The 72,089-nt window shown below is 40.6% G+C and overlaps 1 long non-coding RNA gene across 2 annotated transcripts; it reads right to left on the bottom strand.

Moving 5' to 3' along the window:
- Window positions 1-27,772: 27,772 nt before the first annotated feature.
- On the bottom strand, window positions 27,773-65,982 carry LOC137652131 (uncharacterized). 2 transcript variants are annotated; one of them, XR_011046200.1, is made up of 5 exons: window positions 65,896-65,982; window positions 57,750-57,931; window positions 48,186-48,350; window positions 36,082-36,392; window positions 27,773-34,829 (listed from the first exon to the last, which is right to left on the bottom strand). It is a non-coding gene; the product is annotated as an uncharacterized lncRNA (long non-coding RNA). The 2 variants fall into 2 exon arrangements; XR_011046199.1 differs by having other exon boundaries at window positions 36,279-36,392.
- Between the last annotated feature and the right edge of the window lie 6,107 nt (window positions 65,983-72,089).

Here is a 72,089-nt window from a genome sequence, read left to right as displayed (position 1 = left end):
CAGTGAATGTCTTGGAAAAGGGTGTCGGTGAATATCTAAATTAAGCAGAAATTTAGATAGGAATTGCATATGACAGGAGACTAAACTCATTCCAAAGTGATGACTGTCAATCAGTAGCAAAGTGTAGAACTGAATTTTTTTTAAAGAAGTTTAAGAACGTTTTAGTATCTTGTCCATTTTACAGAGGGCATTAGTGTTAGCCACTTAAAAGTACAGTTTTGGAAGATTATACGTTGCTGTAAGAAATAATATTGATTAGTTATACAGATTTGTGTAGCTAAAGTATTAAAGAAATATAAGAATTAGGACATTTTCCAATAAAAAGTGAAAGGAAACTATAGTTTCACACATTATTTTTAAGACACTGTGGCTTAACATAACGGTAAAGGATTCCAAAGTATACTTTTTGTTTTAGTTGAAGCCGGGCTAGAGAATTCACGATTGTTATGACCCAAAAAATTGATTGCGTAAATTTTATAATATTCTGTGAAAATGTCTTGGAAAGTCTTGTGTCGCAATACTAAACCTACTCATTTGAGAAGTTTTTTATGTTGAATTTTCTTGTGGTAGCTTTGGTCAGTATTAGAATTAGAACCAAGGTAAAAATTACTCTGATTTCTAATGGGAAATTTATCCTCTCATTCTTTTACATCCCACTGTTACTAGAAGCTCTTTGTCTAAAAGTTTCATTTTGTGATCCTATACCCAGTACAAAAGGGTTCTTATATATAAAATGGAATTTTTTTTTCATTCTTCCATAGAGGGTTTATTTATTGGTGGCTCCATGTGGTTCTGTCGTGTAAACAGTCTGCATTACCTTGCATGGAAAATCCAATTTATCTTTACCTCTTGCAGTTTTAAAGACTTCATGATAAAGTTGCCTTGGCAGAAGCTTAATGAGCTCTGTAGATATGTTTTATTTTTCTATACTAAATTCATCTTCATAATCGCTCAGATGTAGACCCTCCTACCGTAGGGCTTTTTCTCTTTTTTTTTTTGAACCCCTCCTTCATTTTCCATTACCTTTTGGAAGTGTCTGTTCAGAAGCTTCTTATTGAAAGCTCTTTTATTCCATCCTAATTCTGGTTTCATAATTTCAACCTTGGAACCAAAGCTTAATTATTATTTCTAGCTGTTCACTTGTATCTTGGTTGTGGTAGTCTATTGGAAACGTCCCTACCTGGCAATCTTTAGGATGAGGTTTGAAAGCTTGATAGTTTATAATAGTGTTTGCAACCTCATTATTCTTGTGAGCTAGAGATTGGGCCTTTGGAGGAGCTTATAGGTGTACATGCTTGGTCATCAGCATCCATTGTTTGTCCCTCCCTTGGTCCTAGCTTGATGGAGAGGGGTCTTGGGTGCTGATCATATGCATATAGGGTTTGTCAATAGGGCGTTGTTTTTGTCCCTTATCTGTCATTCATGAGAGATATAAACTTACATAATGTTCTTTGGATTTTTCTGTATTTAGAATAACCCTATTTAGGTTCTTAATTCTGTTCCCTCCCTACTATAAAGGAATTGTTCATTGTACATACTTTTGTTTTAAATTTCCCTCATATCCCTCCTTATAAAATAAGTTCAAGTGCTTATCCAGCAGTACTTTTTGCTGCCTTCGTAACATATGCCAAGGTGTTTTCCTGTTGTGTTGAATCTCAGCTCTAAGTTTTTCTTGTTATACGTTATAGTATTTGATAATTAAGTAACCATGTTTGGAAAACAGGTTACCTCTCAATATGAGAAAGGTATATATTGGCATTAGATGCTGTACTTACTCTATGGTTATCCTTCTGTTTTTAATGTCACTGAAGATTTTAATAGTGTGACCTTTTACTTTTTATAGAGAATTTGCTTTATGAAAAACTGCACCTTAGTATTTGAAGCTGATTGGTTGTTATTAGATCAAGCTTTCCATTTGCCAGCATTGACTCTTGAGCAGCTCATATTCAGTGACTGTACCATTTCTTTTTGGTGTCCTGCTTTCTCATTGATTAGATAAGAGGTTTGGTTCGTCAAGTTTCTAACTCCATTGTACATTCTGATGCACAATTTGAAGTTTATTGCTGAGGCTTAGTTGAAGTTGGATCCCTTAGGAGGAGAGATGAAAATGAATTTTGATAATTATACAAGAAATCCTGGTTGATTTTGTATGAGCTAGAAATGTGAGAAGAATTTTGGTTGGAGAAAAACTAGCATTATACCTCAATAAGAGTTTTGTTACCGTCATGTGTGGTTCATTTCTAGTCATTGATCTTCATTGCTGTGACTAAATCATTGGAGTGCATTAATCTTGATGTAGTTTTAGGATGATATGAGGATTCCTTCTTAGATGCTGTTAATGTTGAGAAAGTGTTGATGGACTTATTATATCAAGGTGAAGCTTTCACCTCCATACTACAGGTTAAACTTTTGTCTTTCTTTGTAAAATTAAGGTTGACGGTGTTAACTTCTGCATAATTGACGACAGGTTCTTTATTTCTTGTCATTTCTGTATCCTTTAACTATTTTTGTCATTTAACTATTTCTGTAATTTTTGGTTATAGTTTTGTGTCTTGCATAAGCTGATTGGTGTTTGTGCAGTGGACATGGCATTTGTTGTCTACTCCCTAAATATGTATTTATTTTGTTTCCTCTGAATAGGCTATTTATTTTCAGTGCCCTGAATGATATTAATTTTCTATCCCCTGAACATGCAATTTAATATGCTATTTGTTCAGTTGCACATTATTCTGGTGATTACTTATAAGTCTGGTTATAAGTTAGAGAAATTGTCTGCAGCCATCAAGTTTCTTGTAAAATAAAAAGAAATGGGACTGGTGCAACAGGCCTTTGATCACCATTATAGGTTTGGGTGATAATGTGCCATTTATAACTTTTGTTGATACTCTTCACATTTGCCCAAAGAAACCTATTACTCTCTCTTGTTTGTAAGAGTACAGTGTTGCCATTTCCATGGTTAGAATTATAGGTGTATTATTTTCCATCCACTTCATTCTCTATTTCTGGTTTCCTGCCAGAAATAGAGAGGAACGATGAGCCATTATTGCTGACGTCCTTGAGATATGGCACCTGGATGATAATGATGATGATGATCATCATCATTATCATTCTCTACCGTTGCATAGTAGTTTGCTTGCTTTAAATCTTTTGGTAGTGTTTGTCAAATTTGTTTTTGTAGGGAGGCCTCAAAGTTTTGTATCAGGTGACAAATGCTTGTCTTTTTTTCCTTTATTTTTCATATGGTTCTCTTCACATCCTTGCTTTGTTATTTATGAGACTGCTTCCATGCTTGTTGTGCATGATACATCTGTAGTACATAATTGTTGCGTTGTTTGTTGAATGAATTGATATACTGTGGAGCAGTATATCCTCTATATCTTCATTAGGTGTTAGATTGAAGCTTATCTTTAATGTAAGGGATCTTTGAAGGTGAGCGTTATATCGTCAGTGCTTGCATTTTGATGGCTTCAAATTAACTTTGATTGTATTTTTGCAATTATAATTCTCTCATTTGGAGTACATAGTAGATGGGGGTCTGTTATTGGATCTTTGTTATTCTTGTTACAGTTTGATGAATTTTCATACTTGTTTCTTTGTATGTTCAGCATCATTATATCTTATCACACTATTGTTCTACCCACTGGAGCGTAGTATCTTTGCTGTTTTTAGATCCATGTTCGAACAGGTGGGCCTTAGTGGGCAGCTAGACAAGACGTGATTCATTGTTAGATTGGCGCTCTTGCTCACCAAATCAGTACAGTATGTGTAACCCCATCTCTGTAGGTTATCGCATGTCCTACCAGTTTTTGTTCTTCCTCTATTCAGGGTGACCCATTTCCTCCTGGTAAGAGAGAATCCACAGGGCAGGTCTTCACTCTCTCAGCAGTTAGGGAGGCCATTGTTAGTGATCTGACTGCCACTCACTCCATTTATGCAGTCTGTATTTTGAGAGGTCTGAGGTCTAGCTTTTTTTTTTTACGGTCATGAAACTCTTCCATGATTTTTTACATCTTGTTTTGCGATGGTTGTGTAGTGGGTGCCTTGGATCATTTGCTTGTTTGGTCTTTTATTTCTAGCTATGGCATCTTGAAGGATGTCAGGGTGATGCATTGCTGGCTAGTCTGTTCAGAGCTGGTAGGGGTGTTACTCTCTGTGTACTAGTGAATATTTGGCAAGCTTTACTTAGCTCAGTATCCACTCTTTTGGTGTGGCACAATATTCTGCATTGGAGTAACTTAGTGCTAAGGCTGTTTGTTTTAAAGAATTTGTGTCAGCTCCCCACTTGGAGGATGCTACTTTGCTGAGGTTAATTCTGGTGGCCACTTTTTTTTCTTGAGCTTGTTGACATGATCCTTGAAAGTTAGTGTTATATCAAGAGGGACACCAAGATAGACTGGATGAGGGTGGTTTTGCAGTTCTTTGTTTTCCCATTTTAATTTCAGTTTTCTCTCTGCCTGGTGGTTGTTAAGAGGGAATGATTGTACCTGTGTTTTCATGGGGTTTGCCTTAAGATGCCCTTTATTGTAATAGTTTGAGGGAGATGATAATGTCCTCATCACTCAGACAATTTTAAAGAACAGTCGACTGTTGCAATGCAGAGATCATCAGCATATATAACCCTTCAAATGTCCTGGAGTTGAGGTGTGTCATTTGTGTAGATGTTGAATAACAATGGGGCTAGTACAAAGTCCTGCAGGAGACCATTTGTCTGAATCCTCCACTTACTCTTTTTGTCATCTATTTCAACATAAGATGTATTTTTTAAGAGTGATCCGATGATGCTTACAATGGCGGGCTTTCGGGTTATTTGGGCTACTGTTGTTGACTGTTGTCATAGGCAGCTGTGAGGTCAACAATCACAGCACCTGGAATTTACTTGATCTTGAATCTATCCTCTATAAATTGGGTTGGGTGCAAGACTTGATTGCAGCATGATCGTCCAGGTCAAAAGCTTTCTCTGTTTGGTGTAAAGTTGCTCTTTGATGGTGGAGTTAGGCACGACATTATCATGCGTTCATAGAGTTTGTAAGTGATGCAGAATAAGGATATTGGTCGGTAGCACTTACGTTACCTTGTATCTTTACCAGGCTTGATGAGAGGCACAACTCTTGCTCTCTTCCATGTTAAGCCAAATCAGTTCATGAGGTTTTAAGCTGATCAACTGCTGTTCTTTTTGTTTCATTAGTATTTTTCCATTTGTTTGATGGAGTTTAATGAGTCTTATGGAAAAATTTAAGATTTTTCCATTCCTAGTAGAGTACTTGTATTGATAAATGATTTTGTATTAAATGGTATAGGCAACATCTGTTTGGAATTTGTTGTTGTGTCGTAATCAGTTGAAGAAAAATTTGATTAAGTATAGTTGTATAACCTTTATAGTTGATACAATATTAAGGTCTAGCAAAGAATAAACATGGCCATTTGCTCTAAGACAGACAAATAGAAGGGAACTTTTAAAAAATCATTTTGCCTTTTGATTTACAGAACATGCAGGAAACTATTATGTACAGATGTTTTGTTATAATGTAAAGGTCAGGTAGTTGCCCTCCAAGGAAGGTATTTGACTGCTGCCTTATGGTATCCAAGATTATATTAGTGCCATAAGGCAAGTCTCTCAGAGTTTTGCCTAGGTGGGTGCACTGTCTGTGCTAACTCGTCAGTGTAGAGGAATGTGACACCAGTCCGATCTGGCTCCTCGTTGGGGATGAAGTTAGGGGAGTCAGGGTAGTACCCTGCATTGATGTCATCTCCCTTTTCCCAAGTCTTTTGCCCATTTAAGAAGCATTGCGTAAATGGTGTTTCTTGGACGTGTATTTGGTTTTACTGCTTTCTAAGAAGTTTTTAAAATCCTGCTATAATATACTGTGCTCGGAATACTGACTCCTGCCTACAGTGGTGACTTAGTACATATAAGTAAACTATAAATGTCTGAATGTTAATGATATTTCAATAAGCTATTTTTCACCTTAAATATTCAGTTTAGTTTCTTGAATTTGCATTAGTAAATGACAACGCTCAGAAGTTTCTATTTTAATTTTTTGTAACCTAGATGCTAAAGTAAAGTAAGATGTGCTCATTGCAATAAGTTGCCTTCAGTAAATTTCACTAAAATTACATTCCGTAGATTTAGTATTGTACTTATTTTGTTAGTGTCAAGTAGCTTAGCAATGTTCTTATAGGTGCAATGTGAATAGGCTTTGGGTTAATTACTGTGGGATTCACATAAATGAATACTGCGTTACAGAATTCCTATGTTTAATTAAGCACATGTTTACTGCTTTCCATATTTGGGACAAATTAAGGAGATACGTCTGCATAAAAGTTAGTAAAATAATTTCTTTGTAATTTAATAATTTGATTGTAGATGCAGGAAAACATTTGCTCGACACTTAAGGCTGCATTTAAAATGCATCCATCTATCTATATACCAAGGCATTTCCCCCAATTTTGGGGGGTAGCCGACACCAACAATGAAACAAAACAAAAAGGGGACCTCTACTCTCTATGTTCCTTCAGCCTAATCAGGGACTCAACCGAGTTCAGCTGGTACTGCTAGGGTGCCACAGCCCAACCTCCCACATTTCCACCACAGATGAAGCTTCATAGTGCTGACTCCCCTACTGCTGCTACCTCCGCGGTCATCTAAGGCACCGGAGGAAGCAGCAGGGCCTACTGGAACTGCGTCACAATCGCTCGCCATTCATTCCTATTTCTAGCACGCTCTCTTGCCTCTCTCACATCTATCCTCCTATCACCCAAAGCTTTCTTCACACCATCCATCCACTCAAACCTTGGCCTTCCTCTTGTACTTCTCCCATCAACTCTTGCATTCATCACCTTCTTTAGCAGACAACCATTTTCCATTCTCTCAACATGGCCAAACCACCTCAACACATTCATATCCACTCTAGCCGCTAACTCATTTCTTACACCCGTTCTCTCCCTCACCACTTCGTTCCTAACCCTATCTACTCGAGATACACCAGCCATACTCCTTAGACACTTCATCTCAAACACATTCAATTTCTGTCTCTCCATCACTTTCATTCCCCACGACTCCGATCCATACATCACAGTTGGTACAATCACTTTCTCATATAGAACTCTCTTTACATTCATGCCCAACCCTCTATTTTTTACTACTCCCTTAACTGCCCCCAACACTTTGCAACCTTCATTCACTCTCTGACGTACATCTGCTTCCACTCCACCATTTGCTGCAACAATAGACCCCAAGTACTTAAACTGATCCACCTCCTCAAGTAACTCTCCATTCAACATGACATTCAACCTTGCACCACCTTCCCTTCTCGTACATCTCATAACCTTACTCTTACCCACATTAACTCTCAACTTCCTTCTCTCACACACCCTTCCAAATTCTGTCACTAGTCGGTCAAGCTTCTCTTCTGTGTCTGCTACCAGTACAGTATCATCCGCAAACAACAACTGATTTACCTCCCATTCATGGTCATTCTCGCCTACCAGTTTTAATCCTCGTCCAAGCACTCGAGCATTCACCTCTCTCACCACTCCATCAACATACAAGTTAAACAACCACGGCGACATCACACATCCCTGTCTCAGCCCCACTCTCACCGGAAACCAATCACTCACTTCATTTCCTATTCTAACACATGCTTTACTACCTTTGTATAAACTTTTCACTGCTTGCAACAACCTTCCACCAACTCCATATAACCTCATCACATTCCACATTGCTTCCCTATCAACTCTATCATATGCTTTCTCCAGATCCATAAACGCAACATACACCTCCTTACCTTTTGCTAAATATTTCTCGCATATCTGCCTAACTGTAAAAATCTGATTCATACAACCCCTACCTCTTCTAAAACCACCCTGTACTTCCAAGATTGCATTCTCTGTTTTATCCTTAATCCTATTAATCAATACTCTACCATACACTTTTCCAACTACACTCAACAAACTAATACCTCTTGAATTACAACACTCATGCACATCTCCCTTACCCTTATATAGTGGTACAATACATGCACAAACCCAATCTACTGGTACCATTGACAACACAAAACACATATTAAACAATCTCACCAACCATTCAAGTACAGTCACACCCCCTTCCTTCAACATCTCAGCTTTCACACCATCCATACCAGATGCTTTTCCTACTCTCGTTTCATCTAGTGCTCTCCTCACTTCATCTATTGTAATCTCTCTCTCATTCTCATCTCCCATCACTGGCACCTCAACACCTGGAACAGTAATTATATCTGCCTCCCTATTATCCTCAACATTCAGCAAACTTTCAAAATATTCCGCCCACCTTTTCCTTGCCTCCTCTCCTCTTAACAACCTTCCATTTCCATCTTTCACTGTCTCTTCAATTCTTGCGCCAGCCTTCCTTACCCTCTTCACTTCTTTCCAAAACTTCTTCTTATTCTCTTCATATGACTGACCCAATCCCTGACCCCACCTCAGGTCAGCTGCCCTCTTTGCCTCACGTACCTTGCGCTTTACTTCCACCTTTTTCTCTCTATATTTTTCATACTTCTCTATACTATTACTCTGCAGCCATTCTTCAAAAGCCCTCTTTTTCTCTTCCACTTTCACCTTCACTCCTTCATTCCACCATTCACTGCCCTTCCTCATGCTGCCTCCAACAACCTTCTTGCCACATACATCACTTGCAATCCCAACAAAATTTTCTTTTACTAACTTCCACTCCTCCTCTAAATTACCAGTTTCTCTTACTCTCACCTCATCATATGCCATTTTCAACCTTTCCTGATATTTACTTTTTACCCCCGGTTTTATTAGCTCTTCAATCCTCACTACCTCCCTTTTACATCCACCTACTCTATTCCCCCACTCTTTTGCTACAACTAATTTTCCTTCCACCAAAAAATGATCAGACATACCGTTAGCCATACCCCTAAACACGTGCACGTCTTTCAATCTTCCAAACATTCTTTTAGTTACCAACGCATCCATAATTTGGCAAAATTTACATTTATTTAGTTGTTATTAATAGTCTTATCAAAGTGTTGTCGATCTGAGTGTGAAAGCTAAGGCCGAGGCAAACTCTTTCTGAATATGCTGTCTTCTTAAAACTGGACTTATATTCTAAACTATATTGCACTATGGAAATTGTGATGTAACAAAACTGGAAAGCCAGCTGCTAAGTCTCTTATAAATATGACCTTTCAAAGTCATGGTATTGTCACCCAGTAACTCATCTTGTGCAAAATACTTCCCATGTATAGTACTCTTATCAGTCATAATGAAATAGGAATTAGTTTGTCTTCTTAAAAAGGTTTAAAAACTGTATTGCCAAAGATGGTCCAAAGGCATTGAATTTCAGATAAAAATCATAATTCCGTTTTCTACTGGTCATGACTTCTAAAAGTCAATTTGCTATAGTGTGAAGTGGTAATTCTAAAACTCTGACAGTTAGTAAAGTTAACATTTGACTTGGAATTTTTACAAAGTTAAGGTGTCTAAGATTGCTTGTCACTTAACATTTTGAACACCTTTATGAATTTTAGCATTTAAGTAATAGCTTTATCATAAATTAGCAGCCTGGTCTTGAAGTTGTTGTTAAGAATACATTCTTATCTAGTTGATCAAGATTCATTTCAAAGTATATTAATCAAAATTGGAAGATGACCTTGTGATAGAATGCTTCTCCTAACCAACAAGCAGTTGTCTGATACTCAGGAATTTTTTTTTCCATTTAGAGAAGAATACTCCACAATTGTCACGGGAGTCACACTGGTATTGTATGACTACTGTATTAGTAGTCTGGGAAGCAGGGCATCAAGGGAATGGGGTCTTGGTACCACTCTGTAAGGTCAGCCCCTTATTTGGGGGGGGACACAACATTGGAAGATGAAAATAAATTTTAAAAAAAATTGCAACTTTCACCTTTACCTTTGAATTTATAATTTTGTACAATGAGAGAAATAAAAGTTAAATTTCATGTTTCATAGTTTTTTATTAGTCTTCCTTTTCTGTTCTTTTACATTTGTATACTTTAAGAGATATGGCAAATTAATACAATGAACTACAGTATAAAAAGTTATATTTTTGGAGGGTGTGGGCAATGTGATCAAGAATTTTCCTGTTTAAGGTTAGATCAAAAATATCAAATTGGCCACAAACTAAGCTGAAATAAACCCACAAAAAGTACACTCATAACACCAAGTACAGTAAAGTATGCTTTTTATGAAAACTTTTTCAAGAATAATAAAACATAACAAAGTTTTGTTGAGTTATTAATGTAAATTCTTAAGACAGTTTTAAAAGTATCCATTAAACTTTATATCTCAATGAAATTAACTTTGTAATTAACATTTTAGCAGTACAGTTCTTTACTTTCATTAACCTGTATAGATAATTCCTTTAATTAAATTTCAATTTTAATATCTTGACATGAACCTGTGCTAAAATGAAAAAAAAATAAAATGCCTTGAAATTCACTTCGATTCTGAGCAACATTTGTGCTATGGATTAATGATTACATTGGGACTGAATATAAGCATATATAATAGCTTTAATAGCTTTTACTAGCCAAAGAAAAAAAGAAAATGGGGAAAAAGAAATTACCATTGAAGAGAAAAGAAATTACTGGTTACATTAGGTTGGGGATGAACAAACTTGAGAGAAAATCAGATCAATAAATTCAAGAAATCTTGCAGGACTAAAATACTAATATTGGTATTGCTAATTGACTAAATTCAATGGTACGAAAATATAAAGAACCAAAGAAAGAACTTTGGAGCACTACTAAGCAATGCAAACTTTGGGAAGAAAGGTACCCAAAGAGCCATAGGTCTACTAGAATTGGAAACTACAGCACTGGGGTAAAGCCATTCAACAGCCATGTGCAATTGGAATAAAACCCAGCAGTTGGAGTAAGAAGGAAAATTCAAGGTCTTTCCAACAGTTTAGTAAGCAACACCAAATGGCGATCCAATCCAATACATGCATATTTCTTGAATGACGGAAGACATCAAAGAAAATTCAAAATCCATCTCATAGGAGGTGAAGGAAGATTTTAAGTCCAAGAAATCTATAACAGGATGAGAAAATGCACCAAAATTTCATTACATGCCAAGAGAAGTGATTGCTGTAACAACTTTGCTTTTTAAAATATGGAACACCGATCAGTAAGCATGGAAGGGTGGATATATCTTAAGGCTCAGCACGGGACAGTGAAGCCCATAATAGTCCTAAAAGTCATAAGAAGTCAGACAGCAAGTTAGAGGAAAGGAACTGCAAATTGATAAAGTAGCAAGTTAAATTCCGGGTGAAACTAGGAGGATTAGAGAAGTTCCTAAGACAAGAGCTATTGCTTGATGACTCTGTGCCTCCTACACAGGGATTGTAAACTTCACAGGTCATAGAGAAGAAGAAGGAGAAGAAGAAGAAGAAGAAGAAGAAGAAGAAGAAGAAGAAAAAAAAGGAGCTAATATGGCTTGTGAAACTCCTTACTGATTTTGAACATTATACCACAAGGTCTCTAGAAAATTTTTTGTCATGATCAGTCAGATAATGACTGCTGCTGTTACAACCCCCCCCCAAAAAAAAAAAATTGAAAATAAATGAGAAAAGCTAGAAAAATAAAACAAATTAAATGTTTATTGCTTACCTAAAAAGCCACAGAGAAATAAATTGTGAAAAGTAACTGAACAATAAGGAGTACAAATCAAATACAGAAACCAGATACTGTATATGAAAACAAAGCGAATATACTTGGTCTAGATACTAAACATTCAACAATGCAGCAGAAGATGCAACCCTCGTCTCTTATTCATGATCCAAAGTTTGCAATCATGAGATGAGATGGAGAGGGGCATCCAACCAAAGAGCTTGATGTCCTACTTAAGACATGAAACCATAAAAATACATATCTATAACTCAAAGACACAACTCCAATGTTGAAGTATGTCCTTTTTTCCTCTTAAGTAATACCAAACAATCAAAAGAATTATCAAGTTCTCCCATCTTGACAAATAAATGAAATCTTCAGTCAAGAGGACAAAGGGAAAATGGTAATATGATAGGAGAGCAATCTCTTATTCTTAATAGGTAAACATTATCAGCAACAAGAAAAACAGTATAAATAGGTCTGCTTACTTTTCGGAACTGGAATCCAATTAACCTAACTTCCATATACGGGAAATGGGCACCTTCCACGAATTCTGTCAATTGTTTCGGTGATCAAAGACACCCTAGACATGCACAAGGAGATCAAACAGCTATGATAAACTGGTCTAGACTCATAACCTGAATGTGGCTTTCAACAAGTAAACTGGAAGATTCAGTGGCTAGGTTTAACTTGAAAGAATTTCTTCAACGTAAGTACAACATGAGGCTTGGTTACCAATGATATGTCAAGAGACAGTAGAGAAGAAACACCACAAGACTAGAGTCCAACAGAATTCAGAGAGCACTACAGAACATTTCAATTTATTAGATAGCCAAATAAATTAAAAATTTTGATTTAAAAAATCCAACTGCATTCCATTAATGTTACAATCATCAATAACAAAAATATATACACCATAAAAGGCTGACTCTGCAAGAAAAATCAGTAAAACCCTTTCTGGACAAAACCAGAGGCCTTCAATTATGAACTATGATAACTAGGTCAGTCTTCCCTTTAGGAAACCAATTCCAAAAATCAGCCATCCACCTATACCTCAAGAACATATTTTGTTTCAAGCGAAACTTGCTAAACCATTATTGTTAGCGAGAGCTCAAATAGCTATGGTCTCTATTAGTGTGATCCTAACTTTGAGCAGAGAGGAAGGTTGACAATTTTGTGCTGATATTCAAGAAATATTATCAGTACTATGACAGTTTAATCCAAAGATATTATATATATATATATATATATATATATATATATATATATAAAATAGAAAAAATCACATAATTCATTCCAAGTAATAACATGTTGAAAAAAAATTATAACATGCTGATAAAAGTGAACCCTCAACAAAAATTTTAACACTGATTACTCCAAAAATTACACACATTTCTAAAGAAATTTTTAACAACCAAATGAACAGACACTTATTTTTCTTTTTTTTACAAAATCCTGTCTAATGACAGTAGTTTGAAGACTTGGTAACGTGATTTTACAATAACTATGTATCAACATGAACCTTGTTTACTGTGCTAAGAGAAAAAATTATAATTCCTTAAACTTTTGGAACAACCTTATACATATTTACATTATCCACAGATGTGTGGCTTTCATATACAATTATGTACAACTATATTATCAAATAAAAAAATTCTATTTTGCAAAACACAGAATAAATATAAAAAGGTCCCAGAGTGTGCGTTTTGGCTTTACATAATTCTAAACCAAGGAGACTAGGTTAAACAAACTTCATTTTATTGTGAATCCATAACATGGGTATTAAAAGGTTCAGTTGGGGTTTGTGCGAATAAATAATTTTGCAACTTAAGAGCTCAGTGTCAAGTTGTACAGATTTATGGATGTATTAAATGTTCAAATGTGTAAAAGAATCAACTATTCAAAAACAAGAAAAGGAGTTAGTACTTGAGGAGCAAAACATTATTGGTTACATTAGGTTGGGGATGAATTGGAGTTGAAGCAAATAAAAATACATTACCTATTAGTTTAAAAGTTAATCAAATTCGAGAAAATCAGATAAATTCAAGAAGTCTTGCAGGACTTAAATAACAATATTGCCAATTCACCAAGTCCCATCGTCCAAAGTGAGGCAGGATTTGACTAATTCAAAGTTCATGAAATCTGAGAAAAATAGAAGAACCAAAGAAAGAACTTTGGGGCACTACTTTGCAATGTTCACCTTAGGAAAAAATATACCAAAGGAGACAAAAGTCAAACAAAATTGGAATTTACAGCTCTGGGGATGCGAGGCGATTCAGAAACCATGCGCAACTGGAGCAGTATAAAGGAAAAGTTAGAAGCTGGACAGCAAGATGGAGGAGTATAAAGGAAGTGGTAATTGAGGTATCAAAGTTTTACTAAAAGGAGCCTTTGATTAAGTCTTTCAAAAGTTCCTTTAATACGATCATTTAAAGAGTCGAGTAAGCAACTCTAAGCAGTCCAATCCAAGGCGGCTATATTTCTTGAACGATGGAAGACATCAAACAAAAAAATTAGGACAATATCCATCTCACAGCAAGTAGAGGAAGATTTTTTAGGTTCAGGAAATCTATAACAGGATTAGAAAATGCACCAAGATTTCACTACTAGCCAGTAGTAGTGATTGCTGTAATAACTTTGCTTTTTAAAATATGGAAGATTAATTGCTATTCATGTGAAGAGAATTCAAGTCTTCAGGCTCAGTACTGTGACAGGAAACCCCACATTCAACATTGGTACAACTTGGAGGAAAAAACTCCAGTTTTAAGTTGGACAACATGATGGAAGAAAGGAATTGAAAAAAAAAGTAGAAAGTAAACTCTTTGGTGCAGCTTATAAAGCATTTGAGGAGTAACCTTGGATTTTTACAGGGTATGTAATAAAATATAAAACCAGAGCCACTGTGAGAAAGTAAAGAGCATAACTATGGTCAACATAGATGATAACTCCTCGCTGATATTGGACATTGTACTACAATTGAAATGTCTCAAGAAACAATTTTGTAATGATCAGTCAGAGAAAGACTGCTGCTATTATAATTATCATTACTTGCTAAGCTACAACCCTAGTTGGAGAAACAGGATGCTATAAGCCAAAGCAACAGGGAAAATAGCCCTGTGAGGAAAGGAAAGAAGAAAAAATAAAATATTTTAAGAATATCAAAATAGATATCTCCTATATAAACTATAAAAACTTTGACAAAACAAGAGGAAGAGAAATAAGATAAAATAGTATGCCCGAGTGTACCCTCAAGCAAGAGAACTCTAACCCAAGACAGTGGAAGACCATGGTACAGAGGCTATGGCACTACCCAAGACTAGAGAAGAATGGTTTAATTTTGGTGTGCCCTCCTAGAAGAGCTGCTTACCATAGCTAAAGTCTCTTCTCTACCTTTACCTAGAGGAAAGTGGCTACTGAACAATGACAGTGCAGTAACCCTTCGGGTGAAGAAGAATTATTGGGTAGTCTCAGTGTTGTCACGTGTATGATGACAGAGGAGCATATGTAAAAAAATAGGCCAGAATATTCGGTGTATGTGTAGACAAAAGGAAAATTAACTGTAACCAGAGAGAAGGCTCCAATGTAGAACTGTCTGGCCAATCAAAGAACTCCAGAACACTCTAGCGGTAGTATCTCAACAAACCCAACAAAACTTGAAAATTTGAAAAAATGGAAAAATAAAAAATACAGAAAATAAGATATTGCTGGCCCAAAAAAATCACATAAGAAAAACTAGAGCAAAAGTAGTAACTGAAACAAACAAGGACCAAACTAAAAACCAACAGAAACCAGACAGCACATAACTCAATGAAATGAATATATTTTTATCTAAAACACCAGATATTCAACAATAAAGAAGATGTAACCCTTATCAAAGACAGTCCCTTACTCATGATCTCAAGTTTGCTTAATTGGGACAAAGATGAGGGAAGGCACTAAATCAAAGAGATTGACATCCTATGTAAGACTGAAATCACAAAATACTATATAATATCTATGACACAAAAGACAATGTTCAGAGTTTGTCCTCTGGAGTTGTTCATAAGGCTTTACTGAGTGATGCCCTCTTTTTCCTCTTTAAAAGTATGGCAAACAATCAAGAGCTAATCATAGGCTCTCAATTACAGTATCAAGTTCTCAAATTTCTTCCATTTTGACAATTAATGAAATCCAGCAGCACATTCAGTCAAGAGGACAGAGGGAAATTGGGGCCATACTGCAAAATGACCCAATGCTAATGTAGAAACCGTTGTTTGGTAACAGGAAAGCAAATTAGTCTACAATTTTTAAAAGGTAGAACTTGCCAGTGAAAAGATAAACCGTCAATTGTTTCAGTGATCAGACACACCCTAGGCATGCACAAAGAGAGATCAAACAGCTACGACAACTAACTCCATAACCTGAATGTGGGTTTCAACAAGCAAACTGGAAGATTCAGTGGCTAGGTGTAACATAAGTCTTTCTTCAGCCTAAAAACAACAACGAGCCTTCGTTACCAGACACAGTACAGAACATTTATCAAGTAGCCAAAGGAATGAAGAAATTTTATTCCAGAAAACCAAATGGTATTCTATTCAAGTTATGATCAGAAACAACATATCTAGTTTCATCAATAGACTGGAAAAGGCTAGCGAGTATGAATAGCAACCTTTTATCATTATTAAGATCAGTGGAAGGTTGAACATTTTTTTTCCATATAATCTAGAAAAATTGTCAGTAGTATACTAGTTTATTCCAAAGAAGATATGAGAATCTAAAGGAATTTGTTTTTTTTTTATAAGGCAACCTGCATAATATGAATTAAATATATCCAACACCAAGGCAAATTTAAGAGCACAAAAAATTAGATATGACATGACAAAATTAACTTCAACAGTTGATTCATTTCTTAGCTAGAACAGCTCCCTATTGAAAAGTATGACAGCTGGTTTGTACTTCAAAGGAGGCTATACAAGAGTTAAGACTCATACAAAATGGGTATATAGTAAATCAGATAATTCACTTAAGAAATTACATACTGAACAATAGCAATTGAGAACAAGTACATAAAAGTGACCTCCAACATACATTTTACAAGATAATTCATTTCAAGTAATTACTGTACATACTTGAAAAAAAAAAAGTTGATAAAAGTGACCTCCAACCAAAGTTTTAATACTGACTACTCCAATATTTTAGGAATTTTTTCTTTCTTCCTGAACACTCAATAAAAAGAAACATTTTACAAATTCCTTTATACCTTTCAAATTAAAACATTTAATATAAAGGGACCATCAAATTTCTAGACACACACTACCCTTTTACCATCTGTGAAAATGAATAAACCAAAAGTAAACTCTAACATTAGTTAACATATTCTAATTTTCCATTGATATTTAGTAACTCCCACCAACCAAACCCCCCAAAATTGCTTACATGAACATCCTCCTAAAAACTGCATAACTCTGTGAAGCAGTGGAGAGGATGTGAGGCTGAAGTAAAGGATAAGATAAAAGCAGCATATGGAAAGTGGGAGGGAGGTAGCAGAAGGAGTATGTGATAGGGAAATACCAATCAAGGTAGAAGTCAGGTTCTATAGCTAACTAATAAGACCAGTGTTAAAGAATGGATCAGAAACTTGGACATTAAGATGAAAACAGGAAGCCAAGCTTGATATTATTAATTGCTAGGCTACAACCCTAGTTGGAAATGCAGCCCAGGGGCTCCAACAGGGAAAATATCCCAGTGAGGAAAGGAAACAAGGAAAAAAATATTTTAATATCAGTAGCATTAAAATATCTAAATAAATTATAAAAACTTTAACAAAACAAGAAAAGACATAAGATAGAACAGTGTTCCTGAGTGTACCCTCAAGCAAGAGAACTCCAACCCAAGACAGTGGAAAACCATGGTACAGAGGCCATGGCACTACCCAAGACTAGAGAACAATGGTTTGATTTTGCAGTGTCCTTCTCCTAGAAGAGCTGCTTACCATAGCTAAGAATACCTTCCACTCTTACCATGAGGGAAGTACCCACTGAAAAATTATATTGAAGTAACCCTTTGTGTGAAGAAGAATTGTTTACTAATCTCAGTTGTCAGGTGTACGAGGACAGAAGAGAATACATAAATAGGCCAGACTATTTGGTGCGTGTGTAGGCAAAGGGAAAAAGAACTGTAACCACAGAGAAGGATCCAATTTAATACTGTCTGGCCAGTCAAAGGACCCCATAACTCTAGCAGTAGTATCTCAAGGGGTGGCTGGTGCCTTGGCTAACCTTAAGGTTAGATGACAATTCTAAGGTGGATTATGGGAATAGCACTGTTGAGAAATTGGAAAATGACGAAGTAAGAAGAATGGATGATGTGGTGAAAATTACAGAAATGATAAGTGTGTTACCTGTTAAGGGAAGATGATCACGAGGGAGGCCGAGAATTAGATGGTGAGATAAGGTGAATGATGATATGGAGAGAAAAGGTTTAGTTGAAGCGGATGCCTTCAATCAAAGGCATTGGAGAGGGCATATCAGGAAACCGACCCCTTAATGTAGGGATAAAAGTGGGGAAGATGATTAACTATGAATTAAGAGATTTTTTAGTCACAGGCTGGGTGTAGCTAGTGAGAATAATTATATGTTTAAGTGTAATATTGAAATAGGGAACATTAGTACTGAAAAATAGAACTAGGTTGGAGCAAGAGGGTGATGAATGAGATTAACCACCCGGAATTTCTGCTGTCATTTGTAATGCAACTGTCAACTATTCATATGCAAATCTTCAGATCAGAAGTCAACCAAATTCCTCATTCAGTGAAGACTTCTTTTTTTTCTCTCTCTCTCTCTCTCTTTTAAGATTAAAGCGCTTTGCATCGCTCCTGGTAGTATTGTGGAGAGCAACGAGGAACCTAGAAGTCAAGGCAACCCGTGGGGTCGTGAAATAGACCTTGATCGACATTAGAAGAATAAGGCAATATGGGAGATCAGCCACAAGAAAAAATTGGCTATCAACCATCTAAAGAAGTAAAGAAAATATTAGTAGAAAAAAAACTGCGTTGGAGCAAGCGGGTGGTGAATGAGATTAACATCCTGGAATTTCTGATGTTATTCGTAATGCAACTGTCAACCATTCAGATGAAAATTTTCAGATCGGAAAACAACCAAACTCCACATTCAGGGAATACTGAATTTTGTTTCTCTTCTTAAACTGTCTGAAGCGCTTTGCAATGCTTCTGGTAGCATTGTGGAGAGCAACGAGGAACCCGGAAGTTGGAGCAACCCGTGTGGTCTTGTAATCGACCTTGATCAACATTAGCTGATCAGCCACAAGAAAAAAATATATTATTTTGATTATAAAATAAATTTTTGAATATACTTACCCGGTGAATATATAATAGCTGACGTCTCGGACGGCTCGACAGAAACACAAAAACTCGCGAGCGATCGCCATGAAGGTTGCGGGTGTGACCACCAGCGCCGACTATCGGCCAGATACTGCATATACATGTAAACAGCTCCAGTTCTTCTCATTCCGCTGGGTCTCTATCGGGGAGGAAGGGAGGGCCTTTAATTTATATATTCACCGGGTAAGTATATTCAAAAATTTATTTTATAATCAAAATATCATTTTTAAATATTAAACTTAGCCGGTGAATATATAATAGCTGATTCACACCTATGGTGGTGGGTAGAGACCAGTATTAATACAATAAAGGCGTATATGCTTAGAGTTTTTGACAGTTATATCATAACAAAACCCAAATAAATATAGGTACCTGGTAAGGAAGCTGACTCTGACGATTACTCTGCCTTGTTAGTCCGCTTTCCTCACGAAGCCCAGCCATCCTCTCAGGATGCTGAAAGACTCCCAGGAGCTGTTATATCTAGGGCGGCAACCCATACAACAGGACCTCATCAAAACCCTTAATCTGGGCGCTCTCAAGAAACGATATTTGACCACCCGCCAAATCAAAAAGGATGCGAAAAGCTTCTTAGCCTTCCGTACAACCCAAAATAAGATTAAAAACATTTCAAGAGAAAGATTAAAAGGATATTGGAATTAAGGGAATGTAGTGGTAGAACCCTCACCCACTACTGCACTCGCTGCAACGAATGGACCCAGTGTGTAGCAGTCCTCATAAAGAGTCTGGACGTCTTTTAAGTAAAATGAAGCGAACACCGACTTGCTCCTCCAAAAGGTCGCGTCCAGAATACTTCGCAGAGATCTGTTTTGCTTAACCCTGGATAGGTACGGTCCTCGGACACCCCTTTAAGGGTATACTCGGACGCGAACGACCCCGACGCCAAAAAAAATTCTTGAAAAATCAGTTTTTGCAGTAACTTCCTTTTTTCTTTTGCCAAAAAAAACTTCAATGAATGCTTAAAACAACTGTAAAGATAAATACTACTCATCTGCAGAAAAACTATTTATTATAAATATTTTAAAAAATTAAGTAGAAAAAAAAAAAGACCTGACGTAAAAATTCATAAAAAAAAAGTTTATACATATATACACAAATCCTTTTAGGAATTGATTCTTGAATGTTTAGGACACATCTTGATGTATTTTGGATGAAGTCAGACCCATGGAGGTGAAGATCTGAAATGAGAAAAAAAGGGTAACTTTTTTTGGCCAAAAAAATTTGTCCAAATTTCATGAATTTTTTTGGGTACCCAAATGAAATAGGAAGTGTCTAATTTTTTTAGGGAATAAACATATGTTATCCTAAAATAGAAATATGTAAAAAAAATCTTCATTATTTTGTAAATTACATTTATATCAGGGGCCATATCTAAAGGTAATTTTTTGAGTACTTAGAAATTTCGTAAAAAAATACATATATTTAATATATAATATGATATTTATGCAGGTAAAAATATACCAAAATATCACAAATTCTATAGGGAACAAGAATATATATAGATAGGGCAGCTTACGCTTCGGATATGTCCACAAAATGGCCGCCAACCACACTGACTCAGATTCCCTAATCTGCCACTTGAAATGTAGGAAGGGTATGTCAATTTCAAGGTGTTATTTACTAATCTAATTATTATTGGATATGCATAAAAATTGTATGGTGGGTTGCTGGATAATTGTCGATTATTTTACGACTATAAAATTAAAATTCTGACCCAAAAAAATTTTTTTGAAGGGAAATAAAATCGAAAAAAAAAATGTAAAACAATATTTTAGCTAAAAAAATTTGATGATATTCAATCAAAAAAAAAGTAAACAAAATTTTCCGACAAATAAACATCTAGAGGAATCATTACTCTGTGATAGTTCCTTAGTACGTAGTAATTTTGAAAGAATTGGGAAAAAACGAAAAAATGGCAATAACCGGAAAATCGAACACATACCTATATATACGCCATATCTGGCTAAAAAAAAGATAGGCATGGGTAGTCAGATCATCTAGAAACACTTTCCAACACTATAAAAATATAAGTTTTGCGACACTACTTGCCAATTCCTTACGGTAACATGACCAAGCAAAAAAATGCAAAACAAATAAAAAGGGGCACTCGCGGAAAAATGGCTAACATTCTAATATACGGCATTTCAGAAAAAAAAAATTCAGCCACGTGCTAGGCAAACCATCAAGGCACATTTTCCGACAAATAAACATCTAAATGAATAATTACTCTGTGATAGTTCCTTAGTACGTAGTAATTTTGAAAGAAATGGGAAAAAACGAAAAAATGGCAATCACAGGAAAATCGAACACATACCTATATATACGCCATATCTGGCTAAAAAAAGAAGATAGGCATGGGTAGCCAGATCATCTAGAAACACTTTCCAACACTATAAAATTATAAGTTTTGCGACACTACTTGCCAATTCCTTACGGTAACATGACTAAGCAAAAAAATGCAAAACAAATAAAAAGGGGCACTCGTGGAAAAATGGCCATTCTAATATACGGCATTTCAGAAAAAAAAAATTTCAGCCACGTGCTAGGCAAACCATCAAGGCATATTTTCCGACAAATAAACATATAAATGAAATATTACTCTGTGATAGTTCCTTAGTACGTAGTAATTTTGAAAGAAATGGGAAAAAACGAAAAAATGGCAATCACAGGAAAATCGAACACATACTTATATATACGCCATATCTGGCTAAAAAAAAAATAGGCATGGGTAGCCAGATCATCTAGAAACACTTTCCAACACTATAAAAATATAAGTTTTGCGACACTACTTGCCAATTCCTTACGGTAACATGACTAAGCAAAAAAATGCAAAACAAATAAAAAGGGGCACTCTCGGAAAAATGCCCAACATTCTAATATACGGCATCTCAGATAAAAAAAAAGACATGCACGTGTTAGCCCAACCATCAAGGCACACTTTCTAACACAAACATGAAAAAAAAATCAATAATATACGGCAATTCCTTACTACGTAGTAAATTTTTACAAATATTGAAAAAAAAACAGAAATTGGCAACCGCAGTTAAATACCCAATATACCAATAACTACGTCGTATCTGACAAAAACAAAATCACGCATGGGTAGCCAGATCATCTAGACACACTTTCCAACATTAAAAAAGCAAAAGTTTTACGACACTATTTCGCAATATCTTACGGAAAAATGACTTGGCAAAAAAATGAAAAAAAATGAAAAAGGGACACTCGCGGTAAAATGCCCGACATTCTAATATACGACATCTCAGATAAAAAAAAAGACATGCACGTGTTAGCCCAACCATCAAGGCACACTTTCTAACACATAAACATGAAAAAAAAATGAATAATATACGGCAATTCCTTACTACGTAGTAATTTTTACAAATATTGAAAAAAAACAGAAATTGGTAACCGCAGTTAAATACCCAATATACCAATAACTACGTCGTATCTGACAAAAACAAAGTCATGCATGGGTAGCCAGATCATCTAGACACACTTTCAAACACTAAACAAGCAAAAGTTTTACGACACTATTTGGCAATATCTTACGGAAAAATGACTTGGCAAAAAAATGAAAAAAAATGAAAAAGGGGCACTCGCGGTAAAATGGTCCTCGTGGTGATGAACGACCTTTTAACTAAAAAAAAAAAACATGCACATGGTAGCCAAACAATCCACCAAGACTTTCCACAACTGATAACCTATACAAGTTGCACCATTCTACGACAATTTCATAATACGTAATACTGTAACTTTGATAATTATGCAAACTACCTTAGAAGGGTAAACTCGGACGCGAACGACCCCGACGCGTCTCAGAAATTGGGGAAGGAGTACAGCTACAGCAATGCACATCTGGACACTACTAGAGCGTGTAGGGGAGACACCTCCTGCAGGTCGATCACCCACAAATTCAGTCACGGGGGTGAGTCACGTGAGAAAAACCTGTTTTTTTTTTACGCTCGGGGTCGCGAACGACCCACCGTACCTATCCAGGGTTAAAGGCCACGGAAGTTGCTATTGCTCTGACTTCGTGCGTCTTGACCTTAAGCAAGCAACGATCGTTTTCACTCAAGTGAGAATGAGCCTCTCGGATTAAAAATCTAATAAAATACGACAACGCATTTTTAGACATAGGCAAAGAGGGCTTCTTAACTGAACACCAAAAGGCCTCAGATCCACCTCGTAAGGATTTGGTACGAGCTAAATAAAACTTAAGAGCTCTAACTGGGCACAGCACTCTTTCAAGTTCGTTGCCTACGATCTCTGATAGGCAAGGTATATCAAACGACTTAGGCCAAGGACGAGAAGGCAGTTCATTTTTGGCCAAGAAACCAAGCAGAAGTGAACATGTGGCTTTATCTGTAGAAAAGCCGATGTTTTTACTAAAGGCATGGATCTCACTGACCCTTTTAGCCGAAGCCAAGCACACTAAGAAAAGCGTCTTGAGGGTGAGATCCTTCAGGGAGGCTGAATGTAATGGCTCAAACCTGTCAGACATTGGGAACCTTAGGACCACGTCTAAGTTCCATCCAGGAGTAGCCATACGACGCTCCTTAGAGGTCTCGAAGGACTTAAGGAGATCTTGGAGATCTTTATTATTGGATAGATCTAAGCCTCTATGTCTAAACACAGAAGCCAACATGCTCCTGTAGCCCTTAATAGTGGGAGCCGAGAGGGAGCGAACATTTTTCAGATGTAGGAGAAAGTCTGCAATTTGGGCTACAGAGGTACTGGAAGAGGAAATGGATGATGACTTGCACCAGTCTCTAAAGACTTCCCACTTCGACTGGTAGACCTTGATGGTAGAAGCTCTCCTAGCTCTCGCAATCGCTCTGGCGGCCTCCTTCGAAAAACCTCGAGCTCTTGAGAGTCTTTCGATAGTCTGAAGGCAGTCAGACGAAGAGCGGGGAGGCTTTGATGAAGACTTCTTACGTGGGGCTGCCGTAAGAGATCCGTCCTTAAAGGAAGACTCCTTGGAACGTCTACCAGCCATTGAAGTACCTCTGTGAACCACTCTCTCGTGGGCCAGAGGTGAGCAACCAACGTCAACCTTGTCCCTTCGTGAGAGGCGAACTTCTGCAGTACCTTGTTGATGATCTTGAATGGAGGGAATGCGTATGCATCCAGGTAAGACCAGTCCAGTAGAAACGCATCTATGTGGGCCGCCTCTGGATCTGGGACTGGAGAGCAATAGGTCGGGAGCCTTTTGGTCAACGAGGTGGCAAAGAGGTCTATGGTGGGTTGACCCCAAGTCAGCCAAAGACTCTTGCACACGTCCTTGTGGAGGGTCCATTCTGTGGGGATCACCTGACCTCTCCGACTGAGACAGTCCGCCAAGACGTTCAAGTCCCCCTGGATGAATCTTGTCAACAGGGAGATGCCTCGATCTTTTGACCAGATGAGGAGGTCCCTTGCGATGACGAACAGCGTGTGGGAGTGAGTGCCTCCTTGCTTGGAGATGTACGCCAAGGGTGTGGTGTTGTCCGAATTGACTTCTACCACTTTGTTTCGAAGAATGCTCTCGAAACTTGTCAAAGCCAAGTGAACCGCTAACAGCTCCTTGCAGTTGATGTGCATGCTCTTCTGATCCGACGTCCAAAGACCCGAACACTCCAGACTGTCCAGAGTCGCTACCCAACCCAAATCCGACGCGTCTGAGAACAACACGTGGTTTGGGTTCTTGACCGCCAGGGACAGACCCTCTCGCAAACTTATGTTGCTGTCCCACCAGTTCAGGCACGTCTTTACTGGTTCGGAGATCGGGATTGACACAGCTTCCAAGGTCTTGCTCTTGTTCCAGTATGAGTCTAGATGGAACTGGAGAGGGCGAAGGTGAAGTCTCCCTAGTGAGATAAATTGCTCCAGGGATGACAGAGTCCCTAAGAGGCTCATCCACTTTCTCACTGAGCAACGGTCTTTCTTCAGCATGAGGCGGACTTTGAGCAGGGCTTGCTCTATCCTGGTGGCAGACGGAAAAGCCCGAAAAACTAGACTGCGAATCTCCATCCCCAAATAGAGAATCTCCTGGGAGGGATTCAGTTGAGACTTTTCTAAGTTCACCAATAGTCCCAACTCCTTTGCCAGACCCAATGTCCATTGAAGGTCCTGCAGACAGCGATGGCGGGACGATGCTCTGAGAAGCCAGTCGTCCAGGTACAGGGAGGCTCGAATTCCCGATAAATGAAGGAATTTTGCCACATTCCTCATGAGCCTCGTAAGCACGAGAGGAGCAGGGCTGAGGCCGAAGCACAGTGCTCGGAACTGGTACACCACATTCCTGTAAACAAACCTCAGATACTGTTGAGAATCTGGGTGTATAGGAATGTGGAAGTACGCATCCTGCAGGTCGAGAGAGACCATCCAGTCTCCCTCTCTGACCGCCGCTAGGACGGACTTCGTGGTCTCCATCGTAAATTTTGTTTTTAAAACAAAAACGTTGAGCGCACTGACGTCCAGCACTGGCCTCCAACCTCCTGTATGCTTTGGTACTAGGAAGAGACAGTTGTAAAATCCCGGTGATTGAAGGTCAGAGACTTTCACCACCGCTCCCTTCTCTAGCAACAGAGACACCTGCTGATGTAGAGCTTGTCTCCTTGACTCCTCTCGATACCTGGGAGAGAGGTCTAAAGGAACTGTTACTAGAGGAGGTCTGCGTACAAAAGGTATTTTGTACCCCTCCTTGAGCAACAACACAGACTCCTGGTCTGCACCCCTCTTCTCCCAGGCCTGCCAGAAGTTGTTTAGTCTGGCCCCTACCACTGTCTGAGGACGTGGGCAGTCAGACTCTGCCACGGGAGGACTTGGATCCTCTCCTCTTGCCCCTTTTACCGTCGGCACGAGCGCCTCCCCTGCTGGGGGCTCTGCCACGAAAGGGCGGGATAAACCTAGTCGCAGTAGCAGTAGCAGTCAAGGAAGCGACGTCATGTCGCTGCTGAAAGGACTGAAAAGCAACAACAACAGGAGTTGATGGACGCTCGACGGCAAGTCGAGACTGCCTTGACTGCCTAGACTGAGCAGTCAAAATAACCCTTGACTGCGGTGCTTGACGCTCAACGTCAAAACAAGGCAACTGAGCTGGTTGGCGAACGTCCTGAACGTCAACACGAGACTGCGGCAGCGGCTGAACGTCAACACGAGCCTGCGGCAGCGGCTGAAAGTCAACACGGGACTGCAGCGAGTGAGGATCCAAGTCACGTGACCGACGTGACAAACTACCGACATCACGTTTCATAACGTCAAAAGGACGAGTAAAAGCTCGTTTGGGCGGCTGACGGCCAGAGTCTCGATCAGCGTAACGGCGAGGATCATCGTGAACCTGTTCAACGGTATACTCCTCCATAAGGGAGGCAAGCTTAGTCTGCATATCCTGCAGGACAACCCATTTAGGATCAACGGGAGTCGGGACGGGCCGAGACGATGGTAACGACTGTGTCGGCAAAACATTGCCTTTACTGAGACTCTCGGAGCCCGTGTTGCGCTTACGTTTAACGGGCGAACAGTCTTCCGACGACTGCAAAGGGTCAGAGCTGTCCCAATGGCTACAGCCAGGACGCTGGACCTGTCCTGAAGGGACTGACTTCCGCTTAAAGGGTCTAGAAACCTTGCGCCAAGGTTTCTTTTGCGAGAAGCCTTCGGATGACGAGGAGAAAACAGCCTCGCTCGTCTTATGGTAGGGGCAATCTTGAGGAGACACGCCCGATACTAAAGAGGGAACGTCTGTACGTTGGTTAAAGCCTCTTGTCCCCTTAAGTCCTACGACATTACTTCTCCCTGGTGCATGGGAGCCTGAAAGAGGTCTCGGACTAGGTGAACGACAAGCACGTACAGACGAACCCTCGGTCGCAACACTAACACTTTGCGCACTTATCACTTTATCCCCCACCATTTTCTGATTTGGCACTCTGACACTTCAATAATTTCACATCCGACATGAGTTGATTACGGTCCGATGCTAAGGACTCAACTCTCTCGCCCAAAGCTTGAATGGCAAGCAACATATCCCGCATGGAAGGTTCATGAGTGCTAGTAGAGGGTTCAGGAACAACTACTACAGGGGAAGGATTAGGTTCAGGGGCATGGGAGGAGGAAAAATCCAACGACCTCGAGGAGCTTCTCCTCACCCTATCTCTTTCCAACTTACGAGAATACTTATCAAACTCTAGCCAGTCGAATTCCGACAAGACCACGCACTCATCACACCGATCTCCTAATTGGCAGGTTTTACCCCGGCAATTAGAACACACGGTATGTAGGTCGAGAGAGGCCTTGGGAAGACGTTTGTTACAATCCCTAGCAATACATTTGCGAAATTTAGGTCCAGGGATAGGAGAAGGGTCAGCCATTTTGAACAGTCAAAGAAAATCCAAAAACAAATCCAAAGTCATCAATAATAAACACAAGCCAAAAAAGGGTTCAAGAGTTTTAATTGAAGAGAAAAACACCTGTCACTGCAAAAGCTCAAACAACCAAAAAGAAGTACTTCACCAAATTGACGAAAAACTCCAGGTTAACAGCGAGCGGAATCAACTTGTCGACAAGACCGACAGAGAAGAACTGGAGCTGTTTACATATATATGCGGTATCTGGCCGATAGTCGGCGCTGGTGGTCACACCCGCAACCTTCATGGCGATCGCTCGCGAGTTTTTGTGTTTCTGTCGAGCCGTCCGAGACGTCAGCTAATATATATTCACCGGCTAAGTTTAATATTTAAAATGGTTATTTACATCTAAAGAAGTAAAGAAAACATTAGTACTAAACAAAACTGGGATGGAGCAAGTGGTTGGTGAAAAAAATTAACCTCCGAGAACTACTGATGTCATTTGTAATGCAACTCTCAACCATTCACATCAGAAGTCAACCAAACTACATATTCAGACAACACTGCTTTTTGTTGCTCTTCTAAGATTACAGCGCCTCTGGTAGTGTAGTCGCGTGTAATAAAGAACCTAGAAGTTAAGGCAACCCGTGTGGTCTTGTAATCGACCTTGATCGACATTAGCTGATCAACCACAAGAAAAAATTGGTTATTTACCATCTAAAGAAGTAAAGCAAACATTAGTACTGAAAAAAAAAAAACTGGGATGGAGCAAGTGGGTGGTGAAAAAAATTAACCTCCGAGAACTACTGATGTCATTTGTAATGCAACTCTCAACCATTCACATCAGAAGTCAACCAAACTCCATATTCAGACAACACTGCTTTTTGTTGCTATTCTAAGATTACAGCGCTTCTGGTAGTGTAGTCGCGTGTAACAAAGAACCTAGAAGTAAAGGCAACCCAGGGGGTCGTGTAATCGACCTTGATTGACATTAGCAAAGATAGGCTATATGGGAGATCACCCACAAGAAAAAATTGGTTATTTACCATCAAAGGAAGAAAATAATTTGGTTGAAGCAAGTGGGTGGTGAATGAGGTTAACCTCACAGAATTTCTGCTGTCATTTGCAATGCAACTGTCACCTGGGGGTCAAGCCCACTTATTAGGTGCCGGTCCCAAGCCCGGATAAGTAGGAAGTGTCGACGCGAGGAAGGGCATCTGGTTGTAAAAATCCCAGCCAAAACCCACGTAATGGAAGCCACTGTAGATGAACCAATGATTGCTAGGGCGTACCCTCTAGGCGACGCGCAGATATGTTGCCCCAACTCTGCAAGAAACAGACAAGGGCCACTGCAAAGTGGGCGAATGCTGTTAAAGAAGCGAGTCCCAAAATCTATTAGAATTGGCACCTTGAACGTTGGAACCATGACAGGACGTGGAAGAGAAGTTGCAGATGTGATGGAGAGGAGGAAAGTCCAGGTCCAGATTGTGTGTGTGCAGGAAACAAGATGGAAGGGAAATAAAGCCCAAGAGATTGGAGCAAGGTATATACTTTTTTATAGTGGATGCATTGAACGAGGAAGGAATGGAGTTGGAATCATACTAACTAGTAAGCTCAATAGTTATGTATTGGAGATGAAAAGACTACATAGTATAATGTGTATGAAACTAGATTGGGATGGAGAAATATTAAATGTTATCAGAGTGTATGCACCTCAGACAGGTTGTACAGAAGAGGAAAAAGACGATTTTCGGAGACAGCTGGATCAGGAAACGATTAACACAACAAATAAAGAACTGTTAATGATAGGGGAAGACCTAAATGCTCATGTAGGGAGAAATAGCCAGGCCCTGGAAAAAATACATGGAGGATGGGCTTTGGGAGATCAGAATAAACATGGTGAAAGGGTCATGGACTCTGCTGTAACCTTTGATATGGCAGTAATCAACACCTTTGGAAAACAGCCCAAGTATCTTACAACATATAAAATAGGTGGGCAAAAATCACAAGTTGATTTTGTATTAGGTAGAAGGATGCATCTAAGAGATAAATCTGTAAAATAGTCTCAAGAGAAGCTGTAAACCCTCACCATAGATTCTTGACAGTAGACTGGGATAGGAAGAGAACAATAAGAGGTAGACAAGAGATTATTCCCAAGATAAGATGGTGGAAGCTGAAAGAACCAGAATATAGGGACATATTCATAGAGAGGGTTTTAGTAGGGCTTGGCACCTTGGATTATGAGGATGTGGATGAGTGGTGGGAACGGAATAGTAGTATTCTGAAAAGAGTTGGCAAAGAAGTTTTAGGGATGTCAACAGGAAAAGGGCCAAGAGACAAAGAAACTTGGTAGTGGAATAATTATGTACAAGAGAAATGCAAAGAAAAGGTATGATGAAACAAGCACTGAAGATGATAAGGAGAGGGGTAGACTAGCAAAGAAAGAAGTAAAAGTGGCGGTGGCAATGTCAAAACAACAAGCATTGGATAATGTATAGGAAGATTTCAACACAGAGGGTCAAAAGAAGATTTACAAGATTGCTAAAGGAAGAAATAAAGCGACCAAAGATATCACCCACATTAAGCAGATAAAGAATGCGGATGGAGTGGTAATGTGTAGCTCAAGTGATATAAAAGGAAGGTGGAAGCAGTATTTTGAAAGATTGCTAAATGAAGAAAATCCAAGGTCTATTATTGTAGATGGAAATCCAAATTTTGGAATGGTAAGAGATATAGACAGAGAATAAATTAAGATTACCCTAAGCAAAATGAAAAATGGAAAAAAGCTACGGGACCTGATGAAATCCCAGTGGAAGTCTGCATATGCTTGGGGGAATTTGGAGCGGATATACTGCAGGATCTGATGAAAAAGATACACCGGAAAGAAAAGATGCCCAGAATGTGGAGGAATAACTTTTTAATACCCATATTCAAAGAAAAGGTGGTTATACAAAATTGTAATAATTATAGAGCAATCAAAATCCTCCCACATACTACAAAGCTTTGGGAAAGGATTATAGAGCATATGATAAGGGAAGAGACCAAGAATATAAAAGAGCAGTTTGGATTTATGCCAGGCAGAAGCACGACAGATGCAATGTTTGCACTAAGGCAGTTGATGGAAAAATATAAAAGCCAAAATACTTATAATATTTATTGACTTAGAGAAGGCTTATGATAAAGAGTTCCACGGCAGGAGATATGGAGATGTTTGAGAGAGAGGGGAACACCAGATAAATATGTTTGACTGATCAGAGATGAAGGAGCAGGCACACAAATAAGAAAGTGTGTTGGTTTGACTGACATGTTTGTAGTGTGAGTTGGGTTACACCAGGGATCGTTATTAAGCCCGTACTTGTATAATATAGTAATGGATGTAATTACTGAAAGTGTGAGGGAACAGTCACCATGGACCACGCTGTTTGCAGATGATATAGTTCTGTGAAATGAAACCAGAGGAGGATTGGAGGGGAAGCTGGAGAGAGGAATTGGGGAGCAAAGGGCTTAAGATCAGTTGACAAAAAGTGTGTGTGTGTTGCAACCCGCAGAACCAATTTAATGATATATATTTGCTGGGTGAAATAGTTAAGACAGAAAAATTCAAGTACCTACGGTTATATGCGGAGGAAACAGCAAAGCTCCAAACGGAAGAGAACAGAAGAATTCAAGCTGGATGAAATAATTGGAGAAGCGTATCGGGAGTGTTGTGTGATCGAAGGATAAACTTGAAAGTTAAAGTTAAAGGTAAATAAAACTGTAGTGAGACCTGCCATGACATATGGGGCAGAGACCTAGTCCATGAAAAAGATCTTTGAGAAGAAATTAGATGTTGCAGAGATGAGAATGCTAAGATGGATGGCTGGGATCACGCGACTGGATAAGGTTAGGAATGACTTGGTAAAGGGAACAACAAAGGTTACAGATGTGTCGAAGAAAATCCAAGAAAAGAGACTCCACTGGTTTGGGCCCGTAATGAGGAGAGACCAGGAGTAAGTTGGGAGGAGGTTGTTGGAGATGGATGTTCTACGTAGGAGGAGGAGGAGGAGGAGGGGGAGACCAAACAGAAGGTGGATGGTGTGTGTAACAGCAGATAAGGATGTAATGGGAGAATGTTATCCTTTTGGTATTTTGATTTTTTTTCTGTGAAATCGATTCATCATCCGACTCTAATATCTTTAAAAATTATCTCTGTTAGTAATATTGATTATAAAAATCATTCAAAGAAAATTTATTTCATCAACGAATGCATGTAACATTATTGCCATTCCCTTCTTATGTTTCTCTCTCTCTCTATCTGATACGTGGTCTTGAGTCCTTTTTTTTTCGTTTTGGCCATACTGGCATGAGAGAAACACGTAGGAGAAGCCGAATGGGCATGCTTCCCTGTCCATTAAAGATATTTGTTTTGGGTTATTAGAGAAGACATTGACGTATCCCTTTTCAAAGGTAAGACTTCGTTATAATCTAGAAGATTATTATAAGAATAGGGAATATTATGTTATAGAAAAAAGCGATCAGAATGGATGCATAGGCTTGCCAATGTCCGGTAAAGTTTGCATACACCCTCGTGGTCGTGTTGCATCATTTTACAAGACACCCTATTTATTCACTTAAGTACGATACATTCTTTTCTATAAAAAAAAGGGGGGATGTGAACATGTTAGTAACATCAAGACAACCTCGTTTTCCTGAAAACCATATTAACTGTACGAAAAGTAATGGTTCCTTATATGTAAATTTATTTTCAATGCCAAGAAGGCGTCACGAAGTAGCCGACCTGTAGGACACCTCGGGACTCCCCCTTTCCCTCTCTCCCATGGAAAATTCCATTGTTTACGATCTTAGATTGGGCTATACAATTGTATCTGAAAGCCCAGCAGATATTTTTCTTATCAATTGAATAGTTATACAGTATTTCCTTTGGAAAATAGTTTAGGCTATAAAAATTATTCAATGTCGTTAGGTATATGAGTTAACCTATGTCCTCCTATACCCTCCCTAACCTAGACACAGTGGCCACAGAAACTTTCTATAGCCTAGCCCAGAATTGCCTATAAACCTTGAGTAGGTTATTTTTAAAGAGGTTTGAGGAGGCCTAGCCTATGCTATATTGCATTAAAAGGGCATATTAGCCTAATTTACCTTGCTTAACCTTGTAAGATTTCCTTTGCCTCTTAAACCTTGAAGGTAACCTCCTCTATGTTCACATATATTATTTGTTCTTTAGGGAAATTGAAAACTATTGTTTCATATTATTGTAAAATTATTAAATAGAAGTATCCTGTAATTTTGTTTTGAAACTGAAGCATAGTAATTATATTTTTTTTTCTTTGTTATTACAAAGCTTTTAGAGGTAGGCATTATAATTTGAAGAATAAAAAAATTAAATAATTGGAATAAAAAAATTAAATAACTGTAATAATTACAGGGAACCAGTCTTGGAGACCTGTGATCATGAATCAGTCTGGGAAATCTGTGATCTTGGACTCAGTCTGGAAGATCAAATTATGGAACAGTGTACAACATTTTGAACTGAATAAAACTAGATAAGGATCACGTCTCTCTCTCTCTTACACGTCGAATGTCAAGTTCACTTTTGATGAATAACGAAAATTTATGTCAGGAGGAAAAGAAAAATCCACCGTGACAAGGAGGAGAGAGATCTCACAGTGGAGGACATCGGAGACAGAAGAAATTGGAAACGGCTCTCTAGAAATAGCGACCCAACATAGCGGAAAAAGCTTTAGTCGAAGAAGCAGATGATTTGTAATGAAACTGTCAACCATTAAGATACAAATCTTCATATCAGAAGTCAACCAAACTCCACATTCAGGGAACACTGCTTTCTGTTTCGCTTCTAAGATTGCAACGAGGAACCTGGAAGTTGAGGCTACAAGCGTGGTAGCGTAATCTACCATGATCGACATTAGCAAAGAAAGGTAATATGGGATATCAGCCACAAGAAAATTTTTTTTGACAAGTTTGTTAAGTGAAGGCCAAGATTCTGATAAGTATACTGGTGACATCAGTTATAGAAAGAAGACAATTTCTTCCTTGTATAACTCTATTTAGTCAAAATGATAACTGATGAGTCACCTGGAACACAGGAGATACAACCAGAGGTAATGAATAAACTGAGGTAAATGACATACAGTATCTAACTATCAGTGCAATATTACAATATTTACGTATGAGATTATAAATGCAATTTAAATGCAAAATTAGTAACTTTAACCATCTAAAGTATTCTTTTTAATAGCAGTGTTGACATACTTTAGCTAAAAAGACTTAGTTTATCTTTTTTCTACAATAGAAGAAACCTTTTTAATTTTTTTTCTTTCTTTTCTGTTGCAGATTTTGCCTTCAGCAGCTAGAAGTTTCCAGGTGGAAAGAATGCCTTGAAATAAAATTTGCACTATAAGTTATCATGTGTTTTTGTAAACCAAGTCATTTTTTGAAGACCAGTACTAGCAATAAGCTGGAAACATATTCAGGAAATATTATGGGAAAAAAAGTGTTATGTCTTTAAGATCTCAGTATATAATATTTGAGGAGAAATAAAATTTGACTTCACGACATCAGTATGTGATTTCTATACGGGTTAATAACATCGAAGGGGGCCTAAAGCCATTTAAATGTTTAGGAGTTAGGAGCTATTGTGGATGATTTTCTCTATCCCAGTGCTTGATCTATTGCTATGACATGATGTGAAATGTATCTACATGAAATTGATATTTCTAACAACAGGTGTTTTACCCAAATGTTGCGGTCAGAATATATTCAATATATTGTTATTGACTAATATAAAATGAATACAATTTCCTATGATAGCACTAAATAACTTCCCACAGTTCCTGGTGCTTGGCTTTAAGCCTAGATTTTACATTCCAATCCAACTCTGGTCCTTGACTTCTTGAACTACACACAATATTAAGTAGAAAAAGATAGTTTTTTCCCTCCAAGATATAGTGCTTGAGAATTGAATACTTAACTGGAGAAACCATTTACGACAACCAAATTGTGAAAAGTTTAAGTTGAGATTGAACTAAAATGTTAGGGGAAAGGTAATGGAAGGAACTGAAATTTGTCATCATTTGTGATACAGATGAATTTAATATATGCGATTCCTAAGTATGACTGGCTCATGAGATCAGGTAAACATTTTACTTTTCATATCTTTTTTTTTTTAGTTCAAATAAAAGTGGTAGAACAGAAACACATGTTCGTGAAGAGACCAGATAATGCTTTAAATGCTGACACTACCTTTATAGTTATTTACTTACTTGTAATAAGATTGTTAGAAATAATAAGTAAAACTCCACACTTTCTGGTCTTACAGCGAATCATGATACCATACAACTCTGAAACAATTTGGTATACGAGTTAGGCGAAATAAAACCTCACAAATCACCGACTGTTTCTTCAGGCTTGACCAAAACGTTCATGGGTATCATAGGTTTGCTTGAAGGATCGCCTGCAAAAATAAGAAAAGTTATAAAAACTTATAAATTTTATTCACTAAGGTTTCAAAGTTGTGGCATCAAGCATTAATTTCCCTTATCACCATTAGCTAAACTGAATACCAATTCCATGGGACAAGCTATAAAAAGACATTAATTCTTCTATTTAATTAGAATAGCCATATCTGAATACTACATGCAGGACACTTGTTCAAAACTAAAATTATGAATGTACTCGCATAATATTAAATAAGACAATGGTAAAAGGCAGCAAGCTTGAAGTTCATAGAAGTCTGTGGACACTTTTGCTCTTCTTGTAGACGCCTGAGGATTACTTACATAAAACGACGGATAGGTTTGCTTAAAGCAAGTAGAGCAATTCGTTTCATATGCTCAGTTGAAATTCTACCTTAGCATATTTTATGCTACATTTGATCAACAAAAGCTGCAAATTAGTTATATTTGTGGCCACTAACTTCAAGATATCTATAATTTTCCTGCAGCCTGCATCAGTAAATTCTATAGTAAATGTCATGAATATTTTGTGCTTATTAATGAGAAGGTGGGCCACACCCCAAGGAAGGAATATTATCACTTCTAACTCTATAAGGGTAATAAGTATAGCCTAAGTGGTGTATTGAAGATTTTCAAATTCCCACAGTGGTCCTTTATTCCTGTTCTCCAAGGGGGGCCGAATTCATTTCTGTTGATCGGATTCATTCGAAACAATAGTTATCCTAATAAAACATTTGCTCATTAGGAAAAATTATAATGGTTACAATAAAAACCAACTGTCATTTACAAATCAAACTAAATTCCCAAGTGATTTTCTTTTTTACGTGTAACCGTACAATTTGTAATGCACCTATCAAATAATTGTCAATACAATTCCTTGATATACAAAGACTGAAGAATTGTTCTAAGCTTCCTCAATATAACCACGACCATAAAAGTCTGGCAGCTTGCCTCTTCACACACAATCCAGTTCTCAACCATGATGGTTGTACACCAAATAAAGTGAAATTTACTGAAGATATGTCAAAATCTATACAGTTGGCTTCATGAATTTTAACACACCTTGGCAACTAAGGAGATATACAGTAACTACGAAATGTAGCAATGCCACGATTAAGATACAGTTCCAACTCCCATAACTTAAGCCCTATGTCAGTTCTTATTTTACTATGGTATCTATAATCTTAAAGTAAATATTGATGACATTTGATGTAAGTACTTTTAGTTGTACCCTGTAAGATGTATCCTTACCTTACTGTGATGCGTACCGCAACTCACGATGTTGAATACAGTATGTAGAGGTTTAGTCGCAAGGTCACAAAAGTACAGTAATGGTGGTTACTCTGTGCTATATTCCCTTTCCTTATTTATACTATGATACCTATAAAACCATCATTACTGTCCTCCTTAGTATATGAACAGATATTATAATTCCTCTTTATACTTACTGACTACCAGTTCCTTTTTCTGTACTTGGCTGTCTTTATTTTGGGGACCTTATGACGTAGTATTCTGCTTCCCCCATCAAGGTTTACAACTTGGCTTGTAGCAATAACAATAACCTGCAAATTCCTCAGAATAATCAGTCTCACTAATAAAAGATGTTATTACAGATGGTTACTTAGTTACCTTATACACAACCTTATAAAGGCTCAACTTCCGCAGCCCCCTTCCTAGTTTTGTATTTTTGTCCACCCCTTACTAAAGTTTCTAGGCATCATTTATCTATACATGCTTTACAATACAGTCAATGTCTTTAGATCATACACCGTCCTTTTATTTATTAATACACCATAATACACAAGAGAAAAGACAAAGTTATTTCCAATGCATGTAGGACTTTTGCCTTATACAGTGATTTATAAGTTCTCTAATAAGTAGTGAACATAAATCTTATAATCTGCTACGATTAAATGAAAATGAAATACCTACATCAATAAGCTTCCATGTGAAGTACAGTACGTATTGTACAGTAATCGTCATTCATTTTCATTGTAAGAACAGAAGTAATGTGGATTTCATTTCATGTCTAACACAAGGACAAGCGACAAAGTTGAAAGACGCACATCAAACTGACCTAAAGTGGGGTATTACTCTATGTTATTGTGCTTTCTTAGCCCCCCCCCTTTTTTTTTTTAACAAAATGGTATCTAATCATGGGAAGGTTCAACAAGGAGTCAGTCTTTGGTCTGGTTCCAAAGAAACAATAACTTGGTTAATAGATAATGAATTTGAACGAAGTTCAGTGCTCTTGAAGTGAAAGCCCCAAATTCTAAACTTTATATAAAATTTTCTATGGCTGATGCTCTTGTTATAAGCTGACGTGTTTACTGCTCCCAGGCATGCAAAGTTGTTGCCCTATCAGGAGGTTACCTAGGTGAATGCATGACTACCCTTGTTCCCATCAACTTACTCCAACCTGAAAGTCTGTCTATAGCTAAAGGAACTTTTCCAACACAGCATTGAGAGGAGGGTGGGTGATGCTCATGAACTTTGGGAAGAATTGATACAACTTTAATCAAACATGGCAAATTCGTAGATAATTTGTATTTTTCCTAACTATAAAAGCCTTAGCTATTTAAAAGGGGTATTACTTTCGGCGTAGCTGAAATGACGAGCCATTACTTTTTAACGAAGGTTTACTACCCACACCGCTAGTTGGGGAGGATAGCTTGCTACCCCCCCCCCCCCCCACCTCACACACCTGTGCTTGAGCTCACTTTGCTTGGAGGTAGGACTTCAAGGGGGATAGGGCTGGCGGGCAAGTTTGAATAAATAGCTAAGGTTTGTATAGTTAGGAAAAATACAAATTATCTACGAATTTGTCATTTGTTCCGTAACTGGAATACAAACCACGCTATTTAATAGGGGTGACTCACCCATTAGGAAGGGTGGACGTCCCAGCCAGTCTGGCTTTTGGCTTTGCCCGGGGGCTCGTTATTTGAGTGTGTAAGCACCCAAGAAATAAGGAGTCCCCGCACCTCGCTAAAACCTTGCTACACAAGGACTGCGACCTACGCAAGCTGTGTGTGAAGGTATGAAGTGTGACTCGTCCTAGGAAGTTGTTCTGAAGTTCTTTAGATGGAAACTTGTAGACTAGGACTCTCCCAATACCACCTCGTTAGGGTATGGGGACGTAACAGTATTAATATTAATGCTAGGAACACAAGGGAGCATGGTTTACCTACAGTGGTTTGAGGTCAGCTATGCAGAAAACCCAGGATGCTGCCTTCCCCAAGAGAGGGGATGATGAAGAAAAGAATAAGGGCCAGTCAAACCTTTTCATTCATGCAGACTTAAACAGGGTAACAATGCCCTCAACCTTCTGCTACTTGTCCAATAAGGAGCTTGATGTTTTAAACTAGCTGTTGTGCAGCCACCACAGGGCCGATAGCAAACGTATTGAGTCTCCCGTGGGTCAAGTCTTGCAGGTAGTGGGATGTGAATGTTGTTAGACGTTTCCACACCCCCACTTGAAGAACCTACATCACTGAAAAATTTCTTTTGAAGGCCAGGGACGTAGCTATGCTCCTGACATCATGTGCTCTAGGGCGACGTGATGGAGGAGGGTCTGGATTCAAGGCCAGGTCAATGACCCTACATTCGCAGAGATGGCGTTCTTGGTGACCCTCCTCTTAGTCCTTCCTGTGCTGATGAATAGAGCTGGCACATGAGGACGGGCTGCAGCTGTTCTTTTGAGGTACAGCCTCAAGCTCCTTAATGGGCATAGTAAGAGATGGTCTGGGTCATCTGTTACAGAATGGAGACTAGAAATCCGGAAGGAGTCGAATCGAGGATCCGCCACTCCAGGATTCTGAGTCTTAGCAATAAACTCAGGGATGAAGCTGAACGTTACCACCCCCCCCCCCCCCATCCCCTTGAATAGGCGATGTAATACGAGAGACCATGAAGTTCGCTGACTCGCTTAGCCGAGGCCAAAGCTAGCAGGAATACCGTTTTCCAGGTTAGGTGGTGATCTGATAACTGGCGTAATGGTTCATAGGGAGGTCTCTTAAGAGACCTGAGAACTCGAACCATGTTCCATGGGGGAGGGCTCACTTCTGACTGAGGGCAGGTAAGTTCATAACTACGTATGAGTAGAGAAAGTTCTAGCAATGAAGAAATGTCCATTCCTTTCAGCCTGAAGGCTAGACTTACGGCTGAGCGATAGCCTTTCACTGCCGAGACTGAAAGGCGCATTTCTTCCCTCAAATAGACGAGGAACACAGCTATCGTTGTAATAGTGGCATCAAGTGGAGAGATACCCCTTCCACGACACCAACCACAGAAGACTTTCCACTTAGCCTGGTAGACTGCTGCCGAAGACTTTCGCAGGTGTCCAGACATCCTGACAGCAACTTGTTGCGAAAATCCTCTCTCAGAGAAGAGATACTGGATAGTCTCCAGGCGTGAAGTCGTAGTGAACCTATGGCTTTGTGGAAGATGTTGGCATGTGGTTGTTTGAGTAGATTGTGTCGTGGAGGGAGTTTTCTTGGTAGCTCCGTTAGGAGTTGCAGAAAGTCTGGGAACCATTCCGCGTGGTGCCATAGCGGAGCTATGAGGGTCATTGAAAGATTGACCGATGTTCTGGTCTTGTTGAGTACCCTCCTCATCAGACAGAACGGGGGAAAGGTGTAAACGTCGATGTTGTCCCACCGTTGCTGGAAAGCATCTTGCCAGAGAGCTTTGGGGTCTGGGACTGGGGAGCAGTACAGCGGGAGCCTTAAGTTCAGGGCCGTTGCGAAAAGATCCACAGTCAGAGAACCCCACAAAGTCAGGACTTTGTTGGCTACTAGATGATCCAAAGACCACTCGGTACTCACTATCGGAGAAGCTCTGCTCAGATTGTCGGCAAGCACATTACTTTTGCACGGAATGAAGCATGCTGATAGTGGTATCGAGTGGACTTCGGCCCATCTCAGTATCTCTACTGCTAGATGGGATAGTTGCTGCAAAAAAGTACCTCCTTGTTTGTTGATGTAGGCCACTACTATGGTGTTGTTGCTCATCACCACCACAGAGTGACTTGCCAGGTACTGTTGGAACTGTTGAAGGGCCAGAAAGACGGCCTTCATCTCTAGGAGATTTATATGGAGGTACTTTTCTGACTGAGGCCTGAGGTTGTGTGGTGCAGCACGTGGGGCTCCCACCCTTTTTTTTGAAGCGTCCGAAAACAGCATCAAATCCCGGGGGAGGACGAAAAGATCTACTCCTTTTCGTAGGTTCTCGTCTGCCACCCACCACTGGAGATCCGTCAGTTCCGCAGGTCCCATGGGGATCTGGATGTCCGGGGAATCGTACCATTGATTCCACCGGGACTTGAGTTGCCACTGGAGGGATCTCATCCTGAGGCGACCGTTGGGAACTAGACGAGCCAGCAATGAAAGGTGACCGAGGAGACGTAACCACGATTGACCTGGAAGAAGTTCTCGTCTGAGAAAAGGTCTTGCGACCTTCCTCAGCCTTGCTATCCTGTTGTCTGATGGGAAAGCTTTGTGGAGATTGGTGTCTATAATCATTCCTAGGTATACCAGTCTTTGAGTGGGAAGCAGTGAGGACTTCGAGATTCACCATGATCCCCAGATCTTGGCAAAGTCTCAGAATTTTGTCTCGGTGTTGAAGAAGGGATGACAACGAGTCTGCTACGATTAACCAGTCGTCCAGATAACGGAGGAGACGGATGCCAATCCTGTGTGCCCAAGATCATATTAGGGTGAAAACACTGGTGAAGACTTGTGGTGCTGTGGAGAGACCGAAGCACAGCTCCTTGAACTGGTACTTTCTGTTGTCTAGGCTGAATCTTAAGTACTTCCTTGAAGACGGATGGACTGGGATCTGGAAGTACGCGTCCTTTAGGTCCAGTGTGCACATGAAGTCTTGCAGTCTTACTGCTAGTCTGACCGTGTCCGCCGTCTCCATGCTGAACGGAGTTTGTTTGACAAACTTGTTCAGAGCTGAGAGGTCGATGACTGGTCTCCAGCCTCCAGACGCCTTCTTTACAAGAAAGAGTCGACTGAAGAAGCCTCGAGATTCGTCGAGGACCTCTTGGGGAGTGCCCTTCTTTAACAGGGTCTGGACTTCTGCCAGAAAGGCTTGCCCCCTTGCCGATCCCATGGCAAGGGAGCTCAATGACACTGGATTTGTTGTCAGGGAGGTAGAGATGTTATGAACGGGACACGATATCCTAGACTGATCGCGGAAATTGTCCAGGAATCGGCCCCGAGTTGCTTCCACCTGTTTGAGCAACTTTGTAGGTATCCCCCCACTGGTGGACATGCAGGGGGACTGGCTATCCTAGCGTTTGCGGCCTCAGCTGCTCCCTCTAGGATTCTTGCCTCCCCTGGAGGACTTTTTGACTTTCCTTCCTTTGACAGGAAAGGGCTTAGACACCACGGTCTTCGCTGCTGTCGTCGTTTTAGCGGTCTTGACTGGACAGGACTGGTGTGGTGCTGGAGGCTTATAGGGTTTAGATGTTAAAGCCCTATGAAGGAGGGAGTCTTGATGAGACTTCCTCCACCTCTCAGCGGCCTGTTCCACATCCTTACGCTCAAACAAGATGGATCCCTCTAGAGAGGAATGTCTGAGCCTATTGATCTCGGTGCTAGCGACCTTCTGATGAAATCTCTCAGCTACTGCATCCCGACGTTTCAGAATGGTATTTGCCCACAAGTTCAAGACTTGGTGGGCCAGAAACTCGATCGTGCGTGTACCTGAGAGAAGAAAGGTCTCATTAGCTTTCCTGGTACGTTATTTGGAGAAATCCTCAGAACGTATCAGGATACCTAAGGTCCCCCAACCAGATGTCCTGGTTAAAGATCTGGGTTGCAGGAAATGAGACCTGCCGGTTGGAGAGTCTCTCAAAAGGGACTCCCCTGGTAAGCTCTTCCAGCGAGTGGTGAAGGGGAAGGGCTAAGGGGAAGGGCTAAGGGGAAGAGCTAAACAAGGCTCCTTAAGGATCTCAAAGTACTTCCTCTGCTGTACGCGAGGAGGTGGAAGGAGCTTGTTGGTGGCACTGGAATGGTTGGAGGAGGACATCTCGGAGAGCTGTAGAGAGACCTTGTCCCTGGTACTCTTAACCCCTTGAGACCAGGGCAGTGCTGCACTGGTCTTGGAGGGTTTCTGAGTACCAAAGACACGGTCCAAGACCGTGTCCTTGCCCTCTCGAGGAGGGATCTCTGGGTCGGAAAACTTGAGAGCCCTCAGAGTCAGAACTTGCCAAAACGCATGTTCTGACTCTTGCTGGTCTCCTTCTGATGTAGGACTTGCAGCGAAGTCTCCTGTCCCCAAAGGCTCTTCTTGGGGAGAGTCGCGGATGTTCTCCGAGTGGCTAGCTGGCTCCATCCTAGTCCTAGTAGAAGACTTCAGTAATGTTTTAGAGTCCTTAGATTCCTTCCTGGGAAGGATGTAGGACTCCAACATTGACGAGGATGGCATGTTCTTTTCAGTCCCCACGTGAGAAGACATCTCGACGCGAGGAGAGGTTTCCCTCATTGGTGCGATGGGGGAAGTCTCTCCTCGCGTGATTCCCGAGAACGGAAAATCTTCGTCCGTAAGGGAAGGAGAGTGAGTCTGGGGGAAAGAAGGAACCTGCCTCGAAGGCTTGCGTGGAGTCAGTTTTGCCCTTGGAGAAGTTACCGCGTCTGGAACTCCTCTTTTTCTCTTCAAAGGGGTAGAAGCAGCCAAGGATCTGTGCCCCAATTCAGAGAAGACAGGCTTGAACGCCTGTGTTATGGCTCTAATCAGTGCACCGAACCAGGGCTGTTGGCCGACACACGCGCTGTCAGACATACCCCTTGAAGGGACAGGGATTGAAAGATCCCTGGGAGGAGTTCTCATCATTGGTGGGTTTGCCTGAAAAGGCTTTGGGATCCCGGACCCCTCTAGATGTTTCCCTTCTCCCACTATGCGCGCTGGTATGCGCTTGCGGGGAGGGGAATGAGGCTATGGCGACCTTGCCGTTCGTAGTTCAGCAGTCTCGCGGGCGGGAAGATATTGACGCTCGTGCGAGGGAGAATACTGGGAATCGCGTGCGGGAGACTGATGGCGCACAGGAGCACGTGCAGGAGACTGTGGGCGCGCAGGATCAAGGTGTCGAGTGCGCGCGTGCCTGTACCAGTCGTAGGGCGCGCGCAGGAGAAAGACCCCTAGCGCACGGGCGCACAGTTGAAGCCTGTGCTGCTCGTGGGCGCGCGTTAGAATGTGGGCGTGAACCTGTAGGAGAGGATGGGCGAGTGCGCGAGCGTATCCTTGCGGATGCGTGTGGGCGATGGCGAGCGCTGGAACAAGGGAGATGTCACTATAGTTGACTTCCCAGTAGAGCCCAGATCAGTAGATCGTGGGTGCGCAGGAGAAATAACCACTGGGTGTGAGTGCCGGCGCGGGAGAGAGCTGGCGCGCAGGTGAGGGTTGGTGCGCACCTGGGCGTAAGCGCGTATGCTTAGGTTCAGGCAAGGCCTGGCGCGCAGGAGAACGTGGGCGCGTATGTGCATGAGTGCGTACAAAGCGCACAGAAGAGCTGGACTCCTGTTGGGATGTATGTGCGTGTTGGTGCATACGCCCTTGATGCCCTGTGTTAGGGTTTGTTGACGGGGCCTGACGAGTTACTATAGCGCGCTCGTAAGGTTTCGTTGACGCATAGCGCGTATCTGGTTGGCGCGCCTTACCGTGCACAGATGAAACCTTGCTATGTTTATATAAGAACGGTGATGGCAGGTCGGCAGGTCTGTCGGGTGGAAGGTCGACGTGTCCTTTAACAGGACGATCTTCCACCGAAGGAGATCGCGAACGATCTGCAGAAAGGTCCAGGACCAATGCAGGAACAGTGATTGGTGATCGATGTCGAGGCTCCTCTGCGGGGGACTGCATCGAAGATGTTGAACCGAAGAGGCGCCTCCTCACCGCAGGTGAAGGAAGGCCTCTCTGGCGAAGAGGAAGGCGAGCCTTGCGACGAATGTGCCCTCTGGGGACCGTAGGGTCAGCGAGCTGACCTTCTGCAGTCCTCCGAAGAGGAGTCTCTTGTAAGTGAACTCCTCCGAGGGGAAGAAACACTAGCAGGAGAGACTGTTGGACTTAAGTTTCTCCCTCGATGGTTGAACAGGAATGGGAGAAACTAAGCCGTCAGCTACCGTAGGGTTTGAAGAGGCAGAGGTGATGGGTGATACCGCATTGGATACCTGACACCACGACGTCGACAAGAGACAGAGTACTAACCTCTGTCGGTGATGGCGATTGCTTGACAGAGTGTAACGACTTTTCGTCCGACAACATCTCGTTCACGTCTTTTTGTCTAATGTCTTTTCGTCCGATGAACTTTTGGTCCAACGACATTTGGTCCAATTTGAAATCGTTTCAAATCATAAAAGATAAAGAAAAAACCCAATTCAATCCATAACTTGCCCAATAGAAAATTAAACCCGCAGAACATTTTATAGCGGAATGAAACCCATCTGCAGCATTGTTTGTGCTGGGTAAATCTTGAAGAATACGCTCATTAACATTCCATACATCTAATGGGAAAATAGATGGATCTCTCCTTCTCGCACCAAACCCTCTTACGACTCCCATGTAAGTCACATCAAAGTGAGCAATTATTTTGGAAGGTACTTTGTCATCGTCTGTCAATTCCTCATTGGCCTCTTTAACACCTTCAGTAGGGAGAAATGGTAATACTGAAAAAAATCTTACTTTGAGCAATTATTTTGGAAGGTACTTTGTCATCGTCTGTCAATTCCTCATTGGCCTCTTTAACACCTTCAGTAGGGAGAAATGGTAATACTGAAAAAAATCTTACTTTAAGACAGAATTCAGTGTGTTTGTTATTTTTTTCTTTGAGACCTAGATCAACAAATTTTCTAAATATGGGCTGCCCAAAAGAAACAAACATGCCCCGATGGATGAATTAGGGAATAATGATTTAAATGTCTTAGGAATCGCAACTTTGAAATCTGCCATGAGATTAATTAGATCTACATTAGGTTGCATAATTTTCAATTGATCGAAAACCGATTCATATGTCTGCCTAGTTTTATTCTGCAGTAATGTAAAGACCCTAGGGAAACTGCTACCATTAACTTGTACCTGAATGCAAAATAGTTGATACCACTGTTCCGACACAATTTTTTTTGTCTCATCACATGCCCAATGACAATATGATGGTATATCTTCGAGAGCTCTTTCGGGTGCAAATATAAGAATTCTTTGATGATCCTCGATGCCTGAACAACATCTTAGAAACTGATCACCATTATCAAGTTTACCGTATTCGGCAGGGATTTCAAATCCATGTCTAGCCACTGGATTGGCAGGGAATCCGGAATGCTTTTGTCGGCACCTTTGAATAGTCTTTTAAAGTACTTGGATGCGAGGGAGCTGGGAACAAGTATTTTCAGTTATCTCTGTAAACTCTCTTGATAATATACTACGCGAACTTACTGCTATGATTTCAATAGCTTCTTCCTTAATTTCAGCAACTGCTTTTCTAGCATGCAATGCATCTAAATATGAGGGATGAAGGTGCTGACCAGAAGAATAAATAAATTTTTGGTACATTGTGTTCCATAACCGTGTGAATGCGCACTGAACACAGCTGCTTTTTCTCACACCTCCAGTGTTCTTTTCCAAGTTTTGTATTATTGAATGAAAATCGTAGATGTAATTATTTTCATCTACTACTTTTCTTTTTTTCTTTGTTGATGGTATGATCTTTGCCATTTCGGGATAGGCAGATTCAGAAACTGTAGTACTAAACTTGCAGCACACTATATATATAGTACCATACTGAAGACAGATGGAAAAAGAGAATGTTAAGCATGTGTAAGTAAGCCTTAGGTTTTTATAATGTATTAGCTTACTTAGGTTAGTTTTTAAGTTCCTCTTTCTTTTTTGAAGGCTGTAAAGTTCATGGTTAGTTCGCCTTCTTGTTAGTAGGGGTCTCCTCACTCCAGCGGTATTTTTGTATAGTCTTGTTGACTAATCCTCCCTGTTTCTCCCCTCCATATTTTGGCTTTGCTGAGTTGACTTAAGACCGGGTTTCCAAGCTGCAGGCAGTTGGTATCTGCACCCTGATTTGTGAGCCTATTACCTCTGGATTTACAGCAAGTCTCTGAACGAATATATATATATCTTCACATCAGCTGGCCGTTACTTCACATCTCTGCCATTTTATTATTGCCTCTGGTGCAGTACTTGCCAGAGGGGCCTCGCTTAGCTACGGTAAGGAGTGTCATTCATTTCTTGTAAAGTATTGACCAAGATTACGGGGATCCGGCGTCCATGATCATGAATGAGTATGATTACGGCTGTGCTGCAGTGTCAGATTAATTTTCTGTTGGAGCTCGATAATGGTATTGAGTTGCCGTCCGCTGCTCTTATTGAAATACTTATGGGAGGAGACCTTCATCATCTCATCATCCGTTAGCATGTAAAATTTAGGTTATTCCTTTCTTTTCGTTGTTTTCTATTCCTCTCTGGGGCCCCTTTCCTCCTTCAGAGGTTGAATGTGTTGCGTGATAATTTGGGTATATGTTTCGTAAGTGGTATTTTTTATTTAATGTTAATGCTGAGGCCTAGCTATTATTTTCTGAATTTTATTGAATTGTAATATATATTGGATTTTATTTCATTGTTTTGTTATCCCCCTTGAGTTATTCTTGTGCTGCATTTACCTGGGCTTGCTTCCACCTTTGTGGATTGCTGCCTTTTGAACACCTAAGTATTGATTATTTATGGTCCTGTAGACCTAGTGTGTGTTGTGGTCCAACAAGGCCATTACACATGACAAATGGAGTAATTAGAAAAGGATCAAATTACTTTATAATAAAATCCAATAAGGTCTAAACTTTTAACACAGAACTGAAGTAAATGGTAATAACAATCCCTTGAAACGCTTGTTTTCTTTAGAAATTGGACCAAATGTCGTTGGATCAAACGTCCATCGGACGAAAAGACATTGGACAAAAAGACGTGGACGAAGTAAAACCTCCTTGGAGGGCATACCCTGAAGCCCCAAGGAGGAACAAAGCTCAAAAAGGGGGATTAGTGACATATCCTCCCCCGGGGGGAGAGGTGGAGCTGCTTCGCTAGGGGAAGCAACGTCATCTCTCGAGCCCCGAGTTTGGTAAACAGTACACCGGTCTACGCTACCACTCAATGGTCTCTCGAAAGAGACTGACCGAGTGGGAGCTTCAGAGGAGGTTTGGGCAACGGAAGAGGCCTTGGGTTTTTCTCCTTTCAAAGAAACCTTCGAAGGAGAAATATCCCGTTTGGACTTCTTGTCGTCGCGAAAACCTCTCCCACTGGGGATTAGCCCACTCCCTACACCTGTTATTGCTATCACACCGTTGGCCCCAACAGGAAGGGCAAAGGGCGTGAGGATCGGTCTCGACCGCCGACATGAATGTTCCACAGGGGCAGTCGGGAAACCCAGGGCAGGTGCGCATAATCGCAGAGGCCATCTTCACACACACACAAAAAAAAAAAAAAAAAAAAAAAAAAAAAAAAAAAAAAGCAAGCACTAAATGGCTACCATCCGAGCCGAGAGCAAAGTGGGCTCAAGCACACGTGTGAGAGGGGGGGAGCAAGCTACCCCTAACTAACTAGTGGTGTGGGTAGTAAACCTACGTTAAAAATTAATGGCTCGTCATTTCAGCTACGCCGAAAGTAATACCCCTATTAAATAGCATGGTTTGTATTCCAGTTACAGAACAAATTTGTGTTTAAATTACTTCAAAAAGTCCATTGCTGAATCCCACACTAAAAGCAGGCAGTGATGGCCATGTTGAGGTTCAATAAAGTCTACCCAAATATGAAAGCAAAAAGGTCTCATGTGCAATTGTTTTAAACCCCTCACAGTTTTGGGAAGTATTAGCAATTTTACCTTGTAGAAATTATACTGATCTGTATATTTCCAAACATACAGAACAAGAGTTACCCTGTTCCAAAACCCATACATAGACTCAACATTTCCAACATCAAACACAGGATTATTATTACTAGCTAAACAACAGGCATCGTTGGAAAAGCTTTCCTAGTTTATCACTGGAATCTGGCACGAGAGAAAAGGATATCTAGGATAAGACTACAGGAAATTTCTTTGTTACTTAATCGGGCAATTCTTCTCCAACTGTATTTTGGCGTGACATGTACTTCTTACTAATGCAGGTATGAACCCCTGTAATTATGGTAACTATGGATTTAACTACTTCCAACACCTAATGCAATTATTATTGCTAGCTAAACAACAGGCCCTGTTGAAAAAGCTTTCCTAATTTATCACTGGAATATGATACGAGAGAAAGGATACCTAGGATAAGACTGCAGGGTTTATGAAGTCAAATGGAAATTTCTTTTTTACTTACTTGGGCAATTCTTCTCCACCTGTATTTAGGCGTGACATCTACTTCTTGCTAATGCTGGTATGAGCCCCAGTATATGGGCTTTTAATTATGGAGTTATTGGACCCAAAAAGGTCAGTCGAGAATCCACCCTCATGAGGGAAAACAAGTTGTGTTGAAAGACTCCATCTGCAAATTTCACATAAAATCATTAGTTTTAAATTGCAGTATTAATATAGTTGAACACATTTGTATAAAAAATAACCTTATCCTATATTATCTTTCAATCTTGGGCCTTTCAAATAGTAGAGAATGTCCTCAATTAACAAACTTAACAGGTTCCAGAAAGCTGATGATAATTCAAATTATGTTAAATTTTGCCCTAATGTAGGATTCACTCAACTCGCATGGCTACAATTTTCAGCTGCAAAAGTAAACAAATATTGTTTTATTACTTTATTTCCTGATGAACTTTTGTCACTATCTAAATTTTGTGATTTCAGTTTGAATTGTCTATCTGAATGTGTGTTCATTAAGTTGAGCACCTTCTGTATATTAATAACAAATACAGAAGTTCTATCTTGTTATGATACTTGGCCAAAATATCAGGCATTAGGGTTGAGAAACCAGTTTGTCCCTTTTATAACCCAACATAGTAGTCGATCATGACCTTTCTGTTATCCTTCACTGAGGTCGGAGCTGAAACTGCTGTTGAAATTGTGGTTCTGTTACCAAAGGTGACCTCTGTGAATGCCTTAGGACAATTCTCAGTCTAGTCCTCATAATACCTTTCAAATCTATTGGACTCTATACACTTCACGGTCGATTTGCATTAAAAAATACAATTTTTTTTTGTCTTATTCAGAAATCATAGAAATATCCAATACAACACTCAATCTATTAATTTCCTTTTTTAAATGGATTAAACAATTATATTGCTCTATACACTGCTTTTATATTAAATTCGATACTTAATTTAACCAACTCTGTGTTCATTACAAATAAAAAATCTGATATCTTGGTTACCCACTTCCTCATTTCCTTTCTAATGCTGTCTTCCCTCTTTAAATCAACTATCCGAGATGACCTGGGTATGCCGGGGAGAGGCAATAATTAGATGCTGGGAGCAATGCACCATATTATTACTAAGCTACAACCTTAATTGGAAAAACAGGATGCTATAAGCCCAAGGGCTCCAACTGGAAAATAGCCCAGTGAGGAAAGAAAATAATTAAAAATGAATAGTGTGCCTGAGTGTACCTCCAAGCATGAGCACTCTAACCCAAGACAGTGGAAGACAATGGGTAAAGAGGCTATGGCACAACCAAAGACTGGAAAATAGCCCAGTGAGGAAAGAAAATAATTAAAAAGGAATAGTATGCCTGAGTGTACCTTCACGCAAGAGAAATCTAAATAAAGACAGTGGAAGACCATGGTAAAGAGGTTATGGCACTACCAAAGACTGGAAAACAATGATTTGATATTGGAGTGTTTTCTATAACACCTGCTTTGGGTAAAGTGTCTTCTATCCTTACGGCAATGGTTTGTTTATCGGCGTGTCTTTCTCCCATAAGAGCTGTTTACCATGGCTAATGTCTTCCACTCTTTCTACCTAGTAGAAAGTAGCCATAAATAAATGTCTGGTAGTTTAAAACCATAGTGCAACTAAACTATTTATTCCAATCTATAGCTTGTACAGGACTAATTTTGGAGTTTGTTCTTGTGTAGAGAAAATAATTAAATCTAACGTAATACCGATTCCAATATGTTATTTTTATTAGTAAAATAAATTTTTGAATATACTTACCCGATAATCATGTAGCTGTCAACTCCGTTGCCCGACAGAATTCTATGGAGGGATACGCCAGCTATCACAATACTAGAAGGGGGTGTACTTACCAGCGCCACCTGTGGCCAAGTACTATAGTACTTCTTGTTGACACCTCCTCAATTTTTCCTCGGTCCACTGGTTCTCTATGGGGAGGAAGGGAGGGTCAATTAAATCATGATTATCGGGTAAGTATATTCAAAAATTTATTTTACTAATAAAAATAACATTTTTCAATATTAAACTTACCCGATAATCATGTAGCTGATTCACACCCAGGGGGGTGGGTGAAAACCAGTGTACAAGATTAAAGGATAGCTAAGTATCCCATATTTCATATAACAGTTATCTCAAATAACAATGAAATAATAAGTACCTGGTAAGGAAGTCGAATTGAACCGTTACTCTGCCTCTTTTTTAAGTTCGTCTTCCTTACTGAGCGCAGCGTTCCTCTTGGAGGCTGAATCAACCCAAAGGTGCTAAAGTATATAGGGCTGCAACCCCTACTAAAGGACCTCTACACAACCTCTAACCCAGGCGCTTCTCAAGAATGAATTGACCACCCGCCAAATCAAAAGGATGCGGAAGGCTTCTTAGCCTACCGTAACAACCATAAAAAAACAACAATACAAGCATTCAAGAGAAAGGTTAAAAAAAAAGGTTATGGGATTAAGGGAATGTAGTGGCTGAGCCCTCACCTACTACTGCACTCGCTGCTACGAATGGTCCCAGGGTGTAGCAGTTCTCGTAAAGAGACTGGACATCTTTAAGATAAAATGATGCAAACACTGACTTGCTCCTCCAATAGGTTGCATCCATTATGCTCTGCAGAGAACGGTTTTTATTAAAGGCCATCGAAGTAGCTACGGCTCTTACTTCATGGGTCCTTACCTTCAGCAATGCAAGGTCTTCCTCCTTTAAGTGAGAATGGGCTTCTCTAATCAGAAGCCTTATATAATACGAAACCCCATTCTTGGACATGGGCCTCGAAGGTTTCTTGATGGCACACCATAAGGCTTCTGACTGTCCTCGAATAGGTTTAGACCTATTAAGATAATACTTGAGAGCTCTGACAGGGCAAAGAACTCTCTCTAGTTCGTTACCTACCATGTTGGAGAGGCTAGGTATTTCAAACGATCTAGGCCAAGGACGTGAAGGAAGTTCGTTCTTTGCTAGGAATCCGAGCTGAAAAGAACATGTTGCAGATTCGGTCGTGAAACCAATGTTCTTGCTGAAGGCATGAACCTCACTGACTCTCTTAGCTGTTGCAAGGCAGACGAGGAAAAGAGTCTTGAGGGTAAGGTCCTTGAAGGAAGCTGACTGGAGAGGTTCGAACCTAGGTGACATAAGGAACCTTAAGACTACGTCTAGGTTCCAGCCTGGAGTGGATAGACGACGCTCTTTAGAAGTCTCAAAAGACTTAAGGATGTCTTGAAGGTCCTTGTTGGAAGAAAGGTCCAAACCTCTGTGGCGGAGAACTGAAGCCAACATACTCCTGTACCCTTTAATCGTAGGGGCTGAAAGGGATCTCTCATTCCTAAGATGTAATAGGAAGTCAGCTATTTGGGTCACAGAGGTATTGGTAGAGGATACTGAATTGGCTCTACACCAGCTCCGGAAGACTTCCCACTTAGATTGGTAGACTCTACGAGTGGAAACCCTTCTAGCTCTGGCAATCGCACTGGCTGCCTCCTTCGAAAAGCCTCTAGCTCTAGCGAATCTTTCGACAGTCTGAAGGCAGTCAGCCGAAGAGCGTGGAGGTTTGGATGTAACCTGTCTACGTGAGGTTGACGTAGAAGGTCCACTCTTAGAGGTAGAGTCCTGGGGATGTCGACTAGCCATTGAAGTACCTCTGTGAACCATTCTCTTGCAGGCCAAAGGGGAGCAACCAGCGTCAGCCGTGTCCCTTCGTGCGAGATGAATTTCTGCAGGACTTTGTTGATTATCTTGAACGGTGGGAATGCGTAAAGGTCGAGATGGGACCAGTTCAGCAGAAAAGCATCCACATGAACTGCTGCAGGGTCTGGAACTGGGGAACAGTACAGCGGAAGTCTCTTGGTCATGGAGGTGGCAAACAGATCTATGGTAGGTTGACCCCACAAGGTCCAAAGTCTGTTGCACACACTCTTGTGGAGGGTCCATTCCGTGGGAATGACCTGATTCCTTCTGCTTAGGCGATCTGCTGAGACGTTCATATTGCCCTGAATGAACCTCGTGACCAAAGTGAGGTTTTGACTTCTTGACCAAATGAGGAGGTCCCTTGCGATCTCGTATAGGCTCCTCGAATGGGTCCCTCCTTGCTTGGAGATGTAAGCCAAGGCTGTGGTGTTGTCTGAGTTCACCTCCACCACTTTGCCTAGCAGGAGGGACTTGAAGTTCAGCAGGGCTAAATGAACTGCTAGTAGCTCCTTGCAGTTGATGTGGAGCGTTCCCTGTTCTTCGTTCCACGTTCCCGAGCATTCCCGTCCGTTCAAGGTCGCACCCCAGCCCGAGTCCGATGCATCTGAGAAGAGATGAAGATTGGGGGTCTGAATAGCCAACGATAGGCCCTCCCTGAGAAGGAGATTGGTCTTCCACCACAAGAGAGTGGTCTTCATCTCTTTGGTGACTGGGATAGAGACTGCTTCGAGAGTCAAACCCTTGTCCCAATGAGCTGCAAGATGGAATTGAAGAGGGCGGAGGTGGAGTCTCCCTAGTTCGACGAACAGGGCCAGTGATGAAAGGGTCCCTGTGAGACTCATCCACTGTCTCACCGTGCAACTGCTCCTCTTCAGCATGCTCATGATGCAACCTAGGGCTTGGCTTATCCTTGGGGCCGATGGAAAAGCCCGAAAATCCTGACTCCGAATCTCCATTCCCAGGTACACAATGGATTGGGAGGGAATGAGCTGAGACTTTTCTATGTTGACTAATAGACCCAGTTCTCTGATTAAGTCCAAAGTCCAGTTGAGACTCTCCAGACAGCGACGACTCGTGGAGGCTCTCAACAGCCAGTCGTCTAAGTAGAGGGAGGCTCTGATGTCCGATAAGTGGAGGAATTTTGCTATATTCCTCATCAGATGCGTGAACACCATAGGAGCTGTGCTTAGGCCAAAACACAGGGCTTGGAATTGGTAGACAACCTTTCCAAAAACGAATCTCAGGAAAGGTTGGGAGTCTGGATGAATAGGAACGTGAAAGTAGGCATCTTTCAAGTCCAACGAGACCATCCAGTCCTCCTGCCTGACCGCTGCTAGGACCGACTTCGTCGTCTCCATCGTGAACGTCTGCTTGGTGACATACGCATTGAGCGCGCTGACGTCCAGCACCGGTCTCCAACCTCCTGTCTTCTTGGCCACCAGAAAGAGACGGTTGTAGAAGCCCGGGGATTGATGGTCCCGGACTATAACCACTGCCTTCTTCTGCACAAGTAGCGATACCTCCTGGTGCAACGCTAGCCTCTTGTCCTCTTCTTTGTAGTTGGGAGAGAGGTTGATGGGAGATGTGGTCAGAGGGGGTTTGAGGCAGAATGGAATCCTGTAACCCTCCCTCAGCCAACTGACAGACTGTGCGTCTGCACCTCTCTTTTCCCAGGCTTGCCAGAAGCTCTTGAGTCTGGCTCCTACTGCTGTCTGGAGATGCGGAGAGTCAGTTTTTTCCTTTAGAGGCCTTGGAACCTTTCCTAGACTTGCTCCTGGAAGAGTCTGGACGGGAGCTTCCTCGGCTGGGGGCTCTACCACGAAAGGGCGGTATGAACCTCGTAGCAGGAGTATCAGCTACTGGGGTGCAATAAGTCCTAGGGACTGAGGTAGCAACCTTAGTCTTACGAGCCGATGAGGCTACAAGATCATGTGTGTCCTTTTGTATCAGGGCAGCAGACAATTCCTTAACCAGCTCTTCGGGGAAGAGGAACTTCGAGAGCGGAGCGAAAAGGAGTTGAGACCTTTGACAAGGTGTAATGCTGGAGGAAAGGAAGGAACAAAGCTGTTCCCTTTTCTTAAGAACCCGATACAAACAACGACGCAAGCTCGCCAGATCCATCTCTAATGGCCTTATCCATGCAGGACATCAGTAGCATGGCAGAATCCTTGTCCGCAGGGGAGGTCTTCTTGCTGAGGGCCCCCAGGCACCAGTCTAGGAAGTTGAACATCTCAAATGCTCTAAAAACACCCTTCAGAAGGTGATCAAGGTCTGAGAAGGTCCAGCAAACCTTAGAGCGCCTCATTGCAGTTCTACGAGGCGAGTCTACCAGACTTGAGAAGTCAGCCTGGGCAGAGGCAGGTACTCCCAAGCCTGGTTCCTCTCCTGTGGCATACCAAACGCCCGCTTTAGAAGTGAGCTTAGTCGGAGGAAACATGAACGAAGTCTTGCCAAGGTGCTGCTTAGTCTGCAACCACTCCCCTAAGATCCTAAACGCTCTCTTAGAGGACCTTGCTAGGACTAGCTTAGTAAAGGTAGACTTAGCTGGCTGCATGCCCAGCGAAAACTCAAGATGGTGGAGAGCGGGGAATAGCAGAGACAAAGTGGTCTGGGTATACCTCCCTAAACAAAGCCAAGACCTTACGAAAGTCAATAGAAGGCGGGGAAGACTTGGATTCATCCACGTCTGATGAGGGATCCAGGTGTGCCGCCTCATCATCAGACGCCTCATCACCAGAGTGTAGCGAAGAGATCGGAAAGGTATGCTGAACAGCAGAGTCAGTACGAGCTGGAACATCAATATTAGCGGTTTCCTCTTCAAGACTCTGTTGAGGGAACACCTGAGGCTCAGACTGCAAAGGCTGAACAAAAGCAGAAGCAGAAGGTAGGCGCATGGGTGGAGGAGGCTGACTCCTGGCATGAGTGGCTGAACTCAAGGGTTGAGCTTGCTGAGCTGAACACCACTGGGAACAGTAAACTCAGAACGTGGCTCAACATCGTACGCCTGGCAGGTGGTACTGCGGTCAGGCGGAGCGAGCGCAGGCGGAGCGAGCGCAGGCGGAGCAAGTGCAGGCGGAGGCGGAGGCGCAACCTTCTCAGCTCGACACTCACGCATCAAGACCGAAAGTTGTGACTGCATGGACTGCAGAAGAGACAACTTGGGGTCGGCAGACACTACGGTCTGCTGAGGCAAAGCCTGAACAGCAGAGATCTGTTGCGGCAGAACCTTACTCCTCTTGGGCGGAGTGCAGTCGACTGATGACTGTGGCGAGTCAGAGCTGAGCCAATGACTGCAGCCCGGTTGAGCGCTCGCATACTGGACTCTGCGTTTGAGTGGTCTAGAGACCTGAGTCCAGCGTTTCTTCCCTGACAATTGATCAGCGGACGAGTAAAAGACGGGCTCAATCGTCTGCAGGTGGGAGTGACGGTCTCTGGAAGACACGCCCGCAACCACCGAGGATACTTCTGTGCGCCGATCAAGGCCTGCCGAACCCTTTTGCCCTTCGACATTGCTTCTCCCCTGGGCATGGGAGATTGCAAGAGGTCCCGGACTGGGAGGACGACTGGCGCGCACAGAAGTATCCTCACGCACCACACTGACACTGACACTAGCACTTGGCACTGCACTGACACTAGCACTCGTCACAGCACTGGCACTAATACCACCCACTGCACTCTTGACCTTAAGCTCCTTGACTTCGGCCATAAGAGACTTATGATCGCTAACCACTGACTCTACTTTATCGCCTAAGGCCTGAATAGCACGCAACACAACAGACATATCAGGCTGAGGGCAAATAGTAGGTTCGGGGGTAGCCACTACAGGGGTAGGAAAAGGTAGGGGATCATGAGGTGAGGAAAAAAGTGAAGAGTGAGAAGAACTCCTCCTAACTCTGCCTCTCTCTAACTTAGTTGAATATTTCAAAAGACGGACAAAATCAAGTTCCGAAAGTCCGGCGCATTCCTCACATCGATTTTCTAACTGACAGGGCCTGTCCCTACAGTCAGAACAAGCGGTGTGAGGATCTACCGAGGCCTTCGGAATACGCCTATTACAAGACCTACATCGTCTATGAGAGGGGGCTTGTGAAATGTCAGACATCTTGAATCCAAAGAGTTAGCCAAGTGGGGTTTCAAAATCAAGCAAAAGATCGTTAACCGTTAATCAGGACTATATAAAAGCTATCTAAGCTAATATAAGAAGGTTTCCAGTAAAGCGACAGCCGAAATCAAAGAGAAATACTTCACCAAAGTCGTGAAAATACTCCAAGAACATAAGCGTATCCCAGAACGTCTTGCCGGAAGCACGACAGAGGAAAAATTGAGGAGGTGTCAACAAGAAGTACTATAGTACCTGGCCACAGGTGGCGCTGGTAAGTACACCCCCTTCTAGTATTGTGATAGCTGGCGTATCCCTCCATAGAATTCTGTCGGGCAACGGAGTTGACAGCTACATGATTATCGGGTAAGTTTAATATTGAAAAACATTAGCTCGTATGAGACTGGTTTGGATGTTTGTTCTTACATGAAGAGAAAATAATGCAATCATAAAAAGGTTACAATTGACAAGACATATGTTGATTGAAAAAAAAAAAAGATTAAGAGATTTGATATCAATAAATGACATCACTTTTTCACACATTCACATGAAATATGTTCAATTGTTAATGTTTTACACAAAGCATTAGTTAAATGGCCATATTCAAGCTAAGAGTATAGGAAAACTTAATTCCTTCCGAGGTATCAGGTTATAAATATCTTGATTTAAATTAAGTCTATAATTCAATGGAAATATTTTCGATAACAAATAAGCCTTTCCTACTGTTGATCATTTGCACTTTACCCTAGGGTATGAAACTCATGCAAAAGCACAGCATTAGCTTTTAGAGAATTTGGGCCATACGGCTGGCCATTCTGGCCTAAGGTCACTCAACAGCCAGGCAAATATGAGGGGGAACACTGCAGTTGCTTTAGGAAGCGTCAAGAAAGTAGCAAACTGACAATATTGAACTACTTATCTCAATGACTAACTAGAGGGACACTCAATAAGAACGCCGACCTCCCCCTTGGCAGCTTATTTCGCAACCTTGACCTTAACATGTATTAATTGGCGTGTTGTTTCATACACTTATAAACCAAGTTTGAAGTCTCTGTGATAACGATGTCCAAAGTTATGGTTGATTACATGAATTGGACATTTTACTCGACAGTGACCCTAACCATCCAAAACTGAATCATTTCCAGTTTTTTTACATAACAATCCCTGCAGGTTTCATTATTCTTCGATTAATATTGTGGCCAGGAAGCTGTTCACGAACAAACAAACAAATAAACATACAGGAGCAGAAGCATAACCGCCTTTCAACTTCACTAGTAGAGATAAATATCACAAGAATCATATAATTTGGGTAAACATTTGTGTGTCTTTCCCTAATCATTTAACTATGCTGTGTAGTACAGAATTGCACTTCTCACAAGAACTCAGCCTTGATATAGTAGGACTCAATCCAGGCTTGATAGCCATAACATTTTCTGGAACATTTCCCATATTCACCAGTAACAACATTTGACAACAAAAATCTACAAACACCCCCCCCCCCAAAAGGGTACATGATGGCTTTCAAAACATGTAGTACTTAGCATACATAACTTTATAGCCAACAGAATTTCACAATGGCTCCACTACTGTAGCCTACAGTGTGTGACTGTAACAGCACCATGACAAGTTATAAGGTACAAATCATTCAACCAGACTAATTTTGGCTAATCCACAGTTGCATATTAGTAATTACCAATGGAAACTACAAGAAAATTATTCAATGAAAGTGATAAGTTTCTCAAGAGCTACATCAATAACTTACCTCCAGGCTAGTACTTCGGTAACTCGGTGGCCTAGCATTCACATGGCGGCAGATTGATACCAGGCAGGGACCAAGAGTTTAATCCATTTACTTGGGCTGGGCACCACAGTGCGTTGGGCTTGCCCTAACATTCAGGTGTGCATCTCTCCGGATGATACAGGAACTGACACCAGATACCTTACCTTATAAAGAAGCAACTGATGGTTAAAATGATGAAAAACAGACTAAGACTATGACTAAATAAATTTGATACACAAGGTTAACTTTTTACCATGTAAGACACTTTGAAAATGTAGGCATTAAATGGTTCAATAAAACATGTAGTGAACCTAATGGTTTCATCTTGATTCTTGCTATGTCAAACAAGCAGTTATGTCACTTTGAAATAAATATAAAATTAGCATGACACCCTTATCAAACCTACTTCTGAAATAACTCACAAAGACGATGAAGGGTACAGATTAAGGAACTGTTATTATATACCATGGAAAGTTATCCTTACATATTAAAATTTGTCAAGTTGATTTTTTAAAATTTTATATAGTTACAATACTTAAAAGTACACTAAAACCCGTAATTCTAATTGGAAATTCTACGAAAAATTTACAATTCTCAGCCATATTTCAGTAAAATACAGTTGACCCGAATTGCTACCTTACTTTTTTATTATCTTTTAGGGATTGGTGACTGTAATATTGTCCTTCAGGTCAATATATCTGTTTTTAAAACAGTAAATGCCTGGCAAAATTTATTCCAGGATTTTTTTACCATTTTTTCTTTTTATGGCATATTTTTAACATAAAGACAATACTTTCAAAATTTCAAGGGCCATCAGTTTAGCCTGTGGACTGTTCACAGACAATTAAACTTAGTATGTAGCCCACAGTACTCAAGTACTTTTATTGACCCCTTAAATCATTGTTCATGCTTAACAATATCCTCCTATCATATTTTTCCTGGAAACCCGATTTCACTTGAAAAAATTAATTCACCTACTTAAACTTACCCTTTTCCTTTGGACGAAACCTGACGTCTAATCTGTATAACAGGAAAACCTTTGTTTCTATTCTATTCAACCTTTACACTTACTCAAATTTGTTAATCGTAGCCAGCGACGATGTTATCTAATTACTTATATTGAAATATATATCAGCATCTGTGAAACTATTCAACCTAAGGTTTTGTCAAGATAACAGGCGCCTCCAAGGATGTGAAACTTCTTACCCGTTTTAACCCCAGGCTATTTGGAAATTTCCAACCCTTAACTCCCAGGGGGTTATTTTTTTCCCAGTACATTTTGCAGTATATATATATTTTTTAAATTGCTCTAATAGCCTTAATTTTTTGTCATAGAGAGGTCAGGTTGGTCTCATTCTATTGGAAAATGCCTGAATTTTCTCAAAATTATCAAAAATATGAAAAAAAAAAATTTATAGTATTTTTTTTGCAAGGACGTACCGGTACGTCCATGGGGGTAAAGGGATGAGTTTTGTGAAACGTACCAGTACATCCTTTGGTGGTAAAAGGGTTAACCTACTGTATTTACACGTTTTAAAGAGGAATACAGTACTTGACTGGAGTTAAATCACGGTAAGACCACAGCGTAACGCCTATTTTGCGAGGTACCCAAATTGAGGTTCCGAACACACTTTCATTTAGATAAATTTATTTTAAAGCTTCGTAAAAACTTTGCTATCTTAAATATAAAAAAATTACAGCTGTATTTGTTCGCTTTTTACACAAACGTCAACAGGAGTCTGTACAGCCCAATATAATTATTTATGAAAAGGATCCAATAAGATTTTTTTTTCAAGGGGTATGTGAGCCCATAAGTCTATCAATAAGAAAACTCTGCCACAAGGCCAAGGGCTCCAACAGGGAAAAATAGTCCAATGAGGAAAGGATTACAGAAAATAAACTATACAAATAGCTATGATCAATTAAAATATATTGAGAAAAGTAACTTTAAAACAGATCTTTTTGTAATAAAAAAAAAAAAAAAAACTTCTTAGCATTAGGGGGTTGGGTAAATTTGTATTGTAATACAGGGTGTGATTTCGAACAGAAAACATAAGTTTTCCTCTAGTAAATAATGTGATTTAACCGAATTTGACCTTCATTTCAACCGCAAACAAACAGATCAACTAATTCAACTGGTTGCTGTTATTACGGATGAAATTAAGGTGAAAACCGGTTAAATCACGTTATTTTCTACAGGAAAACAAATTTTCTGTTGAAATGGTTAAATATAATCACTGTTGTCATATATGTTGTGTTAAAATTTTTAAATATAAGCACTTGTCAAATTCGGTGTCACCACGTATGTACTGCGAACGATAACATTAGCAATGTTACCAATGATACCCAACGTTACGGTGATAGACAGCGTTACCAACGTTGCGGTGCCATTACTAACGTTAGCAATGATACGGTATCATCATGTATATTTTAAAGAATTTCTCCATATACCCTTTACACAATATATAAAAAAGTACAAAAAGGGCACAGAACCTAACAAACCCACCTAACCTACCCTAGGGGTTCCCAGGTCACAAACCCAATGTAATGACCTATATATCACTTCACTCACGTTACGGTAACGTTAGTACTGTTACGATAACAATATATATAATGGTTCTTGTTTCGCCATTAGCTCGCTTGGCTCGCATGAAAATAAAACACCAAGTTCGTATGTACTGGCACGCGGTAATATTGAGCTGTGCACGCTAACATTATAATGGTTCTTGTTCCTCACTTACGATCACAGGAAAATAAAACATCACCCTCGTATGCATTGGCAATTGGTAATGCCGCGCTTTGCACTAACAAAATATAATAAAACTAACACATTAAAGTTAAAGAAATTAACGACTTACTATTATGACCGTGACGACGTAACTTAGGGGTCACAGGGGTATTGTGACTGAGACTGTGGTGTCTTAACTGTTTTGCCTTAGATTAGAACTGCACTTGGAACACTGTAAAAGTTGGTATATTACATTACGTGAATTAAGAAAATTATCAACATTGGAATACACCAAAACAGTTTCAAGTATGTATTACTGAAGACGTTACAATTTTCTAATACTTAGATCGTAAAATACGCAAAAGACGACACTTGAACTAACAACAACGTGACTTGGGCAAAGGTTTCCACGGAAAAGGGCTTGTTGGAAGGTGGGGGTTGGGAAATTTTAACCCCCCCGTGCAAACTTCACATACATATGGGTTCGTGATTGGTTAACGGAAAAGCAACGGAGTCTACAGAGTAAACATGAATGAACAGAATGGGAAACTTGTCCACCAAGTATTTATGTGAAATATGGGAGTGACAAGGTAATAAAATGTATAAAAGTAATGTATGAAGATAAAATGGAATGTATGATAAATAATATTTGATGGGTATATAAAAAAAAAAAAGAGGTGATTTTATAAGGTATTGGATAATAAAACAAATAATACTGGGGTCAAACGTAATATGTATACGAGGGTATTACATAACTAATCGAGTAATAGACTTGAACAGAGCTGGTAGAGAGACGAACAGTTACATTTCACGATTAGAGAAGAAGAAATCATATTGGTGGGGGAAAAGTCTCTGCGCAGGGAGGTGGGGTTTTTGCGCAGAAAGTCGAAACCTGCTATGTCCAAATGTACATACAAGAGCGTCTACAACGGGCAAGTAGAATGAGAAAAATTAAATGAAAAACACTGCTAATGTTAGCATGATACGTTAACATTTGATCTATATTACACGTTGGCAGCACTGGTTACTGTATTTTTTTGTGAGACATAGTCTTTGCAACGGCGCCTCCAAAGTTTATCCAGTTATAATGTTTTGTATTTTCCTCTGTATATTATACATTCAAGAAGGTAATGTATAGAGAAGAAAAGGCCTGTTTTACGATTATATATAGTTTCCCCACCCAAAACCCCGAGTTCCCACTGGGGGTCACCCATTATTGTAGGATATAGATATATAGATACTACCTCTAGAGAGTTAGGGGGTCCTTTGACTGGCCAGACAGTACCATATTGGATCTTTCTCTCTGGTTACGGTTCTTTCCCTTTGCCTACACAGACACCAAATAGTCTGGCCTATTCTTTACAGATTCTCCTCTGTCCACATACACCTGACAACACTGAGATTACTAAACAATTCTGCTTCACCCTAGGGGTTAACTACGGCAATGTAATTGTTCAGTGGCTACTTTCCTCTTGGTAAGGGTAGAAGAGACTCTTTAGCTATGGTAAGCAGCTCTTCTAGGAGAAGGACACTCCAAAATCAAACCATTGTTCTCTAGTCTTGGGTAGTGCTATAGGCTCTGTACCATGGCCTTCCACTGTCTTGGGTTAGAGTTCTCTTGCTTGAGGGTACACTCAGGCACACTGTTCTATCTAGTTTCTCTTTCTCTTGTTTTGTTGAAGTTTTTATTGTTTATATAGGAAATATTAATTTTAGTGTTGTTACTATTCTTAAAATATTTTATTTTTCCTTGTTTCCTTTCCTCACTGAGCTATTTTCCCTGTTGAGGCCCCTGGGCTTATAGCATCCTGCTTTTCCAACTAGGGTTGTAGCTTAGCATTTAATAATAATAATAATAATATATATGTTTCTGAAACTATTCAATTGCGACGGGAAAGTGTGTTTTTCGAAAAGCGTAATTTTTTCTATGAGAAAAAGTAATTTTTTGGTAAATTTTTAGTTTCAGCCAAATTTGGAAAAATGCAATAAAAATATATTTGTTGCATCAGAAATAGTGTGGTTTCAATGAATTTAACGTTTATTTTGACTGCAAACCAACCGATTTAGAGATTTACTATGTATACCCTAGTTCATCCCACCAATTATGGGGGACACCCTTTGGGAACCGGGGTTTTGGATGGGGGAAGGGGGGGGAGGGTGTTGGGGCATTGAATGATATTTGCAATAAATGAATAATTAATGTTCCAGCACCCCTCCCCCATACCCCTAACTAGGCCTACCGGGGGGAGGGGGGTAGGGCCCCCCAGCGACCCCCCCTTAAAGCCACAGTAATTTTCAGGGCACCACAGAACCTAACAAACCCACCTAACCTAACCTAGGGGCCCTGTACCCCTACCGGGACCCCCCCTTATGGCCAAAGTAATTTTCAAGGCACCACAGAACCTAACAAACCCACCTAACCTAACCTAGGGGCCCTGTACCCCTACCGGGGGGGGGCTTCGCCCCCCCTGCGATCCCCCCTTAAGGCCACAGTAATTTTCAGGGCACCACAGAACCTAACAAACCCACCTAACCTAACCTAGGGGCCCTGTACCCCTACCGGGCGAAGCCCCCCTGCGACCCCCCCTTATGGCCACAGTAATTTTCAAGGCACCACAGAACCTAACAAACCCACCTAACCTAACCTAGGGGCCCTGTACCCCTACCGGGGGGGGCTTTGCCCCCCCTGGGACCCCCCTTAAGGCCACAGTAATTTTCAGGGCACCACAGAACCTAACAAACCCACCTAACCTAACCTAGGGGCCCTGTACCCCTACCGGGGGGGGGGGGGGGGGGGCTTCGCCCCCCCTGCGACCCCCCCTTTAACCAGGGGTAAATTTGAATATATATATTTTGTTAAATCACTTCTTACCTTAAACGGAAGATGACGATGAAGATGTGGAAGGTTGTGGTTGACCCTCTTCTGAATCATCAAGTACTGGAATACGTTCAGATTTGGTACAATACCACACATGTCTATCCTCATGAAAATGTAAAGGCGAATCACATTTACCACACTGGACACTTAAAGGTAATACGGAATGCTCCCTTAGAAAACGATTCACTACTTCAGGAGTTCCATTATAATTCCCATGAAATCGGCCGATCACATCAAAATAGGAATAACGACATATTTCACACAACCGTACCGGAGGATCCATGACAGTTAAGTGACGTGTGATGAAAATATAGAAACCGGAACTTTTGAAAACCGAAAACAAACGACAATCACGGGTTTCTCCCATAATGAAATAGGGAAAAAAACAAAATAGTATCGTTTACAATGTTATATTGCACGAAAAACAGATCCTTGAAACAAGACTGAGAGACCAATGAATCGTCCAATAATAACCCTTGAAAAGAACCCAGTAGTATTTAGATTGGAGGAGCGACATTAGTGGGAGGAGCAAATGCGCATTCAAGTAAATATTGTCACATTACGCAATGGGGCGGAGCCAAGTAAGATGAAAACAGACATACAAACGAACAAGAGCTAGGTTCCGTGGCAGCGTAAAGGTATACAAAACACTTAGAAATAAAATGCAGACCTACAATTACTGAAATAATTATCTCTGTAAGTAGACATCAGCGTCAATAATGTATTGAGAGAAAGTTTTTTGTTATCACGTGCTTTACTAGGAAAATATATTAATATAATACATTTCCCAATTTGGTTGAATCTAAAACTTTACCAATTTTTTTCCTAGGTTACATTGCCCTGTAATACACAACAATACCAAAATTAATTCACCTACTTAACCTTACCCTTTTCCTTTGGACGAAACCTGACAACGTCTAATCTCTATAACAGAACAACCTTTGTTTCTATTCTATCCAACCTTTACACTTACTCAGATTTGTTAATCGTAGCCAGCGACGATGTTATCTAATGACTTATATTGAAATACATATCGGCATCTGTGAAAGTATTCAACCTAAGGTTTTGTCAAGATAACAGGTGTCTCCAAGGATGTGAAATTTCTTAACCTAGTGTACCTATACATTTTAAAGAGGAATACTTAGCCTCAGTTAAATCACCGTAAGACCACAACGTAACGCCTATTTAGCGAGGTACCCAAATTGAGGTTCCGAACATACTTTCATTTAGATAAATTTATTTTAAAGCTTCGTAAAAATTTTGCTATCTTAAATATAAAAAAATCACAGCTGTATTTGTTCGCTTTTTACACAAAAGTCCACAAGAGTCTGTACAGCCCAAAAAGAATAATTTATGAAAAAAGATTCAATAAGACTTTCTTTTAAAGGGGGATGTGGGTAAAAAGCCCATGGTAAGTGAACACAATATTAATAAGAAAACCCAGCCATAAACCCAAGGACACCAACAGGGAAAAATAGCCCAGTGAGGAAAAGATCTGTGGAAATAAACTATATAAAAAATATGAACAATTAAAATATAGAGAAAACTAACATTAAAACAGATCATTTTATAATAAAAAAAACTATTCATCATACATACACCCTGAATGCTTTAAATAGTGGGCCTCATTACCTGCCCAATGGTACATCGAAGTAACACTGCCCGGAACAAATGAGCATTAAAATGTTATCAAGCAAGCGAAGCAAACCATTCTGAATTGGTACATAGAAAACGGTCCTCAATAGAGCTATCTCGGATGCAGTGACTGAGTAGGGGTTGGTCCACCTTATTATTATTATTACTAGCCACGATACAACCCTAGTTGGAAAAGCAAGATGCTATGAACCCAAGGGCTCAATTAGGGAAAAATAGCCCAGTGAGGAAAGGAAATAAATATGAGAACAAATTAACAAAAAATCATTCTAAAAGCAGTAACAACGTTAAAACAAATATTACTTGCCAAGCCACAACCCCAGTTGGAAAAGCAGGACGCTACAAGCCCAGGGGGAGCCCAACAGGGAAAACAGCCCAGCGAGGAAAGGAAACTAGGAAAAATAAAATATTTTAAGAGTAACACGAAATATAATTTAGTGTTAAGTTTTCTTGTTGTTTCGTTAAATTCTGCCCCTATCTTCACCTATTCTATTTTTCATTTTTGCTGTCAACACATTTCCACCAAGGGACAGAATTTGGACCCCATTACTACTGGGAGACGTAAAGTTGGTAGATATCAGAACAAGTTAAAACTACAAAATAATTTTCATTAAAAAAATATGGTTAATATGTCCACATAGGTTGCATAATATAAATATCAGGTTAATTTCGGAGTGGCACTTTGTTTAAACCTCACCTTGGCACAAAATCTAAAGCAATTTTCGTAAAGTAAGAGAATTTTACATGACATACAATTTTGGGTAGTGGCTTCATAGCCACACTTTCGTAATAATCACTGCATAAAGAAAAGGCATTTAGCATAAGGGATGTTGTGTATATGATATGATAATAAATATGAAATAACTTACATTTGATTAATCTTTGAAGGTTAGCACGGAAGACCAGAAGAGTGAACTTTCCGGAACCAAGACACAATCGCCATGTTTTGGAATTGGAACTCATTTGGTGTTGCAGTCACTGCAGTGTTGCCAGATAGGTTAGTCTAAAAATCCCCGAAAACTCATGATAAAAAAATCTCCAATTTCCACAAATATATTTTCTTCCGACCCTGTAGGCTTTACTGATATAGAAATTACTCTCTGTACTTCATATAATTGCAAGAAAACTAATTGCAACAATATAAAGGTTTACTCATCTTTCTTTCTTCGTAGAAATTGGTACAGAATATCTCCATCAGACATACAAAATCCCCAAATCTAGGGATAAATTCCCATATCTGGCAACACTGACTTGGTGTCTTCGAGAATCTCGAGAAAAAATATGATATATTTTCGTATCTACGATTTGCTCTTGTGAATTATAAAATAAAACTCTCTAAAATAAAACTAATTTTTTTACACACCATGGGCAGTACAGTAAACGTGGAATTATATTTTATAACTTAATTATGAATAGTAACAAGAAAGTTGACTGACAAGCGTTTCCTTATTCTGTTTAAGGACTGATTTTCTGGTCATATAAATGGAATACATTATCTTATAAATAATTATAATTAATGAATAATGAGTTTTCAGCCCAGGAAAAGGATATATTTAATCTAAAACATTAAATAAATCTAGATTTGTGCTGGCAAACGATTTTCTAATTCGGAAACAAAATTAAAGAAATTAGATAATACAGAAGAGTTCATCTAATTGTTTTATATAACGTTAATTTTTGAATATTTTGAAATACGAGCTGTTTACTTTATTTAATGATTCATAGATGTTTATTTTCAGTTTAAGGCTTTTAATTTAAGAAATCTATGTAGCCTACACTGCGATGGCATGGATACCTACTGACAGAAAACATAACTAATTATGCTAATAATAAATATCAAATTAGTGAATTATGCAAAGGTATTTTGTGCAAGACTTGTTCAATGTGATGAATGAAATTTGCAATGTATATCCTAGAAATTGTGTCTACTTTCATTGGCATTCGTAATATACTGGATTTCTGGGATAGAAACTGGAAAAATATATATATTTTTAAAAAACTGCTAGCAACTTCTGCCTTTTCTAGATTAGTCATGAATATATCTATTGTTTAATGTTTAAAATAATTTTGTATTAAATATATATTTCATAAAAAATCACTAGATGAATAAAGTTTAGTTACAGTTTTTATAGTTTTAATGCCGGACCTTCCTTCAAAATCAGAGACTTCAAAGGTATTTTGTTTTCTTGTTTGGTAAAACCAGTGGCAGACCAGTTTCCATAACTGCCACGTGGCCTAGAATGAAAATATAATATACACAGTAAATTAACCTTAAAGATGCAATGGAATGAAAATTTGGTTGAACAAATACTATCTAAAGATCGTGTGTTTTTATGTGTTCATTTTTACATATGAACACAAAGCAAGAGACATAACTGAAAGACCTTCTTTATAAGCTTATATAACAGCATAATGTCATTATAAAGACAATATATTCCTTCCAAATTGAATTTGATTAATCAATAATGCATATTCAACAATGAAAATATCTATATTTAACCCAAAACGTAATAAAATATAGATTTTCTGTTGGCAGACGATTTTCTAACAGGGAAACCAAACTAAAATATTAAAATACTGCAAAAGACATCATCCGACTGTTTACTGTAACATTAATACTGATTTCTTAAGATATTGGCTGTCTATTCTAGTCAATGATTCTTTAGTAATTATTTAATCAATTAGGGTTATAATCCCAAGAAATTCATGGGCACTGCATGGTATGGACACCTACTGGCAGTAAAAGTAAACTATTCGAGATACCTTTACGAATTATGCAAAGGTATTTTTGTGCAAGATGTCTTCAACATAATCAATGAATTTGAAACGTATATGATATATTATATCTACTTTAATTCCCAGGCCTAATATATTGAATTTTTAAAATGGAAACTGGTAAAAATATAAAATTTTAAACACTGCTAGCAACATTTTGCCTTTTCTAGATAGTCATAAATATCTCTATTGTTTAATGTTAAGAATAATTTTGTATTAAATTAATATTTCATAAAAAATCACTAGATAAATAAAGTTTAAATCCAATTTTTATACTCTTAATCCTACATTTTTCTTCAAACTCAGATAATTTAAAGGTATTTTGTTTTCTTGTTTGGTTAAACAAGTGGCAGACCAGTTTCCATAACTGCCACGTGGCATAAAATGAAAATATAATATACCAAATAAATAAACCTCAAAGATGCAATGGAATGAAAATTTGGATGAACAAATTACTATCTAAAGATCATATGCTTTTATGTGTTCATTATTACATATGAACACAAAGTAAGAGACATTACTGAAAAAAAAACTTCTTTGAATCTTATATAACATTAAAACGTTGTTTTAAAGACAATGTTTTCTTTTCAAATTGAAAATAATTAATCAACAATGAACATTCAATACTGGAAATATCTATATTTGACCTAAAACGTAATATAATCTATAGTTCCCTAGAGAACCATGACTTATGAACGTCACCTGTGTGTGACACTGTGAACGTTGTAGAGCACACCCCTCGCTTGTAGCTCGTTTGTACATTGTTTACATGCCAAATACAAATGGAAATCGTTCCTATTTATGTACAAACGATCCGAGGGAGAAGCCATTGTTAAAAGACATTATTGTAAGTGATGCAACGAGCTGAGTGATGATGTGGTGACTAGTGCCAGCCAAGGGTAATCTAAACGTGGCCATAACAAAAGTGAATGGACTTGAATCTAATGCAACCGGGAATTGTCAAGAAAAGTGTTGCTGTGTATTAAAGTTAAGTCTGTTACTAGATCTACCTGATTGTGTGTCCCTACACCACGATATGAACAAACCCACAAACCTGTGGAGAACGTGAATACAGCAAAAGGGACTCAAAAGGTCAGTAGTATCCAAATGGTTTACAGTGATTAAAGTGATTCACTCTATCAGTAATTCCCTAGTAGGTAATTCACAGTGATAAGCAGCAAAATGGCCGCACAAAGCATTGGTTGCCCAGTGCCTGGATGCACCTATCGAACCGAGGCATCCACAGAGCCCATCATCACCGCAGCGCTCCTGAACGCGCACACAACGACTCATGCCCAGGGCCCAGTAGCTCAATACCACCCGCCAAGCACCAAGGTTGAAAAACTTAAGCGCCCAACGATATCAGCGGCCGGCACGAGTGGGGAGTGGGACTATTTCCTAACTCGTTGGGGCGAATACCGCAAGGGAACCGGGCTCCAAGGGGATGATATTGTGGTACAGCTCCTTGAATGTTGTGAGGAGAGCCTACGCAAGGACATCACCAGCGCCGCGGGGAGGAGCCTGGTAGGCGAACCGGAGGATGCGGTGCTTAGTGCAATAAAAGCCCTCGCGGTGCGCGAGGAGAACGCAATGGTGGCGCGGGCGGCTCTCTCAAACATGCGACAGGGCCGCGAGGAACCGATACGGGCATTTCACGCCCGCGTGAAGGCCCAAGCAAACACGTGCAAATACGTCAAGAAGTGCATATGTGGACTAAACGTAAACTTTGCGGACGACGTGATCAAAGATGTGCTTGCACGGGGTATCGCTGACCAGGACATCCAGCTGGATCTACTTAGCGACCAGCGGCAGGAGATGTCGCTGGAGGAAACGATCAGGTTCATCGAAGCGAAAGAGTCTGGTAAGCAGTCTGCGTCCCGATTGCTGGACACCCACAGTCATGGCGCGGAGGCTGTCACCAGCTCCTATCGCCGCATCAAGCGCCAAAACGCGGTAAACAGGGGTGATGCACGTCAGACGGATGCAAGTGACGGTGGCAGACAAGCTGTTTGCGGGTACTGTGGTGAGAAGGGCCATGGCAAGAATGCGCCCTGGCGAATCAGGAAGACTGAATGCCCGGCTTACAGTAGAAAGTGCCGCAAATGTAATCGCGATAACCACATAGAGCGAATGTGCCGGAGTAAATTGGCGGCTGAATCTGCCAACACAGACGCATGCGACGAACAGACGGCAGCATTCGTAGAGTTGTGTGCCATGTCAGATATCCGAACGATCGACGGTGAACAGTTGCTAGCACTAGATCACCACCTGTATGACAACATGTGCGACAGATGGCTCAGGCGGAACTCCCAACCGCAGCCGTTCATAAACCTCCGACTCAGCATCCATGCAGGGGATTACCTCGCCCTGGGATTCAGACCGGTCAAGCGCGCAAGACCCGCAACACTCCCTGCCATGGCCGACACCGGTTGCCAGAGTTGTCTGGTCGGGGTTAACGTTATCGAGCAGATGGGCCTGACGACCGCGGACCTGCTCCCGGTCTCGATGAGAATGAAGGCTGCGAATAAACAAGATATCCGTATCTTAGGGGCAGCCATCGTCCGATTCTGCGGAACACACGCCGGAGATCCGCAAACCGAATCTCGGCAAATAGTGTATGTCACGGATTCGACCGACAGAGTGTTCTTGTCACGCAGCGCCTGCGTCGATCTTGGCATAATCTCCAAAGATTTCCCCACACTGGGTGAGAAGTCGTGCAGTGCGGCAACCACAGACAATTGTACACCGCAAAATGATACATGTGACAATGGCGTGACATCTCAATGCAATTGTCCTCGGCGCACGGCGCCCCCACCTAAACCTACGTCTATCCCCATGCCGGCCACAGAAGGTAACAGGGAGGCCATTCAACAATACCTGAAGGAACTTTACGCCTCCAGCACATTCAACACGTGCGTCCACCAGCCCCTCCCCATGATGGCGGGCCCACCGATGCGCTTGATGGTTGACTCAGATGCTAAGCCCGTTGCCCATCACACACCCATTCCAGTAGCGTTACACTGGCAAGAAACCGTGAAAGCAGGTCTGGACCAAGACGTCAAAATGGGAGTTATCGAGCCAGTGCCTGTAGGAGAGCCGGTGACATGGTGCCACAGAATGGTAGTCTGCGCCAAGAAGACGGGGAAGCCTAGAAGGACGGTAGACCTTCAGGCTCTCAATGCTCATGCCACTCGTGAAACACACCACACCCAATCGCCCTTTCATCAGGCCCGTTGTGTCCCACCGGGGAAACTAAAAACAGTGTTCGATGCCTGGAATGGATACCACAGTGTACCACTGCACAAGGAGGACCGCCACATGACCACCTTTATCACACCCTGGGGCAGATATCGATACTGTGTCGCCCCACAAGGCTATGCCGCGTCAGGCGATGGCTACTCAAGGCGATATGATGAGATAGTATCCGACGTCCGTGACATGACAAAATGCGTTGATGACACATTACTGTGGGCCGACACTATTGAGGAAAGCTTCTACCAGGCAGTCACTTGGCTCGACGTCTGCGGGAGAAACGGCATCACCCTCAATCCCGACAAATTTTTGTTTGGCTGTCGCGAGGTAGAATTCGCCGGCTTCACCATCTCAATGGACAGCGTGCGCCCTTGTGCGAAATACCTGCAGGCAATATCAGACTTCCCACGCCCGAAGAACATTACCGACGCTCGATCTTGGTTTGGCCTAGTAAACCAAGTGTCTTATGCTTTCAGTATGGCTGAGCGCATGCTCCCATTCCGCGAGCTACTGAAACCCGACAAGGCATTTACGTGGACCGACGATCTTGAAAGCGCATTCCAAGCATCTAAAGAGGCCATTGTAGATGAAATTACCAACGGGGTGCGCATCTTCGACAAAACCAAGCCGACATGCCTTGCGACCGATTGGTCTAAAGAAGGCATCGGGTTCTGGCTATTCCAAAAACATTGCCAATGCCCAACAGACAAGCCATTCTGCTGCCGCGAAGGTTGGAAGGTGACCCTAGTCGGGAGTCGTTTCACGCACCCAGCCGAATCCAGGTATGCCGCGATAGAGGGGGAAGCCCTGGCGGTAGCCGATGCCCTTGACAAATCACGCTACTTTGTCCTCGGCTGCTCAAACCTGGTCATTGCGGTAGATCACAAGCCACTATTAAAGGTGTTGGGGAACCGATCCCTGGATGACATCCCGAATCCCCGACTGCGCAACCTAAAGGAAAAGACACTGCGCTACCGCTTCCGCATCGTATACGTGCCAGGGATGCGCAACAAAGCAGCTGATGCCATTTCACGTC

Source organism: Palaemon carinicauda, chromosome 13, assembly GCF_036898095.1.
Source record: "Palaemon carinicauda isolate YSFRI2023 chromosome 13, ASM3689809v2, whole genome shotgun sequence".
Classification (NCBI taxonomy): domain Eukaryota; kingdom Metazoa; phylum Arthropoda; class Malacostraca; order Decapoda; family Palaemonidae; genus Palaemon; species Palaemon carinicauda.
This window is presented reverse-complemented; position numbering and strand designations above follow the sequence as displayed.